Source organism: Brienomyrus brachyistius, chromosome 17 (assembly GCF_023856365.1).
Source record: "Brienomyrus brachyistius isolate T26 chromosome 17, BBRACH_0.4, whole genome shotgun sequence".
Lineage (NCBI taxonomy): Eukaryota > Metazoa > Chordata > Actinopteri > Osteoglossiformes > Mormyridae > Brienomyrus > Brienomyrus brachyistius.
Genome location: NC_064549.1, coordinates 13,689,766 through 13,740,769, shown reverse-complemented (window position 1 = coordinate 13,740,769; position 51,004 = coordinate 13,689,766). Strand labels below are relative to the sequence as shown.

The 51,004-nt window shown below is 42.6% G+C and overlaps 2 protein-coding genes and 1 long non-coding RNA gene across 6 annotated transcripts; 2 read left to right on the top strand and 1 right to left on the bottom strand.

Moving 5' to 3' along the window:
* Window positions 1-15,983: 15,983 nt before the first annotated feature.
* On the top strand, window positions 15,984-35,237 carry LOC125711934 (arfaptin-2-like). Of its 3 annotated transcripts, none has more exons than XM_048981387.1 (9): window positions 15,984-16,196; window positions 17,438-17,572; window positions 23,937-24,045; window positions 28,425-28,508; window positions 28,770-28,885; window positions 29,037-29,258; window positions 29,571-29,728; window positions 30,326-30,500; window positions 31,843-35,237. In XM_048981387.1, exons 2-9 carry the CDS (start codon window positions 17,474-17,476, stop codon window positions 31,996-31,998), a joined length of 1,119 nt encoding a protein of 372 aa, XP_048837344.1. In that variant the 5' UTR covers window positions 15,984-16,196; window positions 17,438-17,473; the 3' UTR covers window positions 31,999-35,237. The 3 variants fall into 3 exon arrangements, with proteins under 3 accessions (XP_048837344.1, XP_048837345.1, XP_048837346.1); XM_048981388.1 differs by lacking the exon at window positions 28,425-28,508 and adding an exon at window positions 24,850-24,912; XM_048981389.1 differs by lacking the exon at window positions 28,425-28,508 and having other exon boundaries at window positions 15,986-16,196.
* LOC125711935 (uncharacterized) lies at window positions 19,523-21,617 on the bottom strand. Its single transcript, XR_007383163.1, has 3 exons — window positions 21,423-21,617; window positions 21,238-21,313; window positions 19,523-21,026 (listed from the first exon to the last, which is right to left on the bottom strand). It is a non-coding gene; the product is annotated as an uncharacterized LOC125711935 (long non-coding RNA).
* A 406-nt stretch (window positions 35,238-35,643) lies between the features above and the next one.
* Window positions 35,644-50,728, top strand: LOC125711551 (FH2 domain-containing protein 1-like). 2 transcript variants are annotated; one of them, XM_048980548.1, is made up of 12 exons: window positions 35,644-35,963; window positions 36,944-37,572; window positions 43,495-43,556; window positions 46,611-46,713; window positions 46,971-47,056; window positions 47,378-47,478; window positions 47,829-47,899; window positions 47,988-48,095; window positions 48,342-48,412; window positions 48,665-48,782; window positions 48,888-49,052; window positions 49,171-50,728. In XM_048980548.1, exons 2-12 carry the CDS (start codon window positions 37,174-37,176, stop codon window positions 50,461-50,463), a joined length of 2,577 nt encoding a protein of 858 aa, XP_048836505.1. In that variant the 5' UTR covers window positions 35,644-35,963; window positions 36,944-37,173; the 3' UTR covers window positions 50,464-50,728. The 2 variants fall into 2 exon arrangements, with proteins under 2 accessions (XP_048836505.1, XP_048836506.1); XM_048980549.1 differs by lacking the exons at window positions 35,644-35,963; window positions 36,944-37,572 and adding an exon at window positions 38,728-38,837.
* The last annotated feature ends 276 nt before the right edge of the window (window positions 50,729-51,004 follow it).

Below are 51,004 nucleotides of genomic sequence, written 5' to 3'. Positions count from 1 at the left end.
TCTCTGAAGTGCAGATACTATGGCATCTTATAATGACCTCGAATGTCTCTCTCTGCTAATATGACCGTCACCTTATTCAAAACATCGCTGCTTTACAACTTAACATCTGCACTTAGGCACTGCATGCTATGTAGCTTAAAGTTGCCATTAAACAAGATCATAGACGTGTTGATCAAAATGAATTTGCAGTATTCACTTTCAAAGGCATACAAAGATGAAGAACGTGTTCATTTCTCTGGATGATAAGTAAGTGTCTGCCCTATGATGGACTGGCATCCCACCCAGCGTGTCCCCTGCCTCCTGCTCCTGCTATAGGGTCCAGGCTCTCAGTGACCCTGTCCTGGGTAAGCAGATATGGATGATGGATGGATATTACAGCAAGCATGTTTTCAGTGCTAAATAAAATAAATGTGCAAAGAACTGAAATTTTTAATAAGTGTCCTTGTGGAGGTTCCTCCTCAACTTGTAGCATGTTAAAGATTTAAGGGCTGGGGGAGTGGAAAGAATATTTTCATTAGCGTTCCGCCACTCCGACCGAGGAGCAGAAGATGAGCGGGGCTACGCTTAGAGCGACAGACCGGAGCTCACAGACATTCAGCTCTGCTCCACTCTCAAGGTCGTCCAGCACTAACGGCAGACAGTACCCCGGAAACCGAGAGTCTGTTGGCGAGCCAACACTCGGAAGCAGAGCTTCATGGAACCGTGCTGAAATTCCGGAGTTTACCACAAGTCAGTCCGAAGGCCTACGAGATCCAGCTGGGAGACACAAGGAGTCACACATCTCTGTTTGATGCTGTGCTTGTTTTACGCATTGATCTCCAGGAGGTAATGGGGGTGGGTGTTCATTTACTTAACCAAGCTCCAACCAAAAGGAAGAGAAGGAGAAGGGAAGATACACATGTGTGTGTGGAGGGGGGGGGGCTGTCAGGGTTATGTTCATGTAACTTCCTGTGAAGCAGGACATGGAGAAGGACATTGGCTTTTGTGGTGGGGGGTCAGGGGTGGGGGCTGTTCAGACATGCAGGGACTGGGAACAACTAGAAGAAAACCGGAACTGTAATGAACACGCCCAGCATGCTCTCTGCTTCCTCATGGGGCGAGACGCTTTCTGAATCCTCTCCTACTCATTTTTTTATTTGCCTTGTTAGTTAGTAATATGAGCCATATGCTCTCTCCACCCCATCTCAGCATCTTTACTTCCCGTTTATGACCTAAATAATGGCCGGATGATCACAGATGGTATTCAGGCCAATAAAATAATAGCTCATTTCGGATCACTTATGTACTTGTGTTCCGACGAATGCCATAAAACGCAGCATAGCTGTCTGGAAATGGGCTCCTACTGAAACGACTCAATTCGCCTTTCATACTTTTTTGCAGTTTATGTTTTGCCATAACCTTTCGTTTCCTTATTTCTTGATTGTTTTGGCAGGGTCTTTTAGGGACTGGCCCACAAACTATTCATTCCTCCCAGAAATGTTAGTTTTTCATTTTTATTGGATTTTGGCAATCATTCAAAGGGTAACTGAGGCAGGAGGCATGGCACAGGGCAACAAATTATTCACACTGAGGCAATTAGACAGTAAATCACGAGGTGGACAATTTGTGATAGAATCCTACATCGCCCTCCTGTGGCTGGGAGACTGTCTAGCAGGAATGAAGTGACCTCTGCTCAGAGCTCAGGGCAGGGGGAAATTAATCAAAATCCTGTTTGTGGTGTACATACCTCATCCCATCTGGCTGGTCTGGGGGGGCGGGGGGTATCACAGGTGCTGACCATCTCAAGGGAAGTATTCTCAAGCTCTGCTTCCATTTCCAGCAGAAGACGGTACACTAGAGCCCCCCCCCCCCCCCCGATGTCTTCCCTCCTGTGGGGGAAGATTATATGTAGGTTGTTATTCTGAAATACATTCCATGCAGAAATGAACAGCTTTCTTTGGACAGCATTCTGCCTGCGAGTCACGCTGGCTAAAAAACCCTTAGCTTCTGGAACTCTGGGGGCACGGTTTGCGTGGTTTCTCGGGAGGGGGGCACTCGTGCACACAGAAAGGAGCAAGATCTGAGTACCCCAAAAATCTGAGCACCATTCAAGTACTTACGAGGAAGTTGCCAGCAGGGTGGAGGCACCTCCCAGACTTTGCATGACCATTCACAAGCATCTCACCTTTGAAACCACAATGCTATGAATTCGCTATTCTGGATTCTCATCCTTCGTTAACTTAGTAAACTGTATTTTTAAGCTTTACCTCTCAAATGTCCAGTCATTGACAAGGTTGGCAGAATATACCTTGTAAGGTTGTTATTTGTATAAGAAAGTGATTTATCTAAATGAAACCTCAGCTTCAAACTGACGTGATGGAGTTTAGAGATTGCCTGACCCTCATGAAAGTCTAATGAAGCAGGACACATTCAACAAAACAACTTATTGAAATAAGTGACCCTCAGCTGATTGCTCAGACGCCAAGGATAGTAGCCATTCTCTGAGGCAGAATCAGTAACAGCGCCTGTCTACCCCCGTCACGTGTCACCTATGGCAACCCCCCACCTAAGCCCCCCCAAGCCACACACTGCCTGCGGCCTTTTGCATAGCTTACCATACATTTGCTAGGATTATGCAGAAATCATCTGACTCTGTTGAGAAATAAATGTTCCTTCTTCTCAAATTAGTCTATGTGGGCACATTCTTAGGACAATTATTTTGAACAACAAAACTAAACTATATTACTACAGTCATGTAAATGTTATGAAGTTGTACTCTATAAATGTTGCACGTGCTGTGTTGAATGATTCACATTTTCGTTTTCAAATTTGCCATTTGGTAGTTATCAGGTGGCAAATGTAGATATCTGTTGTTTTGTGGCTGGTTAAAAAACCATTTCCCTAATGTCAATACCTAACCTCCCAACACATGCTATACTGTTCTCTCCTGATAAAAATTGTCTTGTGCAGCATGTTGTTTAGCACGAGTCATTCTATCAAGAATAGACCCCAACTATAAAACTGGGCACCTATGACTAAACAGAAATTTACTTTTATTTTTATCACCAGTTCTGGGCAGCAATGTACAGTAGGGAGTCAGGCCATTGGAGTGGCTAGCAGAGTGACACTACAGAATATGTTTTGCTGTAGCACCACCAAGTGACCCAGCTGTGGAGAGTCCTCACCATTCTTTACATTCTTTATGTAGCAGAATTTAATCAATTTAAGCAATTGTGAATCGCTTTACGGTTTATAGTATAGCCAAATTGTGCCTGAAGTTTTGAAAAACACTGATTTCCTTTTGGTTTGAATCGATGTACGTATTGATTACTCATTTGCTTTTCCAACAGTTGTGATCCGTTCATGCACAGCGACAATGTCATGTGAAATTTGCGTGATGAAAAATTGGACTCATAATTCTGTGAGAATGCGGATCTGAACTATTATCTGAATGCCACTGTCTCACAATCTGCACATCCGTTCTCACCAATGTTTTTTAGCTGGACAGAACTATGTGACACGGGGACTGGAATAAGGAATGAGGATTTTGTTTGGAGATGGCCAACGAGAATGGTAAACAGGAGACAGCTGCTTTGGCGTCAGCCCAAGAGGAACACTCAGGGAAACAAAACTGGCATAGGGTCATGGAAAGGGCTACAGTGGCTATGGCTGACATATGCAGCCATCCTGTTAGGTGACATAGGCAGCCATCCTGTTAGGTGACATAGGCAGCCATCCTATTAGGTGACATATGCAGCCATCCTATTAGGTGACATATGCAGCCATCCTATTAGGTGACATAGGCAGCCATCCTGTTAGGTGACATAGGCAGCCATCCTATTACGTGACATAGGCAGCCATCCTGTTAGGTGACATAGGCAGCCATCCTGTTAGGTAACATAGGCAGCCATCCTGTTAGGTGACATAGGCAGCGATCCTATTAGGTGACATAGGCAGCCATCCTATTAGGTGACATAGGCAACCATCCTATTACGTGACATAGGCAGCCATCCTATTAGGTGACATAGGCAGCCATCCTGTTAGATGACATAGGCAGCCATCCTATTACGTGACATAGGCAGCCATCCTGTTATATTGACATAGGCAGCCATCCTATTACGTGACATAGGCAGCCATCCTGTTAGGTGACATAGGCAGCCATCCTGTTAGGTGACATAGGCAGCCATCTTATTACGTGACATAGGCAGCCATCCTATTAGGTGACATAGGCAGCCATCCTATTACGTGACATAGGCAGCCATCCTATTAGGTAACATAGGCAGCCATCCTATTACGTGACATAGGCAGCCATCCTATTAGGTGACATAGGCAGCCATCCTATTACGTGACATAGGCAGCCATCCTGTTAGATGACATAGGCAGCCATCCTATTACGTGACATAGGCAGCCATCCTGTTAGATGACATAGGCAGCCATCCTGTTAGATGACATAGGCAGCCATCCTATTACGTGACATAGGCCGCCATCCTATTAGGTGACATAGGCAGCCATCCTATTACATGTCATAGGCAGCCATCCTATTACGTGACTTAGACGCCCACCGGATTAGCGAACTATTTTCACTTTGTCTCAGGCAGGGGGCGCTGGTGGTACGGCTTGCCTAGGGCTCCACATGGGCTTCTACCAGCACTGATCAGCCTGTAGGGTCTGGGTTCTTTTTTCTGGCCTTGAGAGAAAAATATAATTCAGTCTTATTTGACTGATAAGGCAGAGGAAAGTAAACGCCTTTGCTCTGCCCCAGGATTATCTCTAGCTCACCCCCCCCCACCACACCCCCCTCACAGTGCCATATTCGAAACACTCCCTCATGACTTGAAAAACTGATCGCAAATCTATAACTGTGCAAATCTGAACCCCGCAGCTTAATATAGATTATATCCAGTTTATTGACTGACTTTGCTAGAGAGAAATATCCAGGAGTTTCCCAGTGTCCCCAGTCGCTGTTGTTAATCTCTCCGAAGGCAAAGCTCCCTCCTGCATGGGGATCTGTAAGAGGTTATGGTCGTCATGGCTTCCTCAGCAGAGGAATGACCAGTAGTGTGCGTGCGTCTCACTGTTTGTGGAGCACATGTGCAGAGTGTTTGTGGGCCAGGCTCCATGTCAGCTCGGGGCTCGGTTTGGGCTGCGTGACTTTCCAGAGTGCTGTAAATTAAAAATATGGCCAGGGATGTGAGGTGGGAACAGCAGCATAAACACATGACGGCTGCCATACCCCACCCCATGTGGACAGGTCAGCCCTGCCAACCACAGGTAGCATGTTCAACACGGCAGTTAGAAAACACTTTAATAGTTGAGTAAGAAAACAAACAGCCCCCCCCCACACACACACCCCCCATTGATTTTATGACTCCTGAATTGCTGCTTATTTTTGCTGAGGGTGGCCGATGGGGGTTAGGGAACCGGGGGGGAGAGAGAGAGAGAGAAGAAGCAGCTGTGATCCCTGATATATATTTTATTTGTTTGTGCTTCTCAGCCGAGACGTGGCTCATGTTGCGTCGAAGTTTTCCTTAGCATTGCCGTTCAGTCATGAAACATGAAGGTCTGGTTGGAAATGGCTTCCAGAGTATGCATCTCTGACCTTCCCCGGCTGAAGCTGGGATGCATTTCAGGGGTAAATGAGGTGAAGTATCCCATCTGGATTGGGGTTGATTCAGATTCTCACTTTCCAGCATCGTAGTGATTCTAGCAGCTCCCCAGTATGGTCTACAGAAGACCCGGTTACAGAGTGGACCCAATAGCATGAGAGATCAATGCTAAATCCATACTACCATGCATCACAGATGACACATTCTGGTAAGGCAACCAGCCTACAGCCGTGTCCAAAAGTTTTGAGAATGACACAAATATTAATTTTCACAGTCTTCTGTCTCAGTTTTTATGATGGCAATTTGCATATACTCCATGATCCGATGAACTGCAATTAATTGCAAAGTCCCTCTTTGCTATGAAAATGAAAAACCCCATTTCTACTGCATCTCAGCCTTGCCACAAAAGGATCTGCTGACATCATTCCAGTGATTCACTCATTAACTCAGGTGAGAGTGTTGATGAAAACAAGGCTGGAGATCAGTGTCATGCTGAATGAGTTAGCAGACTGGATGCTTTAAAAGGAGGGTGATGCTTGAAATCATTGTTCTTCCTCTATTAACCATGGTGACCTGCAAGGAAACACATGCAGTCATCATTGCTTTGCACAAAAAGGGCTTCACAGGCAAGGATATTGCTGCTAAATCAACCATTTACCAGATTATCAAGAACTTCAAGGAGAGACGTTCAATTGTTGTGAAGAAGGCTTCAGGGCACCCAAGAAATTCCAGCAGGATCCTCCTCCTAAAGTTGATTCAGCTGTGGGATCGGGGCACCACCAGTGCAGAGCTTACTCAGGAATGGCAGCAGGCAGGTGTGAGTGCATCTGCACGCACAGTGAGGTAAAGACTTTTAGAGGATGGTCTGGTGTCAAGACGTGCAGCAAAGAAGCCACTTATTTCCAAGAAAAACATCATGGACAGACTGATATTCTACAAAAGGTACAGGGAGTAGACTGCTGGGGACTGGGGTAAAGTCATTTTCTCTGATGAATCCCCTTTCCGGTTGTTTGGGGTACCCAGGAAAAAAGATTGACCACAGAAGAAAAGGTGAACGCTACCATCAGTCCTGTGTCATGCCAACAGTAAAGCATCCTGAGACCATCCATGTGTGGGGTTGCATCTCAGCCAAGGCAGTGGGCTCACTCACAATTTTGCCTAAGAACACAGCCATTAATAAAGAATGGTACCAAAACATCCTCCGAGAGCAACTTCTCCCGACCATCCAAAACCAATGTGGTGATGAACAAAGCCTTTTCCAGCATGATGGAGCACCGGGCCATAAGACAAAAGTGATATCTAAGTGGCTCTGGGAACAAAACATTGACATTTTGGGTCCATGGCCAGGAAATTCCCCAGATCTTCATCCCATTGAGAACTTGTGGTCAATCCTCAATCCACATTCATTTAATACAATACAGACACTCCTCACTAAAGAACCAAGTTCTGCTCCAACAACTAGGTCATTAAGCAAATTGGTCGATAAGCAAGGAACCTCCCCTTACCGATATTCAAGTATGTTGTAGGCTACTGGTAGTGGGTTTGTATCAACTATCTTTAAATATTGTTTTAAGGTCACCTTTGCACCATTTATAACATTTTTATTATATTTATAAATGTTTACATGTGTAACAGATAATAGTTTTTATTTAGTTTGCCGTACATCTTATACTATGAGGTGCACAACAAAGTACTATACAAATCTATAGACTAAATATGTAGCCCTGGAGATTGCGAACACTAGTGTGGAGAATGCTGAGCGATTGTGGGAACGAGACTGAGGCAGAGAAAGGGTGACAGGTGGTTAAGTGAAGCGTGTCTGTATTTATCAAATCTAATATATGATTTGCCTACAAGAGGGTCAGATGTTCACTGGTGGAGTTGGTGATTTTACCACAATAAGTGTTAAGGAGGCTTATCTGCGTTTCTGCAAGAGCTAATTCCTGTGCCTTTTCCAAACTGTCTGTAACTAACTGCGTTAGATACGGCAGTGTGTTGTGTTTATTTAGTTAATATTTGTGTGCCACACAAAAATAGGACTAAACTGTTCAGAGAAGATTGTCATTCATGGATGGATGGATGGAGATGATGAAACCATCAAAGATGATGCAGGATAGCTCGAGGTATCAGTTCCCCAGACGCTTCGTGAAAATGTCCTCTCCTGCTCTTGAGAGAACAAGCATCTTGGGGATGGCGCCATGGATTGCAACCCTTCAACTTCTGGTAGCTCCCAAATTACTCCTGTCCCTGGCTGTATGACCACTACAATGACCCAGCGTGTCTGGGGGAGGGCAGCTGGGACTGCTGGGAGCTGGTAAAAGCACTGATATAATGGGGGTCGAGTCCTAGGATGACAGCCTTTGTCCTTGACCTATGTTTTATCCTCAACTTGAAAGATCTGAGTGTCTATGTAATTTGAACCCACATCACTGGAAACGTAAAAGTTGCCTGTTGTGTAAATATTGATGGTGTTTAACCCAAAGCTTCTCATTGAACAGCACGTCCATTTAGACACTTGATGTAAGATGCTTGCAATACCTCATTCTTTTATGTTCTCTTTGATATTGTCAGTAAAAAGGAGACATGCACACCTTCCAAAAGAAGTATGTGAATCCATTGCTGCATCCCACTAAGCTTGACAGTGATCGCATCTCTCAGCTCCTGGCTGCCATCGAGCCTCGCCGTCTGACTCAGCTCCGAGTGATTGCAGGATGTTGCGTATGATGACCCCAAGGTGATGTCATCACATTCCCCAGCCGTTCTGAAGTCCAGCCGGCTGATGTTCAAGGACCAGCCGGCGTGGCACGGTGGTGGGACGGAGGCGGCCACACCCTTAACAGTCACCATGTCTTCTCGGCAGCGGCCCCTCATCAGGAAGTTTATGGGTCACATCACAACCGGCACTCACTATCACGGACTCACTCGTCGCAGATGTTCTCATTTGCTGCAAGGCAGCTACTGGCACATTCTCTGTTCTTCTTCACTCCTCTCCACAATGAGATTTTCCTCTTTAATTCCTATTTAGGCAATTCCATGTGACATGAAAAGCGAGGGTACTTTAAATCACCACAAACTTGATGAAATTTGATTTTAAAAATCATATAAATTGAATAAATATGGTGGGGACAAAAAGAAATGGATCATAGGTTTCAATTTTTATTGCTTACACTATTTTCTGTCTTCTTATAAACAAAAATAAATGTCAGGTTTGATGTGTATACCCTATGCATAATTATGATTGATTACTGAGTACTTGGATCGGGTACTGATTAAACTACTAACAGAAAAATGTTTTGACAGCTTGTTTGAAATCGCACATTCTAAAGCAAGAATAACGAGGGACTTTAAAGGATCGTGCCCATGCGCGATACACCGTAAACACTAAGCTGTGTTTGCAGTTGTTTTCGCTGAGAGCAATGATGTCACCAGAGAGAAATCAGGAATACGGGGCACCGTCGCGTTAATCTCCCATCTTACTTTCCACTGCGGGGTACCGATTATCACGCAGGGACACGCGGCACGCACCGTATGAGGACGCCTAGCCAGCCAACATCTGGAAATGCATTTACTGACCACTGGAAAAATAAAAGAGAACGGAACGTTTATTGAATATCAGGGGTTGGTCGTGAGAGACAGAGGTATTGCACTCCTCGAGACAGGAGTGGGACACAAACTCTATGGGGTCTGGAAAGCTCGAACCGTAGATCTGGTGCTCCTGCACGCAAAGTGGGCTGTACATTCATAACGGAGCCCAACAAGTAGATTACAGGGCTTGTAACCACTGGGTTGCAGTTTCAAAACCCAGAAATCAAATCCTGTTTAATGTGTATGTAAGACCCTGTACTGGTGAAGCATTCATGGAAAATGGATGTGTCAAAGCATATTTTAAACTACAGTCAACTTACCGCGTCTGCGGATTCAAACAACTGTGGATCGAAAATATATAAAAAATAATAATAACTCCTGAAAGTTCATAAAAGCAAAACTTTGCCGCGCGCCGAGCTCTACGCTGAACTCACGTGAATGAAGTGCTTTGTAGGTAAAAAGGGAGAAATCATTTATATTCACTTTCTTTCTATGATGGCTGCGTCTGTACTGAGCGTATCATTTGTACTACGTATCATTTACATTGTATTAGATGTTATAAGCAATCTAGAGATTACTTAAAGTCCATGGGAGGATGTGCGTAGGTTATATGCAAATACTATGCCATTTTATATAGGGGACTTGGGCATCCGCGGATTTTGTCATGCACGGGGTGTCCAGGAACGGATCCCAGTGGATAACAAGGGTACTGTACCGGATAAACTTTGGCTAAAATAAATAGATGCAAAGTATTACAGTACATTTGTTCTAAGCTTTAGAGTGAAGTGTAATTTAGTTTTTTTTCCGCCTTAATGTTTGTGCGTGTGAAAGAACACAATGGGACTAAATTATGACCAGGTTTCTGGCAATAGATATAATGCAGGCCCAGCGATGTGGTTTCTCTTGCCTTCTATCATTTTGCTGGGGATTCTTTGATAAAGCTCCGGGATGCTGAGTCACATGCTAACTGTTAAGTGTGGCTTTGTGATTCACACACCCGTGACGTATGTAGCTGATGGGGCATCCGACCCGATGTGATTCTTGCCTTTAATACCGAACATAAGATATGACTAATATCAGTTTCGTTTGGTTAGGATCTAAGTATAGTGATTATGCCATACAAATATCAAACGCCAAATGAGTGTTAGTATAGTTTTGATTTTTTTAAATGATATTATTTTCAATTTGAAATCCAATTCTGGTTTAGTTAGTCTTCAGAGTTGTCTTTTAGTTTGGGTTAGTTTTATCATTTATCATCTAAGGGTATTATACTGTATGACGTTTCCTTGAATGATTCCCACAATGGAGGAAAGATAAGCAGATTATTAGTTAAGGTAAATAGTACTTTAAAAAAGTTACAGTACCTGGCGCTGTTTATTTGTTAGTTTTGTAAGCCATATTCATAGTTTTCAATTAGTTTTGGTTCATGTGTTCTTATACTTTTTTAATGAAAATAACCCTGGTTTGTGCACATATGTGTGTACATATACAAAACATAAATATACACATATACAAAAACATGTACATCATGACACCAAATTAAGATATACATTCATATAGTGTATGTGCAGCTAAACTTCCTGAACCGTAACCACGTGATTCTCAGTTTGTAGGAGCAAGCTATTGGCGCAGATGAGCAGGTGTGCCTAATAAAGTGGCCACTCTGTGTGTGTACTTACGTGCACAGACCAGGGTCGATGCCAAACGCCAATCTGTTGTTGTCTGTTTATGCAAGTAGTCGATGATTTTTATTATTTCTTTTTTCCACGCTCCAAGGGAAGAAAAACAACTGGTTTTATAATCTAAGCTGAAGGAATAGCTGAATCGTTTGTCTGCGGATAATGCAGAGGTCAGCGGTTCTAGGTGAAAGGATGTTATGTCTGTTGCTCTCGTCAAATGTTAAGTGAAAACACACTTTGTCAATTTGTCATTGGGTAACATGGTCGGCTGGCTTACCACGAAAATAACTGATTTATTCATATATGCATTTACTACTGGAAGTCAAGCAAACATACATTATATAGGGCTATTGTACGCAAGAACTTGATAGGGTCATCCTGGTGTCCTAATGTACTAAGAGATACATAATCAGCCACTGCTACCAGGCTGCAGATAATATTAATGTTTGTAACATTAAAGAGACAGTAACATGAAATCCAAGGTCAATCTTTGAACAGTGTTGAATAATTTAACTATTCAAGCCAAATGGACTTGCTTTTACTAAGCTAACTGGAGAGCGTCCCCACTTTTGTTAGAACTGTGTGGGAATGAGGAATTAAGACCTGGATGGAGGCGGAGTGCCAAATCAAGCTCTTGGAAGAGCTGAGCTTTACGTGTTCCCAGCAGCTGCGTAATTATCCATCATTTTGCAAGATTTTGTACAGGACATACATGGGTGAAGATTTAGGAGATACAAGTTACAGTCATATATCGATCAGCCATAACATTGAAACCACCTGCCTAGTATCGCGTAGGTCCCCCTTGTGCCATCAAACCAGCTCTAACCTGTCAAGGCCTGGATTCTACAAGACCTCTGAAGGTGTCCTGTGGTATCTGGCACTAAGACTTTAGCTGCAGGTCCTTTAAGCCCTGTAAGCAGTGAGGTGGGGCCTCCATGGATCAGCCGTGTTTGTCCAGCACATCTCACAGATGCTCGATTCGGATTGAGATTGGGGGAATTTAGAGGTCAAGTCAACACTTTCAACTTTTTTTTCATGTTCCTGAATAATTTTTGCACTGCAGCAGGGGGCATTATCCTGCTGAGAGAGAGCGCTGACATGGGGGAATACTGTTGCCATGAAGGGGTGGACTTGGCCTGCAACAATGTTTAGGTAGGTGCTACGTGTCAAAGCAACACCCATATGAATGCCAGGACCCAAGGCTTCCCAGCAGGACATTGTCTCTTTCTTTCTTCCCATAGTGCATCCTGGTGCCCAAATATGACGGAACAGAAAACATAACTCATCACACCAGGCCACCTTATTCCGTTGCTCCACGGTCCAGTTCTGATTCTGATATGTCCATTGTAGGCACTTTCCGCAATGGATGGGTCAGCATGGATGATCTGACTAGTCTGCAGCTACACAGCCCCATATGCAGAAAGCTGCGATGCATTGTTGTTTCATTATGTTGACTTTTTTTATTTATTGGATGACAGCTATTCAATTTCGAGACTTCCAGCACAAACTCTCTTATGAGAAACATTTTTAAATGTTTTAATAGAGCATTGGGTGGCAGAACTGCTTAATTGTATGTAGGATTGATTGTGCAATTGTGTGGAACTGAAGTACCCGGGTGCTTTTTTGATGTTGGTGAAAAACTGAATTTAAGGTACTGCTCCAGAATCTCTCATAAGTATTAAATCAGGTGAATGGCAATGGCCATAGCATTTGGTTAACATATTTTTCATTCTCATCAACCCATTGATTGAGCACTCGTGTCCTCTGGCTGATGGAATTGTCATCCTGGAAGATTCCAGCCCCATTGGGACAGAAATGTTTCAGTACAGGACGAATGCATTGACTTGTAATAGTTTTGCATCTACAGCTAGTTACTCTGACCTTCAAAGGGTGAAGCTGATTAAAAACCATGGTGGGAAAATGTGCCCCACATCAGAATGGATGCTTCCACAGTGGAAAATAAGAGCTGCAGTCTGATGAGTTTTTGGCATTTTCCTTATATGTTCTCCTCCAGCCATTGAGAAGTGGGTGAAGGATGTGACCACGTCCCCCTCCTCCCCCCATTGCTCATTTTACTGCCGCCTGTTTTCTTCACCTCACTTTAGTGGCAAAAGGGAGTTTTTTGAGTGCAATAAAAATTTTACGTTCTTCAGTTTTACCATAAGGCTCAACACTATGTACTTGGACCACGCTTGACACAGCTAGTGACTCATACTTTGGACTGACGTTTGCGATCAAGCTGATTGACTTTCAAGTCGACTTGTTTTTTGCATCTCAGACTTATGATCATCACAATGTATGAGTAAGCACTACAATCGCCTCCTACTGTTCTTCAGCTTCCTCACTAATGTTCCCTTAGCCACTGTCCCTCTGCAAGCTCAGCAGTCTTCGCCACCGACGCTCCTGCCAAACATGCCCTAACACTAATCCTCCCCTCCCAAAGTTACTTAAATCTGATCTTTCAGCCAATCAGAGCCAAATCAATGGACATCTGGCCCGTTGCATTGTTAGGCATGGCCCTATGCATGAGTGAAGGTTAACTTCTTGATTAATTCAGGAAATTCTCTAAACCTGTGTGAAAGTGACTGCCTTCATTATACCTTTCAGATCTCTCATTTACTCGGGGTGGGTTTGGTTGATGGGCCAGTGGGTGACACAGCTGTTTCACACCAACAGTGTTTTATTCCTGTCCTTGGTTCTGTGTGTGTGGTGAGTTTGTATGTTTTTACCGTGTTAACGTGGGTTTGTTTCTACAGTACAAAAAACTCACCATTATGTGAACAGGTGTCTCTCCAGGGGGGGCTCATGCCCTGTTCAGGCTGGATTGGGCTCCAAGCTGGCTGCAGTTCGGCATTGCTTATGGAACATGGATGGATTTACGTAGCATTTGTTTCAGTAGTTAAATTTATGTGTTAAGGTTAACCGGATGTGTTCGCAAAAGTGACATTAGAGTGCTAGATAATTGCCATCCAAATTTTGTTTTAGTCAACAATATAGATTACATGTGAACTGACCAGCAACAGAAAATGTTTCTGAGAGTTCCATCCATTTTCTGAAACTACATATCCTGTTCAGATAACCCTATGTCAGAAAAACAAAATAGAAAATAGATAGATGGATGGATGTATGGATGGATGATTTATCATTCTGCAAGTAAATTAAAAAGTGACACTTGAATATGTGTGCTACATAAATGCCATTGAGTCAGGCCCAAACTAGGGGTTAAATCAGAATCACAAATGAAATCAGGACCCCCCCCCCACCCAGGGCTCATGGCATTCCTGCCTCTTATTGTTCCTTATTCTTCTTGGCACTGCTGTTGCTAAAAGTAAACAGGAGGCCAAAATCTTGCCTTCTGCCTGGAACCAAGATTGTAATACCCAGCCCCCCCCGGGCCCGGTCAGCTCGGTTACAAAGCTTATGTCACTACTATTGCTCAGAGCCAGTAACTGGAGAGTTTTCCAGCTGCAGAGATGGGCAGAGAGCTCTTTGAAAAGTCCTGCCTCTTAGACGACGCTTCCCGTATTTCGTGTAATCTGATTTCCAAAAGGCCGCAGAGTACAACCAAACTGGCAGTTCCCAACAACACGGCCTACAATTAATTTAAAGTTTAACAAAACACTGGACAACTGTACCTTTGTTCACCCCTCGATTGGTATGCTAACCGCTTCCCATTTCCCAATAGTGCCCCCAGTTCATTGGTTATCCACTGACTCCTTTCCTATAGTGGATATTTCAGCGTGTGAGATCTTGAAACACCCGGATCAGTGTTTACATTTGAGACAGAGAGCTTTGAGAAAATTCAGCTGGGATTTAACTGTGAGTGACCTTTGACACGAGAGACTATTTGCATTTTCTCATTAATATTCATTACTGTCAGCCCCTTGGCCTGTTGTTTTGTGATGTGTATAGAGATTGGGAAGGGGGCGGGAGTCTGAGCTGCAAATACGGCTCAGCCAACCGAAACAAATTAATATTAATGAGCAGATTGACTTACACTGACTGCAGCCCATTTTTTAGCCTGTGCCAGTACAGGCTGTGTTCAAGTAAAGAGAAATTACTCATGTTGGAAAGTGCAGAGTTTGCTGGAATGCCATGTGTGGTGAGAGTTAATACAAATAGAGGACTGGCCTTCATTCTGTGTCCTTGATCAATTTTTAAGAAGTCTAATGAAAATCGCTAACAAAAAGGAATAATGAGTTGACTATTAACTTAACCCAAGTCGATACTCATCACACCTTCTTTGTTTAACCAATACTCTGAACCTGAAGGTCTGCCTCATTACAATTCAGTGCTTTTATTTACTCCTATAGCTCCAGCTGCACCATCTACAGTGGTGCAATACTACTGTTTGCAGTGCTTGTCAATATACCATGTTAAAAAATAAACTCTATTAACATGCAGAGTGCAAAATATCTCTACAGTTAATATATACTGCGCATGCTCTATAACTACAATGTATACAATGAAGAAACAAAGACTGCATCAACTGCGCAAAAAAAACAGAAAACATTACGCATTTTCCTAAACTGATGTCATAATTGTGATATCCTCATTGAATTTTAGGTCTCTTGTTCAGACTGATGTATTACTGTCGGAGACTGCCTGGTGTTTTCTTGGGTTATACTGCCACCTCTTGGCTCACATGTACAGTTTTTACATCTGTATTCTACCATCATTTTCAGTGATATCCCTCGTCTTTTTTTTCAATATAAGAAATTAGGCCATTTAAAAATGAATAATGTAAAATCCGTCAATGTACATTATGTATTTATTTACATTGTTTAAACACCGTTCGTTTGAAATAGCGGTAACATCTACAATAACGAAGCACTATGAATCGTTTTTACGTTTTTTCAAGCAATATCTACAAAAATAACACAAAATCGTTATATTTGGCCAAGTAACAAAAGGCAACACGCCAGGCATTGTTTTTTTTCCCTTCCCTTTTTACTTAATGCGAAATGCCCCCTTTAATCTCCATATGAGCACCGTTATTTGCGCTCTTTGGCGCTGGGTCTTCCTGCGCTGCGCCTATCGCAGTACCGTGTCTTCTGGGGGGGAAACACTTCGGGTCCCAGCGATGCCGGAGCTGCAGCGCGCTGGGCAGAGGGGCTCAGAGCATGTCGTCAGTTCCGCTCAACGTTGCGTCTTGGATGGGGGGAGGAGGAGGAGAGCAGATACTAGCAGAGGTGCTCGGGAGGGCAGTAATCCAGTCATGTGAACGTCAGGCAGAAATAAAACGACTTATTGTCATTCCACGTCACCTTCTCCCTTGCTGGAAACGTCATTGGAATACGCCAGATAAGAAGCTTTACCGGAGGTGTCAGACTTTCCTTGTATACAGGTATGATCATCTTTCCAGATGATCTAGTTTAGCTAGCTTGCTAGGTACGGCTACACGATATGTGGGGTTTCATTCATTGTTTTGCAATTAGTCTATAGGTTGCGGATGGGCTATGCATTTAACATGTTGGGGAGAGTAATCGTCCGGACTGGCTGGCAGTCATGCAGGTGACTGATGCACAGCAGGATTGCAGAGAATGGGCCTTTTCGTGCAGGCGGACAACCCTGATAGTCTGGCAAGGTGTACTCCTCCTGGTGTCAAGGATCGGGAGCAAGCGCACTGTCAGCGGAGTCTCAAAGTCTTCCGTGATTTACCACGGGGGTTGGGGGGTGGCGTTTTCCAAAGCTCTGCGTGTCCCCCGTGAAACCGCATACTCAGATGGTGTGTTTCATGCATGCTATGAATCCGAAACTGTAAACCGGTACGCGTAAGATGCCAACCTGGCCGCTGACATAATCACCATCTGTGACCCCGTTGCCAGGGTTAGTTTCCACCCTTGTTATCCTGGCAATTACAACCTCACCCGGGATAGAGGATTAATTACTAGGCAACAGGAAGTACAAAGCATGCGCTTTTATTTAAAAAATCTTTTCCATCAGTTTACAGTAACTTTTTCCACAGTGATCATTTGACACGTTGCATTATAAATTAAGGGGGAAAAAATGAACGAGCTGAATAGATTTCATGAATGGCTTTAATTGAATTAAAATAGTGCATGGCTTTTTGTCTCTTTGGTTTGTAAGGGGATCGATGTTGTTTGCCGGTTGCTGAAGGATGTCTTGATGCCGCACGTAGAGGACGTGGGTGGGCGTGTCTTCGGCCTCCACATGATAACACTTAGGATGATGTGGCCTTACTTTAGACTTGCTTACTCTGAGCTTCCTCTTTGGGTGTGGTTTTTTTTGGCAAAAGGGACTGCAATAATTGTAGAGGCGAGCGTAATACCCGATCTTTGCTGTTATCTAAATTAAAATAGCAGCTTTTATCCCTGGGAAGTAAGTTACACGGTTCCTGCTGTGTTTCTCCTCATTAAGTGCATTTCTCCTTGTTAAGTGTTAATGTCAATTTGGCGTATTTAAATGCAATTTAAGTGACGTGTTTTGTTTCCTAATTGTAAATTCAGAGTCGGTAGTTTTAAGAGTATCGATCCCAGTATGGGTCCCGAAGGAGTTTGAAACCCTATCTGTATGGTATGAGAACATTGTTTGATGTTTACACCACCTTATTTTCGCCACCTGTAGCGTCCCCATCTGCGTGACCGAGTGAGGAAGCCCACCATGACGGACAGCATTATGAGTAAAGCAGCCACTATGGAGATTCCCATCAACAGCAATGGGGATACTGGGAGCCTGCCTGAGGATGCTAGCCTGGAGCGGGTGAGCAGTGCTGCTCTTCACCACTGCCTTGCGAAATCGTAACAGGGAGGCCTGCATACCGTCTGTCCCACTACAAGCTACATCTGGACTTTCACCCACCACGTGTTATTAAGTAATATAATATTCAGCGATGCACATAAGTACGGAAATCCCGAGAGGACACAGATCATCGCTATTTTTTTCTTCCTATTATCGAGATCACGACATTTTGTGATCTCGAGATAACAAAAGTTACACATACACAGAAGATCACAACTTCTCAAATTGCGACACGCTTAGCAGCTTAACTGGCTGTACATCATCACCATGGACAAACGCATTTGATTTGACTTGATCATGGACTGGCACAAGCGGAAATAGCAACATGTCTATCAGCACTACACAGTAACCATATTAGTGTTTGTCACGTAAGAAAAGGAGAACAGCTACATCATAGCTTTCAATTAGTTTTCAATAAAAAGGAACATTACAATCATGTAGCATTCAGCTGTTAAGGAATTTTAACATTTGATCCGTAAACAAGAGGATATAATCACAGACTGCTAGGTAACCTAATGATTACAACTCACTAGCTCTCTTGTAGATAATTGACACCAGGAAAACAAAAAGTAACAAAATTGGGGGGGGGGGGGGGGGGGTTCCGCGAAGCAGAATTTCTTGCTTAGCTGGATAATTTTCTGGATTTAAGGTAGCCTGAGCTAAATGTAAGTGAACAAACATAAAGTCCATTGAGCCCAGACTACCTTAAATCCAACAAGTAGTCCTGCTTCATGGAACAGCCTCCATGATGTCGAGATCACAGGGAACACATGTCATGATCTTGAGAACTTTTGTCATGTCGAGATCATGAGAAAAATAAGTTGTGATCTCGAAATAAGGGGAAGAAAATAAGGAGGAAAAATAAGTCCTGTTTGGGCTTCTGTACACAAGTGGTATACAAGTACGCATTTGAAATTACTGTACATGTCAAAAGAAGTGCACTTCGGTTACATAAAGCTTTGATTTCTGTCAAATCACCTTGTTTAGTCCTAGATATGTGGGCAGAAATAAAGCGCTATTATAGCTGTTTTGTTATTTGTTTTTACGTTTGTGGCTGGATGATGTAGGCCTGTGGGCCATGCTGTGCACCGTATGGCCGTCAGACAGAGCCCCAAACAGCCGTAAATTGTGGGATGCAAAGAGTCTACCACCAAATTCACTCCTGGTTTCTTCTTCCAACTTTCTATGTGCTTTTCTCCATGCGTCTGAAGTTTTTTTTGGTGTTATGGAGCCTAAACACTGAGGAAATTGGTCCAGTCGTATAGTTCTGAAGTGGAGAAATCACATGACATACTTTGTGTCGGTATTGTCTTTTGGTCAAGTTGAATTTTGCTCTTTCTGTTGGGTAAATTAAGTCAACGACTATAGGAACGATAATCCCAGTTTCCCAGGTAGGGGATTATTGTCCAGGTATGTGCCAGTTTGGATGGGCGAAGGGAGCCTCTGATATTGTCCAGACATCTTTTTAGCCTGGCAGAGAAATTCTGAGAAGGCAGTTTCTCAACGTTTAAACTGAAACAGACAGATACACCCAGTGTCAAGCTTTTAAACAAATAAAAACAGGTTATCTCTTAGATCACGAGATAATCTTTCCACTGTTTGCACACTAGAAGTCTTTGCACACCTAGTCCAAATTTTTGATGTGTGTCAGGGAGATGAATTAAGGAGGAGAATTTCACCTGCTGATACGGACATATATATTTGTATCTTTATCATTTCTATGGGCAGAACCCTAATTCAAACTTTGACAACCTTAACCGTAAGTAACCAAGCAAAATACAAGATTTTTGGCATTTTTAGTTTTTTTTTTTTTTTTTTTTAAATCTTCTTATTGCGAAATGTGTTGCATACACCGATTCCCAATAAAAGTACAATATTATAGAACTGAAGATATGCAATTCCATGCTGTAAACTGGCTCTGTAGCTACCCGCCATGTTGCGATGTTCTGAGGCGTCATGGAGTGGGCGTGCTCAGATGGTTAAAGGCATGTTCATTTCAAATTCCAGCTGACCAATAGACGTGTAAGCTGCTAAGGCCCGCCCACCCGTTAAACCAGCACCAAACGTAGGAAGCAAAAAAGCATTAGAAATTAGAAGTTTAGAGAAGAAGGAGAAAATTATTTTATTAGACTTTTTTGATATTTGGAATACATGTTTTCATCCTGATACTTAATAATTTGCTTGTGGTTTTCAAAATTTTGATTAATACTTTTGTGACAAAATTAACTCCATACGGGCACCACAAGCAGGCGTGAGGGCAACCAAAGTGTTTCCATGGATAATGTACAATTCTACTGCCGTAAAACGTCTTTCAATGCATTAAATCCCTTAAGATTTTTCTGTACAACACCCGTAAATAAATCCCTCCGCTAAGGAGAAATTAAACCTTAAGGTGTTTTGTGCAACCGGCCGCAGAATTTTACTTGATCAGGTTTAACAAAATATTGACATTTTTGCTGTATTGCAGTAAAATTTCGATATACAGGTTTTAAATTGGGCTACAGAATGTCTTTCTTTGTCTGTCTCGTGCCTGTGAATTTTTAGATTGTCAGAGGACACACCTACTGTATTAACCCATTAACAAAATGCTTTCCTGGATTGTAGGCCTGGTTTGCTCTCCTCGCACATTGGCTAAGACCTGGCCAGCCAGCTCCATTCTGTTGACCCTATAGTTCTGCAAGAGAGGGTACAGTGGGTTGTCCTGGATGGAGGAGCTGCACATGCGTTGGCCACTGTCCAGGTGTGACCAGCGTTTTAGGGAGTGTACAATGTATCTTAGCAAGCCACAGCCCAGCCCAGGTCTGGTGTGGTGGACCTGCCTATGTCCTGGTAAATGGGATGGGGAGGGGCTGACCTGCAGGAACTTGCAACAGATGCTCCACCTTATCGTGGCTGAAGGCTGCTTTATATCTGAATGATTGTTCTGTGTTGCCAGCCTCTGCACGCCACCGTATGCCCCTGGGACGTAGAGATGACAGAGCGTGCTTAGTTTTTGGTTAAAAGGGGAGTGATATGTGGCACAGCGGGTTAAGACGCGGTGCCCTTAATCGGAAGGTTTCCAGTTCAAATCCTAGGGATGGCAGAGCGATTTCACTGTTGGGTCCTTGAGCAAAGCCCTTAATCCCCAGTTGGTCCAGGGACCGTCTGATTCTGTGTCATTTTGGATAAAAGCATGTATTAAATGAAAATGTTAAATAGCTGAATAACACATTGAGTGAGAGCTTATATGCAGTTTCTCACAAAACTAAATTCATCATTTCAATATACAGTAGTACCTTGGAACACAACTCAATTCGTTCTAGAAGGCTGGTCGAGTTGCGATTTGGTTGAGATCCAAGTCGAGTCTCCCCATAAGAAATTACGTAAATTGATTTAATCCGTTTCAGACCCCCAATGATTGCTCATTAAAACCTTCCTAATGACAAAGAGCATTAACAGTCAATATAAAACTAATACACCCATGAAAAAACACACATACAAAAACAATAAACATGAAAAAATTACAATTTATGAGCACTTCATCTATATTGAAGTGAGCTGATGGCAAACTTGGAGAGGGGGAGGGTTAGGGTTAGGGTTAGGGTTAGGGTTAGGGTTAGGAAGGGGAGACGCGTCTCCATACTTACAAATTGTAGCAGGTCTGTTTTGTTTAGTCAGGTTCCATGTTTTCGTCAGGTTGTGGCTAGATGTTTCTCAGCTGACCTGTTCAAGGTCCGAATTGGTAGAATTGAACGCATCTTGACAAATTTTAGCAGGAGCGGTCAACTTCCAAGATCTCAGTCGAGGTGCAGGTCAAATAAATTCAACAGACCTGTTCGACGTCCGGGTTGGTCGAGTCGAGAGGCGTTCGAGTTCCAAGGTTCTGCTGTTCTGGGGACAGTATAACACTGAATCATGTTTATACCTATGAGCAGTTGTATAAGGCTGTCTCTCTACAAATTGTCTCTGTTGTGAGGTTTATGACTGATGGATTAGCAGCCTCATGCTCTGTGCCCACCTGGCGTGGGCTCTAAGCCCAGCGTGACCGTCTGCTCCATAAGCAGTTTTGGAAGACGGAAGTCATTCTTTAAAGGCAGCGTATACGGTATATAATCAAAGCTTCCAGTCACTCTGAATTTCACCCCGCTTAGTATAACAAACATTTCAATTTGCACTTAGTATGCATTCACCAGAGTTGAATACACATTTGAAATTGTAAAAAAATATATATATATGATGTTTGAATGTCCTTTTTTCTGGCAAAGGTAGGGACAATTAGTTTCATACCATTCCAGTTCTGTTTTAAGTTGGTCCTGTTTTGCGGTAGGTTCCTTTTTTTAATGCATTGTTTTGCAGCTGCAATAGCTGAATGAGTACTGTAACTTTTGCATGCATTTCTGTGTACACAGCACTGCTGAATGAATAGGGCATGTCCGGTTTTTCAGGAGTAACTGCTTTATTTGTGTCTGTTGTTACTTTCTTTCCCTCCATTCCTTATAGTACTATAACTTGCATTTTTTTTTACAATAGGCATATATATAAATCCTCAGGTTTGTGTTGATCATCCTCCTAAGTGTTACTGTAGCTATTTTACTCTTGGATGCGTTAGTTGGTTTCAGTAGGTCAGTGGTGTGATTTTTTTTTTTTCCAGGTACATGTGACTAAATGCATACAGCACTTATGTCAAGCTGAAGGCCCGTGGCGTGTGAGTGTGCCCTGGCCGCACCCAGCCTGCCGCACAACTCATTACTGCTCATCAAATGATTTTGCACACAATTAGGAAGAGCTGTAAACCAAAGGTCTGTCTGTCAATGTGTTTGATGCATTGTAAACTGTAAAAATACATATATAAGAAATTTTAAAATCAAATATAAACTCGTAGGAGTGTATGTGCCTCGTGCCCAGTGCTTCCGGGATAGGCTCTGGACCCCCCGCGACCCAGTAGGATAAGCGGTTTGGAAAATGGATGGAAATATAAACTCATAAAAGTAATTAAATAAATATCAGGTTCTTTACTACAGATTATGGTCACAAATTTGTAGAGATGAACCCATCTGTAATCATTGTTATTATTATTTTTTTAACCTGGTCAGAAAATCCTGGTGAAAGCACCTGAAGTTCTGAAACAGACTGATTTGCAGGGGCTGTTTCTGCCTTGTTCCAGTCGTACACAAACTTGGATGACTATCTCATATGAGTTCCCACGTTGGTTATGTTTCCAACATCATGTCCGAGTTCGGAATAAAAGAGCCGACGGAGAGTCGTGATCTTACCGCCTACTTTCTCTCTCCAGTATTGGCATAATTTTTCTGGAAACCGAAATGTTCCCAAACTGCCGACTGACTGTAACCGGCTTCAGCTGTAACCATCTACTTGGGAATTTTAGGTTCCGCCCATTTCAGGAAATGTATCCATTTGTTTCATTATGCTTTCCAAACCAAAAATGATATAATCGGATGGCACACGATGAATAAGTGCACCATCACTATGCCTTTCCTCTTCCCACCCATCCCCCACCTGCAAGTTCAACAGCAGTGAATTAGCATAACATTCAGCAAAACATTCCAGTTCTAATCTGGTTGTTTCAATTTCCTGAGACTGAGCTCAGCCTATTTCCCATTTAACAGTAGGATCCAATGGAGACTGGCAGATAAAAGCAGGTGAATAATAGTTCATCAGCCCAGGGGATGCATTTCAGTTAGTTCTCCATCTTCAAAGAGGTTTTATATATCATTGTTAATTTTTATCTAAAAAGAGAATTTTCAGGAATAATGTTTACTGCAAAGTTCACGTTTGTAAATGTTCTTGTTAACATACCGCACAGATTTCACCCAAATAAATGCAAAGTTTGGGTCATGCTATTATTGCATAAATGGGCAACCAACAAATTCATTGGTGGTTTTTAATATTGTCCTTTCAGTAACTAAGGTTGACATCCCTGACATACCCATATATAAAAACTGTTAGTACACATAATTAGATTTGAACCAAATGTTTTGATCATGTAAATGATAAAAAATAATATTTTACGGGGTTGAAATGAGAATTTCTTCCAGTGAATTACTTCTCACCAGCATGCAGTGATTTAAGGTAGTCTTTCTCAAACCAGCCTTCGCAGACCCCCTGATGGTCCACATTTTTGCTCCCTCCCAATTCCCAGAGAATTAAGAGAGAGCAAAAACCTAGACCATCTGGGGCTCCGGGGGTCTGGTTTGAGAAACACTGATTTAAAGGTGTTGAGATGGTCTTCAGGTCTGCTGAAGAGTGTCACGGAAGAGCTGCCATGTCTTCCCTCCGCTCATTGCTTCTGCGCCTGGTAGTGATCAGCTCTCCATTTTTCCTACAGGACCTCCAGCAGGTGATGGTGTCGGGGCCCAATCTCAATGAGACCAGCATCGTGTCGGGGGGGTACGGCGGGACGGCTGACGCCATCATACCCACCAGTACTATTAAAGGTAAACCATCCAGATGCTGGATGAGTATTTACTATAATCATCTGTCAAGGTGACCCCCACCCTGTACTGCATGGACCTGTAAGTGTGTTTTTGAGTTGAACAGAGAGTATTAAACAATGATAATATAAAATAAAATTTCCTGGATTTGTAGTTTATTAAAGTTTTTGTATAATTTAATGACTAATCTGTTATTCATAATAGTGTAAATACTGTGATTAAAAATGAGTAAAGTTCGTGTAGTAAAGGTGGTAACGGGGGTGGAAAATATAATTTTTTGTTTCTGCATTGCTGTGAGGTTTCCAGGCTGTTAAGATTTTCTAACAGTATAGCTTAACACGTATGTAAGGTGGACTTTGCATGTGCTTGGAAAGTTGGAAGCCAAACTAATCAATTAATCGACTGTAACTTCCTTGCAACAATAATGGGTCTCGGTAACAATGAATAAATAAACATTTATAAAATCAGGAGAAACAGATATAGTCATTGTCCTGATACTTATGGAGGCTGTTTTGTTTCTTTAATGTTTTGGGACTGACTGCCTTTATAGTGTTGCACCCTTTTCCAAGGCCAAGCCTGACGCTCCCCTGTTTGCACGGATTCGTTGGCTTCTGCACTGTCATCCTGCTGTCATTCTTTGCATTTGAGCTCCTCCAGCGACTTTCCTCTTCTTCAGAAGCCGCTCCCCTTCCTTGCCCGCGTCTCTTGCGCTGACTCAGGTTAAGAACGTGGTGCTTTCGGGCTCAGTGCCTTCTGGAGGTATACCTGGTGGAATTGGCTCGCTGCTTACAAACTTACGATCTTCAGGACCTGGCATCCTCTTCAACCGTGAGAATCTGGGCCGAAGACACGTCCCAACGTCTGGACAAGGTCCCTCCACTCCTCTTGCAACGAAACGGTTCCTTTTCCTTTCTCCTACATCACGTCTCAAACCAGGATGATGCTTTAACTCCTGCCATTTGCGTCTCAGGAAGATTAATGTCACCCCCAATGTTCGATGTTAGATGATTGGCATTGAACAGAGTGGGAACTCCCATTCACTTGGAGCCCAGCAATGCATCACACAGGAGAAGGCGGATAAATAATACCGAGGAATAATCTTTCTGCTGCAGATCGTTTCCTCTGCATGTACAGCTTTGGGTCTGCAAGATGCAGAGCCTCATATAATCAGCTCCTGAAAGGTCTCTGATGTCCGTTTATACAAAGAGCATCAGTAACACCTTATAATAACACACAGTCAGTGTTGTTTGAATTTGTTCCAAAGTGCGAGGCTTTGAATAATTTGGTCTTCAAAGTTCCAAGCAGAATAAGTATTAAGGTATTGTATAGGGTATTGGGCAAGATCTAAGAAGTATTAACATTTGGGTGAAAAAGCCATAGAATGATGTTGTTATATCATTTTTATAGGGGCGGCATGGTGGTGCAGTGGTTAGCACTGTTGCCTCACACCTCTGGGACCCGGGTTCGAGTCTCCGCCTGGGTTATATGTGCATGTTCTCCTCATGTCGTCCTGGGGTTTCCTCCGGGTACTCCGATTTCCCCCCCCAGTCCAAAAACATGTTGAGGCTAATTGGAGTTGCTAAATTGCCTATAGGAGTGCATGTGTGAGTGAATGGTGTGTAAGTGTGCCCTGTGATGGGCTGGCCCCCCATCCTGGGTTGTTCCCTGCCTCGTGCCCATTGCTTCCGGGATAGGCTCCGGACCCCCCGCGACCCAGTAGGAAAAGCGGATTGGAAAATGAATGAATGGATGGATGGATATCATTTTTATGAATCTTATTGTTGTTGTTGCTGTTATTAGAAAGTATTGTGTAATAGTAATAAGTAATTTCATTATTATATAATAGTATTATCAACAGTAAATGAAGATGGCATGGTGTACTCTACACGCACAAACTGAATGGGGCAGTTTTCTAGTTTCCAGCTTTCCTCTCTTTCTTTGGTACCTTGTGTATTGGGCTGTATATTCTGGGAATTTTCGGAGGAGGAAACTTTCCATGGGAATTTGTGATGTTTGGGGATTTATAGAAATTATTTGGTATTGGAGCTTTGCTATTTTCCTGTACTTGTGCAGTTGTCAAGCACATAAAGTGATTTATTAGTACGTCTATTAATAAAAGGGGTTTTGAGGACTTTTACAAATTTAGAACACATGATTGAACATGAACGGTTTTCCCTCACTGACATTATTGAACACAAGCACATAGCGTGAGGCTTGAGACTTGACGATAGTAGTTTGAGTCTGATCATACTGGAGAATCAGCTTAAAGTTATAAATGTTCAATCAAGTGAGAATCTACACCCATTGAGTCACTATCCAGCTCAGCTAAGGTGTAGGATGGGTGGGGCTCGGTCTCAAAGCCTCAGATTTGCCCATATTTCCACCTGCCTCCCCACCTGTACATTGGTGAACCTGTTACATACTTTTGTGCGCACATTACCGAAGACGGACCTGAGAGCTGATGTTGGGGAATTTGCAAGATTGCTGCTGCAGCTGGTAACAAGGCCACAGATGAGCAAAGACCCTTCCACTAGGTTAATGTACATCATCACAGAATAAATTTTACTTCAGTGACACCGATTAGCTAGCGGGATTGCTAGCTATCTGGTTAGTTAGCTGAATTATTTTAGCTCATTCGTTAGCCAGTATATTTCAACCTTTTTTGAACCACGGCACATTTTTTCAATTGAAAAAATCCCACAGCACAGCACCAACCAAAAATGTGATGAAATGACACACTGTAGCCTAGTAATGACAAAATAGTCTCTCAATTTATTTATACTCGGTGTGAAACCTGAGCCTGTTTGGATGAACACAAAACTGATATGCGGGCAGGAATTGTCTCTCTTTTTAGTTTTTAAATGAGTCAGGCTTGAAAAGCTCAGTTCACACAGATATGTCGTGGAAAATGGGAGTAATGTTGAAATAAGAACATAAGAACATAAGAACTATACAAACGAGAGGAGGCCATTCGGCCCATCAAGCTCGCTTGGGGAGAACTAAACTAATAGCTCAGAGTCGTTATAGCTTTGTTTGCTTAGAATACACCACTATTACAGCACAGACACTCAACAATGGCATATCATTTGCAAATAATAATTAATTTTCATAAGTTTTTAGACCAATTAAATGAAGTTGGATAATTTCCCTCGGTACACCTTACAATCCCTCACGGCACGCTAGTGCACTGCGGCTCACTGGTTGAAAATCACTGCATTAGCCTGTTTCATGGTAGCTGATTGCTATTCTGAACATTATATATCTATTATATTTACAGTTTAATTTTACATTTAAAATAATAATGAAAATACAAACATACCACAGCTTGACCTTTCTCACTCAAACGTGCACATGTGAGCGACGGAAGTAGCTGCAAGCCTGCATTCTCCAAACTGACCACCAGTTGACGGTGCATTATAATTTCCACAAATTGCCATGTTAAAATCTTGATAAGAACATAAGAAATTTACAAACGAGAGGAGGCCATTCGACCCATCAAGCTTGTTTGGGGAGAACTTAACTAATAGCTCAGAGTTGTTAAAATCTTATCTAGCTCTGATTTAAAGGAACCCAGGGTTTTAGCTTGCGCTACACTAACAGGAAGACTATTCCATACTCTAACTACACACTGTGTAAAGAAGTGCTTCCTCAGATTTATTTAAAATTTCCACCTATGGCCACGAGTTCTAGTATTTAAACTAATACTGAAGCAGCCATCTGGCTGAACAGCATCCAGACCTGTTAGAATCTTATATACCTGGATCATGTCCCCCCTTAGTCTCCTTTGCTCGAGGCTGAACAGATTCAGCTCAGCTAACCTCTCCTCATAAGACATTCTCCTAAGACCAGGAATCTTTCATGTAGTTCTATGTCGAACCCTTTCCAAGGCAGCAATGTCCTTCTTAAGGTATGGTGACCAAACCTGCACACAATATTCTAGGTGGGGTTACCAAGGAATTATATATTGGCATATGGATATTTACCGGGAATTTTCCACCCCTTCGCAGTTCTAGCTGCATATCATAAAGGACAGTGGCATTGTGGCTCTGGTGCATTTCCAATCTCTTCTGCGCACGGCCGGGTGCCTGGTCTCTGCAGGCTGTGGGACGCCCCCTCTGCCACACGTCACGCTTACAAATTTAGACGTCTGACTACAGCTGTCTCCTCCTCTCTGTCTGCCCCACCTGATCCCTTCCCTAACCCTGCCCCCACATCTGTCACATGACTCATGTATCAATTCATGTTCCACGCACGTTCATTCTCTCTTTCCCGGTACTTTGCCACACTGACACATACACCTGGAAATCACATTCTCACCACCCACACCCCACCAAAAACCACTGCGACCTCGACCCCCCCCCCCTACCCACAACCCATTGCAGATCTGCGTATGAAGGCCAGGGGGGTACACATGCCCTCCAGCCAGTCTGCAGCCAGTCGGCTTGCCTTCCAGGCAGAGTGTTCAGGTATCTTCTGGCACGATAACCAGCCCTCACCATCATTTTCCTCCATGTCTCATTTCATAAACACCTCATTGCACATTTCTGTGTTTTGCCAAAGAAAAACAGTTACTGCTATTCCTTATAGACACTTTCTGACTTTAATATTTTCATATCAAGTGTAAACCTGATGTTTTTTCTTTCTGGTTTTCAGAAGGGCGTGTCTGCAGTTATGACTCATGAAGTTTTCCTGCTAACCCTCCCTCCCCAACCCCCACAACCCCCCAGGGCATGGCTTACACCCCAGCGGCAGCAGCCCCTGCATGATGGCAGAGGAGGCCCCACGTGGGGTGGCTGTGGAGAAGTTCGACATCATGAAGAGATGGGGCATCAACACGTACAAGGTGAGCACAGCAGCAGTTTGACAGTAAACTCTTCGCAAGCATGATGATGTAATTCCCAGGACAGTAACATTAGATCTTATTATTACTGGTTTGAAATAGAATTCTTGGTGTTATTGCTCACCATTGTGTAACCGCTCCTCCGGTCCTTCAGTGCACCCGACAGATGATCTCGGAGCGGTTTGGTCGGGGCCAGCGCACGGTGGACCTGGAGCTGGAGGCCCAGATCGACGTGCTGCGCGACACGCGTCAAAAATACGAGCAGGTGCTGCGGCTGGCGCGGGAGCTGAGCGCGCACCTCTACAGCTTGCTGCAGACGCAGCACGCCCTGGGCGACACCTTTGCCGACCTCAGCCAGAAGTCCCCCGAGCTGCAGGTGCCCTCCCCACGCCAGCGCCGATCCCCCAACGGAGGTTTCTGAGACAGTGTTAGGTTCTTACTAATCTAAAACTAACTGTCAATCTGGCTGCCCAAATCAAAGGGTTCTGGGCAGACCCACCATGTGGTGGCGCTCTTGTGCACCCCCTAGTCCCAAATTAAGGAATGTGTCCTAATTAGAATTGTGGGTTGGCTGTGGGAGAATAGAAAAGCAGCTTCGCGATTATTATATCTGCATATCTGCTGTCCTCTGGGTGAGACAGTGGGACGGTCAAAGGTTAAGGGAGCCCCGTGCCTGTTTCCCATGCAGGACGAGTTTGGCTACAACGCGGAGACGCAGAGGCTGCTGTGCAAAAATGGGGAGATCTTGCTGGGCGCAATCAACTTCTTCATTTCCGGAATCAACACCTTGGTCAACAAGACCATGGAGGACACCCTCATGACCATCAAGATGTATGAGAACGCAAGGTACCCATGCTCAGCCAGAACATGCAAGGTGGTCCGTAAGGAAGGCCTCGCCGACCCAGTGAGGGATGAATGAGGGGTGTGAATGATACTCTACAGCAGAGTTTCCTAATCCGGTCCTCAGAGACTCAGAGTTGGTCCATGTTTTTGCTCCCTCTGAGCTCCCTGCCTGACAGTTCACGTTGGAGCTGGGAGGGAGCAAAAATGTGGACTGTCTGTGGGTCCCTGAGGACCGGGGTGGAAAACACTGCTCTACAGAAAGCAGATGAGAATTAACAGCTGCTGTTTTGGCTGGGCTAGCACTGAGACTTCACAGTTCCAGTGTTGTTTGATTCCTGCTACTGTATGTGTTAGTGCAGTTTGCATGCTCTCTCTGCGTTTCTGTAGGTGTAATCTCCTAATTCTGAGAACTGGTGTTTCTCAAACACCAGTCCTGGCTGTTCCCCTGTGCTGTGCCCCATGTTTCCTGGGATACGCTCCAAGCTCACTGCAACCCTGCACCGGATAAGCAGTTGTGGAAGATGAATGGATGGGTGTCACCGAAGTGTTTGTCAGCTCGGTTGCTAAGAGGCCAGCCCATTTCGTCCATTACCTCTCTAGGCTGGAGTTTGATGCCTACCGCGCGGACCTGGAGGAGCTGAACGCAGGCCCCCGGGACGCCGTGGCGCTGGCCCGCATGGAAACAGCGCAGCAACAATTCCAGCTCCAAAGGGAGAAGTATGAGAGGCTCCGGAGCGACGTCACCATCAAGCTGAAGTTCCTGGAAGAGAACAAGGTAGGGCGCGATGCGCTCCTCAGTGGCCAGGTGCCGGTCTGGTCGTGCAGTGACCTCGTCACACTCACACTTCACCAGTGAAGTAATCGGGGTGGAATGTATGATCGAAATGGGCTATATCAGCATGGAAAGCTGTAGCCTCAGGCCTTTAAGGCTGGAGGTTTGAATATTATCTTCCTTCAGTCTGCAAACATGATTACGTGAATTTGTGTCTCTAAATTGCCCATGGTATGTGACTGTGTGTGCGGTACTGCTCCTACCCGACGTGGTTTCTAGGCGAGTATCACTGCCGACGACCCTTCCCCGTCCAGGACAAAGTCAGTCTGGCTGGCAAGTCGGTGCCCCCTCAGAAGTTGGTGCCCTAGGCAGCTGCCTATGTTGCCTGTAGGCTTGGCTGGTCCAGTGTGTGTGTGTGTGTGTGTGTGTGTGTGTGTGTGTGTGTGTGTGTGTGTGTGTGTGTGTGTGTGTGTGTGTGTGTGTGTGTGTGTGTGTGTGTGTACACCCTGCAATGGACCAACACCCCATCTATTGTGTTGTTCTGCCCTTTGCTGCCTGGAAGATGCTCCAGATGTCCCTGAACAAGAATAACATGCATGGATGCATGCATTTTTCTTGAGAGTAGTTTCAGTTCAAATATAAATTTGACACTTGATAAGTGTATCTGTTTAGCTGGTTCCTGGTTCACACACTAGAATATGGTCATTTTGAACAGTGTTTCATCAAATGGCTGATTATTTCAGCCCCTGTTAAGAATTTTGGTCAGTTATTGATCTTCTGTTGATGTCACATGCTTTTGCTTGGTTGAGTAAAAGTTTCAGAATTATCTCCAAGAACAAGTGACCTTTATCAGTCTCCCCTGAAGGCTTTTGACCTTAGACATCTGTTTATATTTTTGTTCCGTTTATCCAGCAAGTCACTGTGAACCTGGAGTTTGTCTCAGGTAGCACAGGATAGTAGGATACACACACACACACACACACACACACACACACACACACACACACACACACGCATGTCGGGGAAACACATCTTCACGGGTCCCGCTTAACCCCAGGAAGCTGGTCCCCATGAGGGAAATAAAACGGATATTTATCACGTTGTGAGGACATTGTGTCCCAATAAGTAAGGTATACACACACACACACAGTTTATTATATCTTATTATATCTTTGTGGGGACTATCCATTCAGACGTGCTTCAACTGCTAGAACTGTAATTGCAAATGGGCTCCTTCAATTATTCATAAAAATATCAGTGACTCTTCTCAGTTACACAGTGACTTGTAATCCTTGTCTGGGCTGGTCTGGCCTGAACACCTGGCTGGAATCCTTTCCACATGCAGGTGAAAGTGATGCACAAACAGCTGGTCCTCTTCCATAATGCCATCTCGGCCTACTTCGCCGGCAACCAGCAGCAGCTGGAACAGACCCTGAAGCAGTTCAACGTGAAGCTGCAGCCGGCGGGGGCAGGAAGGCCCTCCTGGCTGGAGGAGCAGTGACAGGCCAGCAGTGGGGGCAGGGGGGAGGTCCCGCGAAGGACCAGACAGGCCAAGGGACGTGCACGCAAACCTGCGAGTGGAGGGCGGGTGGGCACAGGAGAGAACCGCGTGCAGCAGGACCAGGAGCAGCAGAAGGGGAAGGCCGTCGTCATGGAGACACTTGAAGAGGGCGGGGCTCATTGTTTTAATCATTATTTCTTACACCTTTTACAGACATGCTCCAGAACATTTTCTACATTTACCATTCTGTAGTCAAAAAAAAGAACACTTAGAGAGCATAACATGTTAGACCGGTAAGGAATCCCATGTCCCTACAACATTTCTCACAGACATTATTATTTATTTTTTATTTGGTTGTCTATAGACAGTCATAACAGGAATAAAGATATGATTACTGGCATGATATAAATACGAACGTTGATCCTGTCTCATGGAAGACTGCTCTGATTCACCATGTCAAAGGTATGAAAACAGAAGCGATACCAGTGCACATCACTGAAACCAAGAAACACTATACATTTTATTAATGACTATTTCTTCTGTTTAGTTGATTTGACCTGGTAAGTTGTACAGGGAAAAGGAAGTGTGTGCTTTTCCACTTGACAGCTAGTGATGTTCTATTTATGTTTCAGTATTTGAATCCAAGTGCTATTTTATTGGTCAGAAATTAGTATGTGGTCAAAGTCCTAGTTTTTGATTGGTCATCACTGGTTAATCAGTCCAGTTCTAGATATATTTTTAAGAAACCAAATGCGTTGCTATTTCAGGTTAATGGTTTCACAGAAAATGAATTGTTTCCAGCATAGATAGATGATGACAGAACATGTGTTTTGTCGGAGTCCCGCAGCAGATGAATCGACCATTTGGTGTCTTCTGGACATGTTTTGATTGTGACATCTGCTATTTGCGATGAAGAAACTTTACTCCGGTACATAGCGACACACACTTAAGCACAGTGAACTTCATCTGAAGCTTCAGCCTGTTGCTATGGACGTGTGTACCGGGTTCATCGAAAGGGAACGAATATCAGCAAAGATTGACCACGGTCCAAAGATCAGGAACTAGTAGCACCTGTAGAATTTCACTGTCCATTTGCATGAAGACGTACTTTTTTCAATGGTGAAAATTGATTTTAAAAAATCAAGTAATGGGCAGCAGACCGGACTTTCCTTTGTGAAGATGATCTGCCTTGTGTGATTGCATTTTGAAGAGTCTAGACTGTGTCTAGTAACCTTTTTTGCACAAATAAAAGTAGAAACGTGCACCCTTATCGAAAACATTGATATTTGTAACGTGATTTTTTTTGCCTTTGTTTGTGAAGTATGCGCACTTTCTGTATCTCATTCGCTATCTGTTTGTTACACATTGCTTTGTTTTCAGGTGGAGGTCATGGGTGTGGCAGGCATTATGTGGCCCACAGCTCTACGCTAACTGGTGTCTTATCCAGGTCAATGTCCTCCAATTTATTTACTAATGAAGAATACTATATACAGCAGGCACGAGATTAGTAAGTAAACCTATCACTGTACCTAAATGGTCTTCAAAAGCTTATAGTCTTAGGGTCTGAAATGTAAGGCTGGATATAACAGTATATAATCACATATATATTTATATGTTAAATTTCCAAAACCGCGCTAATGTTTGATCTATGAAACAATCAGGACCTACTTTGTCATTGGTCGCTGACGCTGAAAACGTCTTTCTTGAAAACTTTCGTGGTGATGTTACTGCAATCCCATAAAAACCAAAATGACAGTTGAAGCCTTGAGCAACTTACTGGCATTTGCAGTATTCCTGTTTTTAATCTCTGCAACCAAGTTGATGACTGTACTGTTGAATATGCATTTTGTTTCCTTTCTAGTAACTGCAGTGAAGACTGAACAATATATGTTTTCATAGTTAATTCTTCATGTACTTGGTTGAAAGTTTTCAAGGAATAGTCCTTGGATGCAAGTAATTGTACTTGTATAAAACAAGCATTGTGTTCTGCATACATGTATTGTTAATGTCGTTAAATTGTTTTTCAGGTACCTTGTTTTACTGCCTTTACCTAAATGAAGCTTAATTCCTCACTAGAGTTGAGCAGAGACCCGGAGTGCTCTGTTATATGTACTACAGATATGTAATGGTGTGGATGGTGCGCTAAACGCTCACCTTTTGTTGGGTTCGTATAGCCCATAGGCAGGTTGAGTGTTCCGAGGTCTGGGTGGAAACAAACCAGTCACCTGACTGCTCTGCATGATAAACCGGGCCACCTGTCCTCTATACGCAAACTTAAGGCCTCGTCTCCTGTAGGTCATTTCTTTTGAAGCTCTTGACTTTGTGACTGGGTGGAGCAAATATGCCACATTGTTTGTCTTTCAGAGCTCGATCGTAGCTAAAGTGTACCATTTAACATACTTGAGGTTCGTAACATTATTCCGAGTCCCTTAAGAGCAATAATAAAGGTACATTGGGAGTTACATGAAAGAATTTTCTATAAAGGTGTTTGTCATTTGTTTTTTATCTGCTGTGTTGCATTAGGCACTGTTTGTTTTTAGCACAGTACTTTTCAAAAAGCCACAAAACAGACCATTTTTGATAACTGTACACACAGATATAAGATTTTCTTTAATCCTTTAGGCTAAATTGCGTTCAAATTCACCAATGTTAGTGTTGTATAAGAAATGGCTGAATATGATGTGAACAGATTTTAATATGTAAGATTTTTCATGCACTTGGTACAGTAAAAGTTGGCTGTTTATATGATTCCAAGGATGTGTGTCAATTCCCAAAGAGTGACTCAGTCAGAGAGGAAGTACCATTTGCCATGTGAATGAGGGAACTTGTTTGTTTAAATTAAACAAACGGGTCCACTAATTTCATTGGACATGAGGAGAAAGCTTTATTGGTCAGTCTTCCAAGCCTTTTTCAGGTGTCCTGGCTCACTACACCTGATTGTGGGGATTTATTGGATGACATACTTACAAATCAATGTGACGCTTGTGTGCGCTTTCATCTGTCAAACGTGACCAAATTCTCAAACGTTAACCTGATCCACACTCATTTATTCCTGTATTGGTTCCATCTCTGCCTTTCAAAGAAAGTCATAATTTATTTTTAATATTATTGTCACTTCCATTCATTGGTCTGTTTATAAAGAAATGTATTTTATGCGAACCGTTATTTTAGGCTGCGGCATTGTAGTTTGAATGAATATGTGATGTTAAGATAATATAAATAAAATTACTGCAATGGGGTGTATGTGATACTTTCTTTATTGGCATGACACTGATATAAAACCAAACAAAAAACATGATATGCTTCTGGTCTTTGCCTTAGCTTCAGCTGGTAGGTCTAGAGCCTTGTTATCCCATAAACCCCGTGTTTAAGAAATGCAACTTAAAATATGATGAGCTTTGAGTCTGTTCAGTGTTTTTCATATGCTTACATTCATATTGGAATTTCCCACTGAAGTTCCATAGAAAACCATCATTGCATAGGACTATGTGATTTTGTTTGCCAGGTCTTGTAAAACACTTTTTGTTTTTATTATAAATAAAACACTTTTTACTCCATTCTTCCTGTACTTCCCAAGCGTCCCACAGAGAGGAAGTAGGCTCATTGCTTAATAACTGGGCGTGCGCTTTTTCGGCGCAGGTGAGAGGCCTGAAGTTTCTGTTACGTGTAGGCTTAAAATAATAGGGGACAGATTCGCGGTGGAAGTTCACAGACGCTGGTGACTGTGCGAAGATTTAGACTCTTGAACTTTAATGCGATGTAGGGCACCGGGATTTAGACTCTTCAGCGTTGCCTTTTATTTATTTATCTTTATTCTAAAACACGAGTTGGTTATGGTAGGTTTCTTTTACTGACATTGTATCTATTGCCGCGCTGGAAAAAATGAACAGGTAAGATCAACCTAATATGGAACCGAAGCCTGCGAAATGATTAAGTTCGGTAACATGGATATCTGACTCTTACAGGTAAGCTGATTGGAATTTTTTTTTGCCATATGCAGTAATAATATTGGCAAGTAGATTAATGTTGTTGGCCGTTTTTATCATTTTGGGGGAATATTTAATCAAATTTCAAAACTGTCGTGGATGAAAAAAGAAGAAATATTGCGTTTCCCGGCAATTTAGTAATTATTATTTATTCCCAGTGAGTTACTTTTTTATTGTCTTAGACTAGCCATCCGGTTCGAAGGTTATAATCTGCATAAAACGCGCTTCGTTAATGAAACAGTTTATTCCACTGGTTGTTAATTTTACGAATAAAAAAAGTAGATGTAGAGTCATCGTTTGGATGAATGACAGTACATGTTGAAACCGGCCAAAACCTTACCCTGGAATGTAGTTGTTTTTATTTTTTTCCCCATCTGTCTACTGGCAGGTAATTCCTGATAGAGAACAACATGCCAACTGGCCAAAGTTCCCGACACGCTCTTTAACAAGTTCCTAATGTATAGGAATTCATCCGATGACTTAGCAATTAAATAATTAAATTAAATAATTATAGCAATTAAAGCTATATCGATAGTAGCATGCGTGCTGCATCTGTTTATCCACACCCACCGAAATAACTGATTTAGCTTCACGCTGAACTCCAGGGCTACTGAAAATATATCGTAAACTGGGGCAGCGGATTATTGTATCACGTTGAAGATGTAAAGGAAAATTGCACAAATTCAACCTGTAGATTATGGTCGGATCCATACCAGTGTTAAAATTAAAGGGGAGTGTTCTGTCCGTTTTAAATTATTCGTTGTCTATGTGATCTGATTACGCAGCCAAAGATAATGAAACAAGAACGGTAGACCATATCATACCATACCATACTTGTTTTATAATATGCCTGATCAGCAATGGAGAAACCATTATATTGCCACTTCTCTGTATTTTTGCTTATTGCTCCAAATATAATTGTATCGTTTGGCCTTATTTGCATTTATTTTTATCTCCAGGATATTTTTGGGACCAACGCAATAAAATCTGTTGGGCGGAAGATCAAGACACGTGTCCTACTATCCTTAGAGGGCTTTTACAAAATTTGACATCATCTTTGAGTTGATGCTCTGAAGAAGGAAATTACAGAATTGTATAGAGAACTATTCTGAATACCTACTCTTCTGCGTGTTGGATTGGGTTAGGTCCTGGCCTCACCGCCACCAGCTATACGTTTGAGTAAAAACTGATGGATGTCATAGCAACCCCACCCCTGCCAGTGCCACCTCCTCTCTTACCTCCTCTGCCACCTCCACCACCACCACCTCCTCCGCCGCCACCACCTCCGCCTCCCCTTCTACCTCCTCCACCACCGCCACCTCCAGGCCCAGGTGGTGGAGGTCTAATCTCACGCACTGCCCTGAGGCGCTCCAGGATGCGTAACTTCAACTGGGAGGCCATACCACAACAGAGTGTCCTGGGAAAGCGCAACATCTGGACCGTGCAGAAGCCCACGGATGGCTTCCAGCTGGATACCAAGCGCATGGAGGAGCTTTTCAGCAATGAGGAGCAGGCCCAGAAGAACAACAGGCTAGCCGTCCGCAAGAGCGTGCGGGGGGCTCTTCCCCATTCACAGGCCTCTGAGGTGGTAAGCAGCTCCTCCACCAATAAGCTTGCCGCTCTGGATCATTTGAAATGCTAAAATGACAATTATGTACTTGGTTTTGGCTCACACCCCAGGGTAGCACCCACCTCCATTCTGTATGTGTGTGGTTTGTATGTGCTTCATGTTTCATTTTGGTTTATTCTGGGTACACCAGGCTCATCCTGCATGGGAGGCCAGCTGATTTTCTATAGTACATGCAGTGCCTGAACTGACTACCATAAACCCCATTATACTCTATTAAAAATACGTGTTCAGTACAATGATTTGTAATGGAGCTGGGAGGTGTGACTAAAAATTTATATTACGTTATTTTTCAAAGTTATATATAGTTTCACGGTATACTACGGTATTTTTGTATGACAGGGCATTTAACACATTTTACAGGACACATTTTTGTTTTACGTTTTTGCATTGTTCCCACATTATATTATTTTATTATTAGCCATTGCGCCTATCCGCTACCTTAATGATAACATAGAGCTAACGTGTTTGTTGGCTAACTGCTTGTAGATAAACGGCTAATTTTAAGGTACGTGCCAGACAACTTAACATTTTTTATTTTAGTTCAGTGTTGGTGGACCTCGCGAAAATACTCATAGAGGCTTATCGACATCATTAGCCTTTCCATACTCGTCTGTAAAATACTTCCAAACGGGACTTTTGCGTTTTTTTTTTTACTAAAGCAGCTCGCGAAGTTCCTTCAGCTGCAGCATATGCCATATTCGGCCAACTCAATATGTCTGTGTTAACCAGCGCGCATGCGTTCAGTGGCTAGGAGGAGGGGAGGGGCTGCGTGAGTTTGTGCGCTTGCGCTGTAGTGGTGCTGTGTGAAGTGTGGCCAATGAGGCGATAATTGTCAATAATGGTGAAAATGAGTATCTAATCAGATGCTCATTTTAATATCAATTGGTATTTGAGAATCGATTTTTGACAACCCCAGTGTCTTATTATTTTCAGCGTCGGCTATATCTTCCGCAGTACATTTTTAGCGTTGCAGCAGTAAATTAAAAAGATCCCCCCCATAAACAGTTTCCAGCTGCGTCACTTTCCAAACGTTGTGTAGGCTATTTGAACTAGTATTGCGTTATAGGAATAATTGATATCATAATAATATTTTTTTTAAAAAACTGTTTTTGGTATGAACCGGTATACCACCGCCCAACACTAATTTTGTAATAACGAATGTATGCACTGCTTTCTGATGCCTGGGAAAACATTGCATGGCTTCAGCGGTTCATTTACTGAAGGTACAACACCGTTACTTTTATTATTACTACTGTATAATTTTCATTATTATGTGTTTTTCCGACTTGCCTACAAATTTGACTTAAAACCAGATTTGGGGAATGGATCTCATTCATAACTAGAGGACAGTTTGTGTATTGTCGTGTGTATGTGCGTGTGTTTTGTTCTGTGTGTGTGTGTGTGTGCGTGTGTGTGTGTGTGTGTGTGTGTGCTTGTACTCTGTGATGCACTGGCTGCCTATGAAAAGTTTCAGGCCCCTGCATGACCCTGACCTGGATACATGGTTTGATGATGGATAGATGGAATTTTATGTAGAATCCTGGAAACCACATAGCATTCTTCTAGAGGACTTCATCACCCCATTCATTTGGTTACATCAGAATCCATGCTTTACTGTTCAAATGCCCAAATCTTGTGCCTGTTTGACAGCACTAAGAAGTTAATGTTTATGAGGTAATCTTCTAAAGCATAGTAGGATGTAGTAGCTCACCAAAGCTGCCATGGATGTCAACACACTGGGTGCGTCCTAAATCGCATACTTGCACAGTACTATAGGCACTGAATAATGTCAGAAGCCTGCTCAACTGTTAATGTATTAAGTGTTGTGTAAGAACAGTATGCATGCCCTTGGACACACTGTGGTTGCCATGTTGCATATTACCTGACCCGATTGTTTACCAATGATGTAGCTTTAATCCTGTAGAAGTTAGAAACTGTTAAAAACTATCAAAGAAAGAAATTCATATTCGATTTGACTTATGTAACTGGCTATTGTTTTCTACCTACATTTGTATAGTGAAAGCATTTCCTCTGCCATCGGAGGAAACATTCAGTTGAATAAAAACATCTGATTTACCGACCAGTTGGTAAATGGGGAAAAAGTTTATAACAGAATGGAATTATGGTAGTGGTGGTAACAGTTGTTGAACGTGACCTTGTACTTGACGATGTGGCTCGGTCACATGCGCAAACCTGTTTGTTTAAGCGTGTTCACATTTGAGGTATTTCCCATCTCGGGCATGCAGTCGTTCTGTATTGCACTCCCTGTTTGTGCTGCTTCCATAAAGTTGCATGTCTGGTCTTGTCCGAACATTTCCAAAAGAATTCTTTTTTCGGAACATTATGATGATGATGTATCAAAACACTGGGTAAAAGCCTAATAAACATTTTGTTTCACTCTAGGGTCCTTACACCGAAGGTTAACAGCTGCGGAGGGAATGGCTTGACTTTTACAGCAACATTCCACCTAGTCTATACAGAATCAACCACACATTACCATCCCCCTGTTTTTGATGAGAGCCCAGACCTCCTGTAGGGTTTGTTGTCAGAAAGGCAGCATGTTCTGTCATTTGTGTTTTTGGTCTGTTTCTTATTTCTTATGCTGCTGTTTCTTTGTGTTTGTCCATTGTGCTTTAGCATTATAAATATTAGTTGTAGAGATGCACTGATTGTAATTTTCTTAGCCTATTCCAATTTCCGAATTTTATTCATTTATTTATTTATTTATTCATTTATTTATTTATTTCAATTGTGACTGGCCAATACCGATTTTCTTTCCAAGAACTACAACATCATATATTAACAAAATCAGCTTTTCTTCTATGAAAATTTCAAATTTTCATAATAAAAGAAATTGTTAAACTTTACAATTTCCCCCAAACTACACTAAGTTACAGGATCTTCTCAAGTCTCTTCTTATGAGCAGAGGTTAGCTGAGCTGAATCTGTTTAGCTTCGAGCAAAGGAGACTAAGGGGGGACATGATCCAGGTATATAAGATTCTAACAGGTCTGGATGCTGTTCAGCCAAATGGCTGCTTCAGTATTAGTTTAAATACTAGAACTCATGGCCATAGGTGGAAATTAACGGGAGAACATTTTAAATGGATTTGAGAAAGTACTTCTTTACACAGCGTGTAGTTAGAGTATGAAATAGTCTTCCTGTTAGTGTAGCGCAAGTTAAAACCCTGGGCTCCTTTAAATCAGAGCTAGATAAGATTTTAACAACTCTGAGCTATTAGTTAAGTTCTCCTCAAACGAGCTTGATGGGCCGAATGGCCTCCTTTCGTTTGTAAATTTCTTATGTTCTCAAAACTTGTGACCTTAATAAGGTTTATATGGTTCTTGATAGGCTAACAATGAATATGGAAGGTTGAAAGCAGTGTGAGTTGGAATGAAAACATTCTGGGGGGAGGGGGAGGGGGGTGCCATCAAGAGGAATGAGAATCACTGGTTTAGCAGAATCTGGTGACCTTAATGTCTACTTAAATCATAACTCAACCAAAACATAACCATACGTCATACGTTTTTCGTTTTGATTTGTTTGATCAATGAAGATTAGGCAACAATCTTTATCTGAAGGGAACTCTAAGATAACACATTTTATTACTTGCTTTCAGTGGTTGCGGCATGAACTAAAACCGGAGATAAATACACTACAATGGTTTTTACTTTTTGTGTTTGGTGGGGGGCTGGAAAGGCCGTAACATCATTGTGGGTCTTGTTATGGGAAAAGACAGTTTAAAGCAACCTTCTTTTGTTTGTAGGTATAATCCACAGTAGATCACGTTATTTTATTTTATTTCCAAAGTTCACCTATTCCATATCAGCAAGCATTTACTACATCAATCAGTTGTTTTACGGATGTTTTTATAATGGCATGTTTTTATTAATTATAAAAACTCCTTTACATGTAGCTTGATGGTATAACCATTTATTAAAGTAAAATATATTCAGCACGACAGCTGCATGTTTTATTGATTCTCATATATTTACCTCAGCAATAACATGTTTACTTAACTGGCATGAATTTATTATTGTGACAAATGGATTTTGCTTTGCAAACACGCATTTAATTGCAGACGTAATTATATTAGACATAATCCAAATTCCACTGAAGCAGTATCTATAAATAATATAATGCTGAACGGTTAAATGCGGAGAATTGGTATGAAGTTCTGTTAGTAAGAAGGCTATGCACAGTTAACAGGGCCCCCCTCTCAACACACTCTGGACAGTCACCCATAGCGCTTCTAGCAGCAAACAATATTATATAATTTGCTTCCTAGCATTAGAGCTGTTTAACCTGTGCTACAGTGTGGTGGTGTATTCTGTGAAAAGTCGTGCTGTACCAGAAATTAAAACCAGTATGCCAGATGAACCAGTATACTGCCTAGCACTTGGAGAACTATACATGTGAAAGGTGCTGTACTCAAGCAATGTAGGGGAGACTGGGGGCAGGGGAGCGGAAGGGGGGATTTAATTTGTGATGAATGTGTTTCTACTTTGAACTTGTTTGCAGTAACTACTTTTGACTGACACCACGCAGTGTCAGTGTTTTTAAAGGTGTTTTGTTTTGGACGCTGCAAGGCTAAGGTAACAGTCATTTATATTTGTAATGAATGTCTATGAGGGTTGACATGGTATTTCTGGCGCGTCCCTGAAAAATGTTGGATTTGTACAACTTTTGAGAGATTTCCGGGGGGGTCCCCTTATGCCCCAGAAAGCACTGACTTCACTGTTTAGTAGGAGCTCTGAAATCCAGAGGAAGTCTTTGTGTTGGGAAATATAAAACTCATTCATAGTAGGTGGGGACCTGTTCATTTTTTCATCACTATTGCATTGCTGCCAGATGAAATATGATGGAACCAGTTTTCTTGCAGACAAGATTGAGGTCATAAATGTGCTCAGTATAATTAAGAAGATAATACCATCAGAAATACAGATGTGCCTCTTTATATTAAACTGATACACACTGTCAGGAAAAAGGGTATAGAACTGGTACAGTTTTGCTCACCAAGGTACAAACAAGATTACTGTATCCCCAATGGTACATAAATATTTCTCAGAATCCATTTCTGTACCATAACTGGGACATCTACCTACAGCTAAAGTACAATTGGCAGACCCTTGAGGGTGCAGTCCGAAAGAAAAGTTATTGTACCCCCAAAGGTACAAATTGGTACTTTTATAGATAGTGTGGAGATGCTGTATTGAGGTGGCGTATTCCAGTGTACAGTGTTAGCAGTGATTGGAGCCTCAGTTAAGTTAGAAAAAAAAGTCTTAGAATAACACACATGCTTTGTAAATGCAACAAACGCAAAATGCACCATGAATGCAGTGGTAAATCTCTGGAGCGTGCAAGGTGTACCTGAAATCTAGTGCATGTGCAGCCGCAGATTGGGCAGGGACAGTGGTGTCAGTAAACGAAGGGTGATCTTAACTCTTCAATGCGGAGCTCGTTCCTTTCCCTAGCACGCAGCTTTCACATAATCAACCCATTTAGAATCTCCGATTCCAAAGTTTACAGTAGCCTACATGATTTATGTTTTTTTTTATTTTTTTAAATACCATCATATACCGTAAACCGGGGTGAAATATCTAGAAGATATGATGGTACATAACACATAAAACAGATACCACCCAAACCTACCATGAACCTCTGTATTGCACTAAAAACACTGGAAGGCTACAAGTGTAGTGAACCAGAGGGTATTAATCATAAGTGCTTATATGAGCCGATTTAAGGAAAATCTGTGGTTGCTTCAAGTTAAGGACATTTTAATTGTTTTTTGTTAAGGCTGGTTACATTTTCTCCTCCGGATCTTAACCGTTTAGACTTTCCTTCTCCCTTCACCATTGTCCTCTGTCTGCCCTGCTAGGTATCCATCCTTGGCTCCAAGAAGAACATGAATGTTGGGATTTTCCTGAAGCAATTCAAGCGGTAAGTGGTCGACCCTTTCACATGTTAATTGTGTAACATTGAGGGGTGAGGTCTTTTGTGTCCTGTGATGGTATTGATGACTCTATACTCCGTATAGCACCGGATGCAAGCCAGCAATGAGGTGTCAAGGTGATTGCAGCACAACGGATATTGGCAAGAAAGGGCTTGTTGGTGACCTCATGCTCCAAAATAAGACTGGGAGTGGCTTGTAATGGTGGGGTCTAGAACGGATAAATAAAGCTAAAGCCTTCACTACCCTAATTGCTGCTTGCACAGAGCTGACTCACAGCATTGAATAGACTGAAGCTGAGTATTTTCCATTTCAATCATTGCTGAGTTCAGGAAGTTAGTAGTACGTTTTAATTACTGATATCCTGCTCCACTTTTTTGGTACCCTGATCCAATCTGTTCCATTCAATATTTATATCTGCTGATTCCAAGTCTCAGTACGATTTTTTAAATACGTGTTTAAATATGTATACAGATCCAGTAGGGATTCGTGCATCCTTCATCTGAACAAGCCTTGCGATTTCACTGTATTCATGTTTATCCTGTTTTATGCTCTTGACTTCGTGTCTTCGTTTGGATTTGCCTATCGATCCATTTCTTTTTGCATGTGACATATTTGGCCCTTCTGTAGCTGCTTCTGCATCTGCCCAATTACATTTGTTTATTAAATGACACCCTGTTCCTACCTCCTCTCAAAAGGGTAACTTTGCAAACATTGTAGGTAGCTGTTGCGCCATTTTGAGTTTCAGGCTGAAAGAATTCCCACACGGCTGACATCCTGATAGTTTGTGGTTTCAAGCCATGTGCCTCAGGGTTGCTGCAACATGTGATGGAATCGTTCAGTTTGTGCAACTGATGAAAATCAGGCGGACGTGGGAAATTAGATCGGCCTTTGGATAGGGCTGTGGTAGCTGATACCGATAAATTAAAAAATGCCTGGATTGGCCCTGATTCCGATCTTTGATATCAGCTCGGGATATCACCTCTTTTATTATTTTAAAGTTAACTCTCTTGGTTTTCACTTGTTTCATCTTTTCACATATTTCATCTTCCTGTGAGATAGAAGCTTAGTGATCAGGCACTTTTCCAGGATACGTAGAGCTACATCAAAGGGCCCAACAGTTATATGATTAATCTTCCAGCCAAAAGATTCAAACCAACGACCTTCTGAACACTGGCACCCACGTAACTTGTAGAGTCACTCGCTGCCCCTGGTGGTCTGGAGTATTTGTTTGACAGTATGTTCCTCTGCAGAGGCTTGTGTTCCAGTGTTCAGATTTCCTTGGATCCTGTAAAACGGTCTCCTGTAGCTTATATGTGCGTGTCATGACTTTTGAAAACAATAGAATAGAATAGATCTTTATTGTCATTGTTTTAAAAATAATGAAAGACCACTTAGCAGCTCTAGAATTGACAGCATAAAAAAGCAACATAACATAAATGTAAACATAAACATAAATAACAGCACACAGAGGTAGTATATACAGACACAGTGGGGCACGATCGTAATAACATAAAGTATATGTTAAATAAAAGATTCTGGGGCTGTCATGGACAAGCAAAGACACCCTGCGATTGTCCAGTTCCTGGTTTAAACTTCCCGTAGGCCGTAAATCCCCAGTTGTGTCAATGTGCAGGGTGAATTGGTAATGATGTAAGTTCACTATCTATAGCAATGTGCTGTTGTTTAAAATGGGTGAAGGGCTACAGAATAAAAGCAAAACAAACTGTCACACAACCCCAAGCCATAGTTAATTATTAACCACTAAGTGGGTTATCGGTGTGTTGCTGCTCTTGGGCTCGTATCTTTGTTTGGATTTGCATTTTGATCCACTTCTTTTTGCATGTGTCTTCTTTAGCCCTACTGTAGCAGTAGTTTTCAGTTAGCTGGTCAAAGCTCTTCTGCACTATAAATGCTAATCTTACAGTGTCTGCACTTTATTATTAACAGCCCTGGCGATTTTGTTAAGACGTTTTAACCTGTTGAAATGGCTATATTAATATATATATATGTTTTTTGCCGCTTAAAATTTAGCAGACAGATGATGCACTCGGTAGTTCTGCCTCATACCTTGGTTTGAATGCCACCACTGCTCGGTGTGGGGACTCTGCATGGCCTCTCAGTGTTTTCCAGTTTCCTCCTGCAGCCCAAAGGCACACTGGCGTTTTTAAATGGTTAAGCTGATTGATCTGTGTGTGCCCTGCTGTGGACTGGAATCCCATGTGGAGTCTATCTCCACTTTGTACCTATGCTGCCTGCACAACATAAGGAGTCAGTAGGTAGATGCAGGGGCACCATAAAGGGGGACAGTTAGGACGATTCCAAGAGTGACAGGGGCCCTAAAAAATTTGGAACTTAATATGATTGGTCTGGGTTGGGGGCCCAATATGATGTGTTTTCACGGGGCCAAAAATCCCAGGGTGGATGGATGGTATTAGTGACAGTAACTCTTCATTTCTAGGGCAGATGTAGAACTATTACATTATCATTGCTGTTCAGAAGATTAAACGTTGACGGAAGTCGCCCCCACATACAAATACCTTTATGTAATTTGCATAAAATATGTAATCACCTTTTATAAGTAATCTGTGCTGTCAAGTTTATCATTGTTTTCCCTAGAAATCCCTCTCCTGTTTTTGAGACTTGCACGCAATTTCGTGATTAGCAACTAGTTTTAGCTAGAATTGCAATGGAGTTTAGCTCTCAGTTAATTCCTTACTATGGAGAAATTTCATCAGGCATATTGTCTGCTGATGATACAAATGTCATCACCGCTTTCCCCGCATTTTACTCTTCGCTGTCTCTCTCCATAAGGCCCCACGCCCTTTCTCTGTGTGCCTCAGTGATGGCCTCAACGGATGTTCTTTACCGTGTTTTTCACGCAGAAGAAATGCAAGATTTGCTGTGTACATGTTGGCATTCATCCATATGCATTTTTCCGCTTGTCATTATCATAGGTGTAAATGTACAGAGATTTTGCACAGCTTACTGGTCTATAGTCTTCAGTGCAGTGGCTATGATTTGCTCTCATGCACTCCCTACAGGCCTATAAGGGACATGGTGCACGACATCAGCCAGGGCAACGGGGTGAATTTTGGGATGGGGAAGTTGCAGGAGCTGTGCAAACTTCTGCCTGACAATGGAGAAGTGGGTAAACCGTTTCACCACCGACAACACACCTTGAACTTTAATTTCTTCTAGAAAAAGGTTTAATTTGAGCAATTTTCTTTTAAATGTATTAGGTCCCATGCAGAATATTATTTGACTTTGGTTTCTCATGCTTTATCTTCAGAGTGTTTTAACAGGTCTTTAGGTCCTGTTTCGCTTGTTAGCATAACAAGAATAGTTTCATATATTCCTAAACCATCCCTACTGAGCTGTTTGCTGCATGTTTGTTACTTCAGGTGAAGAAACTGCTGCATTTCTCTGGGGAAATATCCCTGCTTTCCGAGGCCGACCAATTCATGGTGCTTTTAGTGAAGATACCCAGGTGAGCGTGTGTGCGTGTCTATCTGTTTCCCAAAAATACTGGCCCTTATCACAAAAGTGAACTAAATAGGTCATCTACCGTAAAGGAAGTACCATCAAAATGGTGCTAATGTTGATGTGGAACATGAGTAGCTCCAAAGCATCTGAATAACTGTAGCAGTTAAGAATATGGATTTATTACTGACAAGATCATGTGGTTCTAAAGCCGCTGTGCTGTTGTACTTCGTCTTGTGTGTTTGGAAAAATCTTTTATTTGGGCATTAAGTAAATTCTACTTTTAATGAATGAATGAATATATATAATAAGATTTAATTTCTTCCAGTTATGAGGAACGACTTCGGTGTTTAGTTCTCCAGGAGGAATTTTTTCCCCTCATGGATGATATTGACCTGTCCATCACTACTATGACCGAAGCAGCCAAAGGTAACATATAGCCAAGGTCGGCCTTATGCATGGGCTACACTGGACCCCAGGTTTTGGGCTGTGTGGGGGGGGGTGCTTTTTTATGGTTGTTCAGGCAGCAGCATTTCATACTGTAGGTAGGGCCCCAAGAATGATTTTAGCCCTGCCCCCTAAATTAGGCCCCGCGTTTTGCTACGGCCCTGTGAATGTGTCCGATGATCAGTTGACATAATCTGGTGGGGGGGGGGCGGGGGGGGGGGTTGCATTGTCATAGATACCCAAATATGGCCACCTTTACAATGTAGCATTAAGCCCGGTGCCCGGCCTCTGGGGTTCTTGTGCGTGTGTTTGACTGCCCTCCCGTCTTCCAGAGCTGCTGGGCTGTGAGGACCTTCACTCTGTCATCCGGCTGGTGCTGAAGACGGGGAACTACATGAATGCCGTGAGTTGTGGAGACGTGTGACCTGCTTCTAATGATGCCCACGACAGAAAACGACACCCACCCCCACCCTCCGTCTTTGTGTTCACAGGGTGGCTATGCAGGTAGTGCTGTGGGTTTCAGGATGACCTCTCTACTTAAACTGGCAGACACCAAAGCAAACAAGCCAGGCATGAACCTCATGCATTATGTGGTGATGGTAAAACAACTATTTATTTAGATACTAAAGTAAGATATATCTAGATGACACAGGAAATATGCCCCTCTTCCCTTTTTCCCTACTGCTAGATATTTGCAGAAGCAATAGAATGTATATCATTTAAACTACATTCACTTCCTGTGGTGCAAGTAGCCTGCAGAATTTCTGGAAACTCAATTACTGATCTTTGCTCATGTGTGTTTTTATACTCCATAACTTAAAAAACCTTTTTTTCCCCCTTTTTAGCAAGCACAGAACATTGACATCACCCTGTTGGAGTTTCCGGGTAAACTTAGAAACATTGGTACAGCAGCTAGGTACGGATGGGTACTGAATAATCTTTAATTATGCTTGAGACATAAAGGCAACAAATGACTTTACAAGTTGATTTGTGTTTAAACGATAACTTTTGTGGGTTTACGTTAAACTGAGCTGAGAGAAGTAGCAAGATTCTATTGCAGAGCTGTTTTTAACTCAGGTTTTAAATGACAGGGTAAATCACTGCATAATTGGCATTCATTGTTGTCTACTTAATTTTGGGCTTTGTCATGCAATTTTTTTATTGTTAGAATCCATAAACTGGAAGTGGAGGCCGACTTCCAGAGAGAGAAAAAGAAAGTTCAGGAAGCTAAGGCGGAAGCCAGCAAAGAAGCTGACCTCCAGTCACAAATGGAGATCTTTCTCGAGGTGACTTAATCGGCTACTCTGCAAGCATAATGTTTGCCTTCATTTACTCCAAATACACTGTTCTGTCTGAAATCTGTGATCGTGGCTGCGTGTTTTCATCTTTAGAGGGCAGAGTCGCAGCTCGCTGAGACAGACTCCTCTCTTCAAGCCCTTAACTCACTGGTTCAGTCCGTGGCCGAGTTCTTCTGTGAGGATCCCAGCCAGTTTAAACTGGAAGAGTGCTGTGCTATCTTTCACTCTTTCTGCGAGAAGTTCCTACGAGCCATCCAGGTAAGTCCAAGGAACAAGCCCATAGAAGGCTGGGTCTTCCGGTTTGTTGGTTGTACCGTTTTTAATTTTTTTCCTGTCTAATGCTCAACTTCCTGATCTTGCATCTGGCCCCCTGTAGGAGAATAGGAATAGAGAGGTGACAGAGGTGAAGAAGAGGCAACTTGCGAGGCTGGAGAGCGTCACCAAGCGCCGCTCCACCGCCACCTGCTCTGCTCAGGACAAGGATGTTGATGGTGTGGCACTGGAGTCCCTCCTGCATAATTTCCTGACCAATCATGCTTCAAGGAAGAAAGCTGGAATGCATTTGCCCACCAACAACAGTTTAACTGAAATAATTAAGGCCAGCTCACCTGGAGACAGAAAAGTGGAGTCACAAGGCAAGAAACACACTACACAGTTCTTATCCAAGGCTAAGGATTTGGACCAAAATGTGCGAAATTCAGTTCCAGAGCTGACTCCAAGTCCTTCAGAGGTTATACCCCTGGACACAGTTGAAACAAAAGAGAGTGGCTCTCAGAGGATGTTGTTGGTTGATGTGCCAGTTCCTGATACGCTTGATGAGAAATCTCATGCACAGCTGTCAAATGACAATAAGCCTTTTCCCAAAAGATCCACCTCTATTTTGGCTGAGGTGGAGGATGAGGAGGTGGACGATAAGGAAGCAGAGAACCTCAGAGAGGTTTCCCGTAGGATCCTTCGCTACCAGAGCCAAGGCAGCCAGTCATCTGGAGATCACGGTCTAGATAATTCACGGTCACCAAGTGTAAAGAGCGTATCCCCTCGCCGTCGGGAGTTCCAGGAGGACAGAGCCCAGGTTCTGGTGGACCTGTCGAGCAATGGCACACCGAGGAACATCCTCAGCCCTTTCCTAACATCTAAGGACATGCCCAGCATCTCTCGTCGTCATAGCTTTTCTTTCCGCAACACATGCAGCAACAGTGAAGATGATGTGTCTGTCCTTCCAAGTATTGCAAATAGAGTCCAGCCTTCTCTTGGCGTGATAGGCAAAGTGAAGTCCGTAGATGGCAGTCAGCTATTGAGAGTGGAGAAGCCCACTAGCCAAATATCAGAAGTATCACTCCCTGAGTCAGAACAGGATGTGTTTCGAAGGCCTTCGGACAGTGCAAACCATCCCAGTCCCTCAAGACGTCCAAGCACTCGTGATGCGAACTGTCCCTCATCAGGGCCGGAACGACGGACTTCCTGCCAGCCAAAGGCAGACTCTGAATGGGACAGTGGGGTGGCATCTAGCCAGACAGCACACACTCCTTCATCCAAACCCTCCAAGTCTCAGGAGAAGCCATGGATGGAAGCACAGGAAAGCTCTATCTTCTCCTCCTTCACAGTCTTCTTCAAGCGATTCAGTGAGCGAAGAAAAGCCAAAAATGACTCTGTTGGTAACATCTCCTGAACAAAGAATGAGCCCTTTTTAGAGGAATATGTTTTATCATACCTACAACTGTCCCACAAGGGGAAAACAATTGTATTTTTTACATTATTTTTAGAAAAAAAAATTATACCTAATACTCATTTGAAAAAGGATGGAATTTACAATTATTTCAACTGTCATGGGCCTGTGTAGTAGTCGGTAATAGCAGCTATTTAATAGTTGACATTACTAAACCCATCAAGAAATTCATGCATTTCATGTCACAAATAAAGACTTTCTCCCAATACTTTGAGTTCTGAGATTCCTATTTTGAATTTTTAACTTCTCTACTGGAACATATATCTAATGAAGGTGATTCTCTTGGTATCAGAGTAGAATACTTAAAAGAGCTTTTAAAATTTGATTTGAGTTAACCATTTTTTCACATTTCCAAAGACACAGATATGTAAACTCAGATACCATGCTTGGCAATGCTTTTTGTGGGGATTAATGGAAGTGTACAGAATTAATTCAAGTGCAATAGAAAGCTGGTTTTCTAAGCAGTGACTTTGTAACTTAATAA

What these genes read in the sequence shown, in the direction of transcription:
- LOC125711934 (XM_048981387.1), top strand. Translation starts at nt 17,474, where the DNA reads ATGACGGACAGCATTATGAGTAAAGCAGCCACTATGGAGATTCCCATC. An exon ending in ACCCACCAGTACTATTAAAG is followed by an intron (nt 24,046 to 28,424) that starts GTAAACCATCCA and finishes AACCCATTGCAG; the next exon opens with ATCTGCGTATGAAGGCCAGG. An exon ending in CTTCCAGGCAGAGTGTTCAG is followed by an intron (nt 28,509 to 28,769) that starts GTATCTTCTGGC and finishes ACAACCCCCCAG; the next exon opens with GGCATGGCTTACACCCCAGC.
- LOC125711551 (XM_048980548.1), top strand. Translation starts at nt 37,174, where the DNA reads ATGGATGTCATAGCAACCCCACCCCTGCCAGTGCCACCTCCTCTCTTA. An exon ending in CTTTTAGTGAAGATACCCAG is followed by an intron (nt 47,057 to 47,377) that starts GTGAGCGTGTGT and finishes AATTTCTTCCAG; the next exon opens with TTATGAGGAACGACTTCGGT. An exon ending in AAATGGAGATCTTTCTCGAG is followed by an intron (nt 48,783 to 48,887) that starts GTGACTTAATCG and finishes TTTCATCTTTAG; the next exon opens with AGGGCAGAGTCGCAGCTCGC.